Source organism: Mustela nigripes, chromosome 6, assembly GCF_022355385.1.
Source record: "Mustela nigripes isolate SB6536 chromosome 6, MUSNIG.SB6536, whole genome shotgun sequence".
Taxonomy (NCBI): domain Eukaryota; kingdom Metazoa; phylum Chordata; class Mammalia; order Carnivora; family Mustelidae; genus Mustela; species Mustela nigripes.
Genome location: NC_081562.1, coordinates 109,179,530 through 109,239,663, shown reverse-complemented (window position 1 = coordinate 109,239,663; position 60,134 = coordinate 109,179,530). Strand labels below are relative to the sequence as shown.

At 52.9% G+C, this 60,134-nt stretch overlaps 1 protein-coding gene and 1 pseudogene across 2 annotated transcripts; one reads left to right on the top strand and one right to left on the bottom strand.

The window, feature by feature from the left end:
* Positions 1–10,369: 10,369 nt before the first annotated feature.
* Positions 10,370–50,513, bottom strand: WDR37 (WD repeat domain 37). 2 transcript variants are annotated; one of them, XM_059403982.1, is made up of 13 exons: positions 50,317–50,513; positions 48,106–48,202; positions 45,013–45,108; positions 44,261–44,325; positions 40,295–40,430; positions 39,088–39,159; positions 35,602–35,646; positions 33,902–33,978; positions 29,357–29,597; positions 27,716–27,857; positions 16,575–16,709; positions 16,017–16,131; positions 10,370–13,200 (listed from the first exon to the last, which is right to left on the bottom strand). In XM_059403982.1, exons 1-13 carry the CDS (start codon positions 50,452–50,454, stop codon positions 13,069–13,071), a joined length of 1,491 nt encoding a protein of 496 aa, XP_059259965.1. In that variant the 5' UTR covers positions 50,455–50,513; the 3' UTR covers positions 10,370–13,068. The 2 variants fall into 2 exon arrangements, with proteins under 2 accessions (XP_059259965.1, XP_059259966.1); XM_059403983.1 differs by having other exon boundaries at positions 29,357–29,594.
* Positions 50,514–52,141: 1,628 nt separating this feature from the next.
* LOC132020966 (U5 spliceosomal RNA) lies at positions 52,142–52,246 on the top strand (annotated as a pseudogene).
* The last annotated feature ends 7,888 nt before the right edge of the window (positions 52,247–60,134 follow it).

Here is a 60,134-nt window from a genome sequence, read left to right as displayed (position 1 = left end):
TCACCGACCTGCCTCCCCTGCGTCTGGCTTGACCCCCGCAGACCCCCAACTCCTGGGTGGCATTAGGAGCCTCTGCCCAGGCTCTGGGCCACAAGACCTCCTGCCTTGTACCCCAATGAGTGATGTGAACCCCCCAGCCCCGCAGAGTCACCACACAGTGTCCTGCTTTCAAGAGCCTGGGGCATCCTAGAGCTGCACCTGGTTCTTACTCTCAGTTTTTGCTCAAGTTCCAATCCCCCGTTTCTCCCCTGCAGTCATCTGCACAAACTCTCAGCTGGGAAAACGCCGACCGTGCACCGACCAAATGCTAAACAAACAAAAATCCTCCAAAGCAGTGTGCCAGGAGCTGAGGCGATTAAGCAGAAGCCAACCACCGAGTGCCAAGTACATGTCCTCTCCTGGAGCGTCCCTTCCAGTCCTGTCCTGTGCCCGCAGCGGCAGGCCGCTCCCCCCGCCCCCCACGCCCCTCCCCCCGCGCCCGCTGCCCCAGCCCGCCAGGCTCAGATGCCCCCACCCCACGTGACTGTCTCTGTCCCTGTCTATCATCCTGTCTGTCTGTCTCACCTCTGACACACACATTTCCTTCAAACACACTCCTGGGCCTCAAACGCCAGGTGAGCGCAGCGCCCATCTCTTCCCGTGGAGACCACCATGGGGCGGGGATCGTGAAGACACAGCTGCCCTTCCCACCCTCCCTTCGGAACTCACCTCTGCTCCCATCTTTACGGGGAAAGTCAGAACAGGGGAAACCGGTCGACACCAGGACGGCGTCCCGGGGTCCCTGTTGTAGGCCCAGAGCTGCCTGCTCCGACACACACGCTGACAGACAGACAACAGAAGGGGCTGCTTCCCCGGAAGGCATTGCATATGGGTGGCCAGTCTGGAGGCAGACAGGGCGCTCTGCCCCTCGCAGGACGAGAAGGCACGGCCGCACTCAGAAATCGGCAAGGACACGGGTGCACCCGTGGAAGGTCGCCCCTTCCCCAGACCCTGCCTGGGGCAGCCACACGGCACACATCACATCATGAAGGTGCCATCAGGCCAACTGAGGAAAACCACAGCTGCTGCGAGGAGTCCGTTCTGGGCTCGTGCGTACAGGTGGCGAGGCTGGAGACCCGGGCCCAGGACAGCCTGGGGGCTCACTCCCGGCCGTCCTAAGGCTCGCGATGGGCGTCACTCAAAGCCAACAGCAGTCCGGCCCTGACAGGCCAGTCATGCCCCCGTCAGGCCTCCAGGCGCTAACATCGCACACGGGACCCCCTCTCGCAGCTCGGCGCTCCTCGGGGGCCCGGAGCTAAGGCGCAAGCAGCTGGGAACCTGCGGGGCGAAACGGGGAAGGGACGGAAGCAGTGTAGCTCAGTCGCTCGGACACAGGCGCCGCGGAACCAGGGCGTTTCCAAGGGATGCCTTCAACCTCAGACAGCAAAACAGAAAGAAACCAAAACCAGAGAACACTCATGGGGCCACAAACCCAGACGGGCGGGCTGCCGACACCCAGCAGCACTGTTGGTCTGCAGGATGTCCCGCTGCACGCGGGGCGCTGTTGGCCTCTCTCACCGGGCTCTCTCCCGCCGCCCGCAGGCTGCCTGCACCCAAACGGCCCCCAGGACCAGGGGAGACCGGGCACTGATACAAGGCCCCAGCAAGACTCAGAGAACCACGAAACTGTCAGTGACCCGCAGCCGCTCCGTCCCTCCCGCGGGGCTGAACGCACCACGGACGGCGCCTGCCACCGCCGCGCTCCACATGGCCTCCCAGGACCCCGCTGCGCCGGCCATGCCGAGGCACCTCCCACGAGGGCGCTCCTTCAATAGACGACGGTTTCAGGTAAATTCCTGATTACCACAGCCGCTGCACTCCCCTGAAACCCGGGATCTCGGGATTTCGACATCTGGAGCGACCTCTTACCTCCCCCTCCCCTTCCCCGTACTGCAAGTTCCCTTAGAACAAACAGCGTCGTATCTTGGGACCCTGACGGCCACAATGAACTGGCAGGAAATCCAAAAGCTCACTTTACAGATAAGGAAATGGAGGCTCACACAGTGACCGACTCACGTTTGACAAACAGCGTCTGTCTCATTTGTAGAGGAAGACAGAGCTGACACAGGCGGGTAAACACGTCTCCAGAGAATCGCGGACAACGAGAGCCTGTAAAGCAGAAACGTGAGGGCAGCCGGGCAGACAGCCAGAGGCTGTGCACCGGGGCAGCTCGGAACCACGCTGCTCCTTTAAAACGTGAGTTGATCCCGGCCCAGCTGTGGTCGTGGAGAGGAGACTCTTTAAGGACTGACCTGATATGGAGAGCCGCTCGCACAGGCAGAAACACGGCCCCAAAACATCCGCGTCTTCATCCACGGACTCTGGGACCACGCAGCAGCCCATCGAGGCCAAGGGTCTGCAACGGGCAGCGGCTAGGGCCTGCACAGGGCAGTGGCTGGGATCTGCACGGGGCAGCGGCTGGGGTCTGCACGGGGCAGCGGCTGGGGTCTGCACCGCGCAGCGGCTGGGGTCTGCACAGCGCAGCGGCTGGGGTCTGGACAAGGCAGCGGCTGGGGGAGCCGGCCTTTCTCCTTCTCCTTCACCTCCTCCTCCCGCGGGGGACGCCGTCAGAGCCGCTCCATCCAGCCGCAGACCGCTCACCTGCGGGAGGGGCCGCGGCTCAGACACGCCAACCCCACCGGTGACACCGCGAACACTGCACCGGGCCACGGTGACCCGCCGTGGCCAGGAACGGGGGACACTCGGTGGGAAGCCGGTGCTCCCACATTTCCAGTGGGGTCCACTTAAGAGATGCTGCTACAAAGGGCGCGGCCGTGTGGGGGCACAGGCGGGGCACGGAGGGTGCACAGCCCTGGGCATGCCGGCTGCACGGGCCCCGCTCCCCACCCGCCGACCTCCCAGCGTTTCCTGGCGGCCACCACGAGGCAGGCCTAACGCCGCTGTTCCTGGCGGATCTTAGAGTCCGTCACACCGAACGGTCACAGACACGTGACCAGCATCGCAGCAGAGGCTAGGAGGGAACGCCAACATGACTCTTACAGACCCCGGAGACACGGAAGGATGAGGGAGTAACAGGGACACCTTTGTGCGGATAAATCCCACAGTTCTGCCGGCATGCCCGCAGCCTGGCACGCAAACTATGGGACGCCTGGGGGGCTCCGTCAGTGAAGCGACTGCCTTCGGCTCAGGTCATGATCGCAGGGTCCTGGGATGGAGCCCCGCGTCGGGCTCCCTGCTCAGCGGGAAGCCTGCTTCTCCTCTGCCTGCTGCCCTTGCTTGTGCGCTCTCTCAAATACATAGACCAAGAAGGAAGGAAAGATAGGAAGGGAGGCAGGCAGGCAGGCTATGAAAGCTTTCTCGGGCAAAAACTGCTAGGAATGACCTCTTATCTGAATAACTTAATTCATAATGAAAAACCTTCACACACACACACACACACACACACACACACAACTCCAGGCTGTGACTTCAGCAGTAAGTTCGCGGAAGGGAGAAATAATAGCAACTCTACAGTCTTCCAGAAAACTGAAGAAGAAGCTTCCGAACTCATCCCGTGAGCCCGCATTACATTGCCAAAACCAGGCAACGGTCCAGGAACACAAGGTCCAGACTAAGCTCTCTCATAAGTACGGACCCCAAAATCCTCAGCAGTGCCAAATCAAGCCCAGCAACATAACAATTAGTGCACTGACAAAACAGGGTTTATCCCAAAACTGCACGGTTGGTTTAGCGTCCTATAAATCCATCGATAGAAAGCATCCTAAGAGCAAACTACGAAAGAAAGAGCATAGATTATCTCAATCAATACCCAAACAGCACTTAGAGGAAACCCCCACATCCGTTCCTGACGAAAACCCTTCAACAACCGATGCGGAATCCCGCCGACGGAGCGAGCGCACGTGTAGCCCTGCCGCCGCGGCAGCTCGTGGCACAGCCGAGTGTCTCCTCGTCTACACAACACGCGGTGGGGGGTCCACCAGCATCTCCGACCCCGCGCTGGGCTCCAGCCGGCGCAGCAAGACCAGACGAGGGAGCGACAGGGCCGCTCTGCAGACAATTCAACAGAATCTATTTAAAAATCTGTTATAAAGAAACAGGTGAATTCGGAAAACTTCAGGCCGCAGGACGCGTGGACAACCCCCGTCGCACACTTTGGGAGCAGAAAGGCTGTCTTTGTCCGTCGCTCGCACAGACACAGAATCCGAGCCGGGCTCCATCCCCTCGAGCCGTCCCCGCCCCTGCGCTGCCCGTGGCTCCGGCCGCGGCCCCTGTGGCCGAGCTGCGCCTGCTCCGGCTTGGCTTTTCTCTTTGTCCTCAGTATCCTCCAGACTCTGCCTTATTGTCACTTAAGTTCACGAAGCCGACGTGTGGTATGTCACTGGCCTCGGTGCCGCGGTCGGTGATCTGTCGTCACGTAGAGCACCCGGCACGTCTGCCTCCTCTCTCCGGACCCGTATTTAAGTCACCCATACAACCCGAGGGGGCTGGAACCCTCACCCGACACCCACCCCGGAGCCTGGAGCTGGGCGGGGGCCGCACCCTGCACTCCCACCGCACTTCTGAGCACTCGTTCACTTGATCTGTGGCGCGGTTTGTGTTCCTTTGGGGAGATTCTGCACTCCAACTGCACGCCTCTCCCCGCCCCCTTCCCTCCCCTGCCAGGGCCCCACCGCTGCCCCACGCTCTGCTCTGCTCCTTTCACTCTTACTTCCCCGCGCTCTTCTGCTTGGAACGTCTCTACGACGTGCCCGAGCGCTGTCCCAAGGGTCTCCCTCCCCGCCGGGTCAGGTCGGTTGAAGCCACTGACACTGAGCGTTTTCCTCCAGGACTGCTCGAGACGCTCCGCGCCCGTTTCGCACCAGTCCCTCCAGGGCACCGCCTTTCCCACAGTGCCTCTGGCGCGTCACCCACAGCCACCTCCTGCCACGTCCCGGGCTGCTGTGACTCACACAGGACTGTCCACGTCCAGGGAGCCGCGCCCTCCGAGGACTCCTCAGGCCCCTTCCCCTTGCTAGGGACAGGGCATGGCTCTGGAGAGGCCCTTCCCTTGGTGAGGAAGTGTCTGTGGTGTCACACCGCTGCTGGCCGCTATCCTCCCCGGCTCCCCGACCAGACAGGAGGGGATCTCGTCCATCTCCACCACAGGAACCCAGGAGGGCCCGCGGCCCGCGCTCCGGGGGCTTCAGCCTCCCGAGTGCCCCTCCTCAGGCCCCCGACCGGCTCCCGCGCCGCACACTTCTGCCTCACGCGCCAGAGTCTGTTCACCCGGAGTCTCTGGCCCTCCCCTCTCTCTAGTGCATCTAAGAAGAGTCGCTGACTTCAGCCTGTGCACCTTTGTTCTCGGTGTGAAGGAAGAAGACAGAACTTCCGAGCTCCTCCGAGTGTCAGAGCAGAAGCCAGGGGTCTCCAGCAGGACGCCCGTGGGAACGGCACGGCAGCGCCTTACAGAGAAAAACATGCCCTCCCCGCGGCCGAGTGAGCCCTCGCCTGGACGCCTGGCCGAGGCAGACGACGGAGTCTGAGAGAACAGGACTGGCACGCCGGTGTCCACGCCAGCCTCGTCCGCGATAGCCAGAAACTGAGAACACACACGTCTCCACCAGCAGGGACGCGGACGAATGTGACACGGCCACACGCTGAGACACTCGCCATAAAAAGGACTAAGCCACGAAAGAACACGACGCAACCTCAAACAGCTTTTGGGGAAGACCAAAACCAGCACCTACTACCGAAGTGAGTCTGTGTAAGATTGCAGGAAACGCACATTCAGCCTAGTGACAGAAAGCAGCCTGGCGGTCAGGGACGGTGGCGCTCACGGGGCGGGAGGGACGAGCCGCAGACAGTCCTGGGCCGACGGTGACCAGCGCGTTATCCTGACCGTGGTGATGACGGCCTGGACCAATGCGTCAAAACTTACCTCCCTTCTCACGGTACATGTTTGGGATAGATTGTGTCAGTGACACCACCAGAAAGCTGCCTCTACTTCCATGTGACATTGAGGGACTGATCACAGAATATACACAGTTACTTCTGTCACTGCAGGAAAAATGAAGTTTAAAGCAGGATATTTAATTGTTTTCTTAAATCATTTATTTATTTATGTAGGTGGTTGGGAGCCTGAGCTGAGTGGGGAGCCCGGGGCTCCGTCTCACAACCCCAAGACCACGACCTGAGCTGAAACCAAGAGCCGGTGCTCACTGGACGGAGCCACACAGCTGTCCCGATGCTATTATTTACTGAGAACTAATTCAGAGCTGGGAAACGTCTGTAATGCACATGCACTGTTAAAGATGACTGTATATTTAAACAAATACACCAAAACTGATCCACCAAATAAATGCTTTCTGCAAAACAGACAGCGGGAGCAAACGTTCTTACTCTGGTATGTGGCCGTTACACAGCACAATTTTTGGACCGTCTCCTGGATCTGAAATTATTCAGTCCCCGTTTCTGAGCAACACAAGAAAGCTCCTTTTATTGTTTTATGATCACACCTGGTAAATGAAACCCTTATTACATTTCCCACTTTAAAGCTAGGATTTCCAAGATGTATTTGAAAACAACACAATTTTGACACAGTGTAACACAGCCTTTTTACAATTTCCTTAGCGAGTTATTTTTTCAAGAACATTATCTTGGAACAAAATTGGCTTTGTCTTTCCCCCATGGCACATACCCACTGAAAACTCAGTCATCGTAGAGTAATAAAACTACATGCTTGCAAGTGGAAAGAGAGCTAATATCTGAAGTGAGTAAGAAGCCTGACCTTGACACGGGCAAGAACATTCACGTCCCCTCCGTCATCACCACGCTATCGTCCACCTCTGCAACGCGCGCCCCTTCTCCGCACTGTTCCTTTCTTATTACCTTAACCAGACAAGGCACATTAACGAAACTGCTGTAAAGCCACCGCAGTTCCAAAGTGCGGCTGCTCGAACGAACCGGCACCCACCGCGGCCCTCAGGAGCCGGCCAGCACTCAGTCTGCGCTCAACCCGGCCCTGCCCTCACCTCCAACCCTGCGCTCCACGCCTGGCCCAGAGAACACCACGCAGAGTTGGGAGCCTCACTCCCAAGGTCCAAAACACACGACCGAACCGTGTACAGGGCTGCTTGCTCGTGCTCTGTGCGCGTGGTGCTTCCCTCAACGCAGCGTGCCCAAGATCCACACTCGCACACAGTCCTGTCTGGTCCGCTCACTGGCTGTGTTTCATGGGACCGGTGTGCCACCATTTAGGCCGCAGCCTGTTGATGGTGCCCAGTGGTTTCCCGTGTGCCCCAGGACAGCTCCTGACACACTGCGCTCTCAAACTGGGCGGCAGAACCACACACGGGCCGGCTCCAGACGCAGACTCGTGTGTCCCACCTGACCCTCAGTCGGCGGCCCGAAGTCTTCATGGCAACAGACACGCGTGGCCTTCTCACATCGCACTTAGAAAACCATGTTCCAGGCAGACCCCTCATGATCGCGGGAACAAGGGGGCACGCGTGCATTCGATCACAAGGCCGCACTTTCCCATGTGCTGTGTTAGTGTAGATCCACAGCAACAGCACATATGAGCTCCAACAGGAAGCGCTTGACAGAGCTTCCCAAATCTAACAGTTGTGAAACAGTATTTCATTTTCGGGTTTTGTTGTGTGTGGTTTTTTTTTTTAATTTCTACTTTTACCTCTTTGTTGACTAGTCACGTTTTCCCTTATGTGACACACCTACCCATGTCTGCTGCCAGTTTCCGGCTCTGCTCTGGCAGCGTGGACTTCGCTTCTGCTAGCCTGGACATCAGTGCTCGGTGGGCTGTGCGGGCTGCAACGGTCACCTGCGCCCTGCCGCTTCGTCTCTTCGGAGCCGTCCCACATGGCCACAAAGCTTCATCTTTAACCTGGTTGAATGTATCAATCTTTTCTAGTACAGTTAATGCATTTTCAGAGAGTTGTTTAATAAATGGAAAATAATATAAATGTTTTCTTAATTTTTAAGTTACCGTTTGTCTTTCCACATATGAGGCTGAATTGTCTTTGGTGTGAGGCAGGGACCAGATTCGTAATCTTGTTCCATACGCGTAACCAGTAACACTGGAACCATGAATTACACAGGCCACTTTCTTCCCAGACTCATGATGGCTCTTGAGCTGAACTACTTCACGTTTCTACAGATGTTTGAATCAACCTGATCTCTAACTTCACGGGTCAATTCCTCCATCCTGGTGCCAATCCCACATTCTACCTGCTACAGCCCTGCCGGGCTTAAGGCAAACTCTGCTTTCTTCTCCCTTCCTTCCTCCTGTTTTCTCAGTATCTCCTCAACCCTGGGCTTTGCCACAAATAAATTTAAGAATCAGATGCCCAAGTCCACAAAAAACTCTGGGGTGATTTGCACTGGAATAGCATCAAATCTACTTCAATATGGGGAAAACTGATTCTCACAATACTGCCTCTTCCTATTAACGCATGGTGGTCTCTCATTTTGTCTTTTTTAATATCTTAATATCAAGTTTTAAGTACTTCCATAGATGATTTCAAGTTCCTTTATTTTCATCAGATTTTCCCCACAAGTGCCTTTTATGTTTCTGTTGTTTGCATAAAGTGGGAACCTTTCAAATAGTGGGTGATCTAATTGGATGATCTACAATTTTCAACCTACAGAACAAAACACTAAAAAATTACCTGCTCCAGTTACACTTCCCAACTCCCACAGTAACCACTCTTTCTATCTTTTCTAAGATTTTTTCCCCCTTTGTGGTCACCCTTGAAATTTTACTCTATTTAATAAAGACAAAAAGTTAAAATCGTAATTGCCTAGCCAGACGAAAATTAATTTTAAACCACTACTCTCCAGACGTTGCTATACTAGTATTTTGCTATATGCCGGTATTTTGCCCATTTTGAAAGCACTCCTCTGGCTGTTCCTTCCCACAGCATCTCAGGAAGGTAGGTTAGAGGAGTCCTGGTGAAAACTCTGCTCCTTTACCATCCTCACCAATATGAGCTCATCAATCTGGCGCCTTCCTCCTGGCACTCGAGCTCAGCAAAGCGACGAGAGATGCAAATTTTGCTCTGGTTCCAAAACTTTCAAGGGAGGGTTCGGTGGAGCACGGTAAGGCCGCTGGCCGTGCGGGGATGCAGTGCCCGGTGCTAGAGAGGAGCTCTCCTGGTTTCCGGACACCTCCGTCAACCTTCCGGCCCGGTTCAGCCTCCCCCTCACAGGGTGCCTCCCAGGCCCACAAAGCCCGCAGGCACCGCCTGGGCTTCACACGGGCTCTCAGAGCTTGAGAGGTGCCTCATCTTGGCTTCATTTAGACCAAAGGCTGCTTTAAAATGTTTTCCTAAAATTAGTTTCAAATACTCAACACTTCCATGGGATTTCATTCCCAGCTTCTTCCCGGCACCGCACGGACCACACGTTGCATGTACGGAGGGAGGTGTTCCCAATTACTGAAGTGATCTAACTACTGACTGACTAAAGGAAACCAGAAAATCTATGCCATAGTAAGCGAGACACATTTTGGCGGCGTTCTAATGAAATTATACCAAAATTTTGCCTTTGTGACTTTTTTTTTTTTTAAATATTTACTTAAGAAATCTCTACATCCAACATGGGCTGCAACTCATGATCCTGAGACCAAAAGCCGCACGCTCTTCCAACAGAGCCAGCCAGGAGCCCTGCCTTCATGATTCTTTACACTAACAGATGAACTTTTAAATGTAACTGAAAATGTCATTGTGAAATGTGGACAATAATCACGTTTCTAAAGACCAAGGTAAGAAAGGTAGTATCAGTGAATGTCTGCCTTCTGGAGACTGAATAAAGCCCTACCGGTCTGAAGCGGGCGCTCCGGCAAGCTGTGTACGAACACCTCCTGAGGTCTCCAGCGCCCGCCACGGCGCTCCGCTCACCCTTCCCGGGCGAGAATGAATGAGCCAGCAGCCACCGACAATCCAGATTCTCCCACAGGGGAGGAACGCGGCCTACTTCCTGCCACTGTAATTTTTTAATAAGTTCAAACAAGCTCAACTGAGGTAAGGACAAGACCCGCATCCTGGGAACCTCGGAGGAACTTGGACGAGCACTTGCTGTCTATCAAATTGCTAACTCCCTCCAGAAACCGTCGGGGCGGAGATGCTGCAACGGAGAAGCGTTATTACATGTCGCCTCACGTCAGCCTAAGAGACGGACAGGAAATAGAACACAACCGATGTGTCAAGTCCAAAGTTAAAAGTTTCTCAAGTGGGCAGTCCTATGGTACGATTTCTACATTCCTACGGTGTTCAACGGCCGCTAACGTTATTCCATCAAAGCAAAACATTTTAAAAAGTAAGTAAAATAATAAAGAAAAGAGAGTCCTCATAAAATAAAACTTTTACAACAGTGATTACAGAACGTGGACTTTTAATGAATTTCATACTGGCAATGAAGACAGTCAACACTTAAAAACAATTACATCAACACAATAAAAAAACACTTGCTTCTACACAACACTTATAAATGCATACTTTAAAGAAATTCGGTTTTCACAGATTTAAAAGCAACAAGTGATGTAAATAGGATTCTTCAAATTCCAAAATATGTACAGAATTTTTGTCTCTCCAGAAACCGATGCGCAGTGGTTGAGAAAGAGTGTTTTGTCCAACAATATAGATCTTATGAAATTCTCTATCAATACACATTTTCCAATAACCACACATTTCCTTCCTTTATTAAATGAAATCCTGGACATGTGAGCACACAGGACAAAACCACTCTCATTTCCAAACACACTGCAGATGAGATCACATGTGGCTGACCACATGACTTAGTTCAGCCACACAGGTGCATACATGCACACACTCACATTCACACCCACACACACACGCATTCATGCACACACGTGCACACCCTATCCCAAATCTCAGTGACTCGGAAAACACCACCACTGAGTCCCCAGCAGCAGCTGAAGGGAACTGCGTCCGAGGACGACACGGCAGTTGGCGGGAGGGCGTCCTACTCCTGAGAGCCCACGCCAACAGCAGGGGGCCCGTGCCCTCGTGGAGCCTGGTGAGGGGGAGGCGGCCGGCCCCTCCTGCCAGCGAGAAGGTGAGCAGCTGCCAGACGCGGAGGGCACTAGTCCGTGGAGAACTAAATAGCCACCAGATATGTTGAATTAAAAGCTCCAAATTTTTTAGTCTGGCAGAGATCTGGTTCTTAAGTTTGATTTCACTGTGTCTGTACACATTTTTCAATGTTCCTAACGATTCTAAAACACCCTGACATTCAAATTAAAACACACAGGAGCCCAAGAGTGTGGACGCACAGCTTAGCATCCCAAGGTCAATAGCGCTCTGCCGCCAGGGGCATGGCGTGCTCGGGTCGGCAGAGGCTGGACGCGGACGCTCCGGCCCAAGTTCTCCGGAGTGGGGCGGGGAGGTGCCAGGCTTTGGGAAGAAAGCCATTCTGAAGCACCGGTCGTCTGTCCTGTAGTCGGCAGCCTCAGCTCTAACTACGTCCTGACAGGTTTCCCCTGACCCTTCTTCCCTTTCAGACGTAAGTCATTTCAGAATCATTCCAGGTAATTCAGGGCTGAAGCGCCTAGGATGAGCCGCCGCACACGGGACCTGAGCCAAAGGAGCCTCGAGAGAGACGGGTTCACGCAGGACCGAGGGCGACCCGCACACTCTGCTGGCACCCCTCGCCAAACGGCACTCCACCGTGGTCACCACTAGGAGGCAGGGGACACCCGTGATCACGGTCATCGTCACCCTCTGAGCCTCTCCAAGTGGACACATTCGAAGTACTAAAAAGAGGAGGGCAGTACACGGAGATGGCTCTTGATCAAAACTGCAACTGAGCAGGAAACATGAACTCACAAACACCAAACCACAGTAACTCCAAAGAAGGCAAGAGTGACAGGCTCGCCCAGGCAGTGGGAGGACTGGCGCGGAGAGGGGCCCCAGCGGCCGAAACAGGAGCATCTTGTACCCTGTGCAACATGGTTTCCGCTACCACCTTGCCGGCTAATGGGAGAGCTTTCGTCCTCAGGATACGTTTGCTATGATGGTCTTTCTTGCCCTCTGGACTGAGTGCGGCATTCCAGCTATAAGTGAAAAGTGCTGTAGCTAGGCAACAGTGAGACCCCCACATCTTCCAAACACACGGATTTTGAGGTAGTACTCATTTATTTGCATTGTTGGCTCTCAAACACCACTGAGGAAGTGAACCCACTTAGAAATACGCAAACCGAAGTGTAGAAAATAAATAAGGTTTTGTTTTCAGGTAGCAGGCAGGGCCTTCTTTAAAAGCTCAAGTCACATTCACTGGATAAGTTATTTGAAACTTCTAAAAACTGTTTATAAGCATAGCCATAAACTAAAGTGCTTTAAATTTTGCTTAATATCTGAAATCAGTGATTAGAATCATCCTATTTTTGAATTTGCTAATATGAGACCTTAGGAGATTGAAATGATTTTCTATAAAAAGAGCAGAAACGTTCTGTTTTCAAAAAAACTTTCCAAATGTTACAAAATCGGCATTCTATTTTTGTGAACTTCTCAATTCCAGGTTGATTTTACACAACTATACCAGAATACAGAGTTGAACTGAGTTACAGCACAGCACATGCTAAACCCTCAGACAGAAGTAAACATGAAATCTCCCATCACGCCTGCCGATCGCCAGCCAACGCAGATGTCGCTCCATGACCTTCCCGGTACAAGGTAGATCTGTATGACGACTCCAGTAACGCCACAGACTGCTTACGCCTCACAGTAAGTCCTCGGGTTCACACTGAACTCACGCAAACGTAATGCCCTCGTGTCATCCGTCAGACGCCAGGAACTCACAACACACGACGTGCTACAGGGCAGGGGGCTTCATGTCCATGGACCAGAGGGTGCCAACACACACACAGGACGAAAATAAGACATGTGACCACACATTTTGCTGTACATTTCATGCAAGCTCGATACAATGGGAAAAGAACATACAAACCACCCTTTCCAGGGTGCAACTCTCACAGAAAGGGCTTGACGAGTATGAGAAAAGCGGCACCAGTCCACAGGTCCACGGTGAACAACGCAGCTAAGGATGCCGGCGACCTTATTTCTCTTGTAACAACGCAGGGATGTTGATGTTCCAGCCAATGGCTTGCCTGTCAAACCCGCAGGTGAACAGATTGCACATGGGGTGGTCCTCGCTCCACGCCGAGCAGCACACCATTCTTCTGTGGCCCTATTTCCAATCACACAAACCAGAATTAGTGTATTACTCCCGAGGCACACGTGCTATAAACCCTCAGCCAAATTCACCACCACACCACTCAACGTGACTGAACTGGAAGAAAAAACTCAACAGGCAGCATCCGACGGAATGAACCAATGTGCCGTCGCGGAACGGGGACAGGGAGTGACGTCAGAACACAACGGAGTCAGTGAGACTCAGACCTAAAGCGTGCTGGGACTCCTTAGAGGACAGAGACTCTGCTCAGGAGAACAAGGATAAACGATGCGTCTGAAGTTTCTCAACGGGGCCAGATGAAATCTGGGAGCACATTAAATGAAACTCATTTAAAGACTGCAAAGACCATTTTAACAAACAGCTGCCTCAGGTATGAGGGACCCAGGAAGATGTACTTGGTACCAATAAGACACACGACGACACAAAGTTCCCTCCGCGAAACCTTCAAGTGTGAACAGCGCTATCCACACGCGAGACACACGGCAGGCCCCAGAGTAAAGGCACCGCAGGCACAAGTGCACACGACAAAGGGCTCCGAGGCCACCTCCACCCCCCGTCTTCGTTAAAAGCCAAAGGAGAAGAGCGCGCTCGCACCCGTGAAGCGGCAGGAACCCCAGAGTCCGCGCAGGAACCGGCGGACGATGCCCCGTCAGCTCGAGGCATTAGTGCAGAAAGCCTGAGAGCAGGGGCTTAGTGAGGGGCGCGGGGACGAGACCCCCACGGCGCCCAGAACAACGGTGTGCACGAGCCGCTCGCCCATGACAGGGTCGGAAGCCAACTCGGGTTTCGAGCCCGGCCTCCCGTCCCCCGCAGGACGCCTGAGCGCACACGGACACGCGTGGGGCATGCGTTCCCAGAGGCTCTGTGGGCACGTGTGTTGTGGAAACGCCCCGCGCCCGCCCGGCATCACAGTTCAGTGCTGCACGCCCATCCCGGGACACCGTGTCCTCGCCGTGAGCCCCGCACGCCGCACGTGGAGCCCCTCCTCGGGCCGCCCAGCGCTCCCGCGCTCACCTCGCCAGAACCGCACTTGTGGGAAACGCCCCCCACGCTCTGCCCAAAGTAAGACAAGTCTACACCGCTGGCCACCTTCCCTCTCACTTCCCAGTAAGGGCTGCTGCTTTCTCTTCGTAAAATCCATCAGCTGAAGGAGGCCGGGAGAGCGAGGCCGGGAGAGCGAGCCCGCAGCTCTCCGCTGGGGAAGCACATTCGTGTATCCGAAGAGGCCTGTACAGCTCGGAGCGACCGGAAATGTCACTCGCTAATCTTAAAAAACAGCTCCGTTTAACACGCCGCCTTAAAAGGGAATAAATCCAAGCACAACCAATTCTACGGCTGCAACAAGGCTGAAACAACCTCCCCGGAATTAGTGCCCCAGCACCTCCGAGAACTCCTGCTTCCTTGCAGAGGACCTCGCCAGAGAGTGAAGTCACACGCTCACAGCACCGTGCTGTGTTTCAGGGACAGCCCTCACGGGCCGCACAGCAACATTGGGCACACACGGGCACAGCGGGAGGAAAAGCCACCATGCGAGCGACACTGCGTGGGCAGCACCAGGGACCCTGGGAAGGCACCGTGCGTGAAAAACGCCCTTTGTGAGCGCGTGTGAAGGTCTTATCAGGTCCTCTAAGTCCTGAGCACTTTTCGATCACATATACTCAGAAGTTCGATAACCCACTTCAACAATCCGCATCCTAGCCCTGAAAGGGGGGAGCAGACCAAACGGTCCTGTCTTCAGGGCACAGGCCTCCCAAGAAGCTGGCGCCACTCAGAAGGAAGGTGCTGCCCCGCTGACAGCAGAGCCCCCCACGGTCGTCCCGAGCGCACCGTCACGCAAGCGCTCCTGAAGCCTCAACCCGCGCACGGCCGGCCTGAGGGTCGCACACCATCCGTGAGGCCGTGCGCCGAAAGGAGACATGCATCCACTCCAAGGTGGGCAGAGCCGCGCTGTCGGGCACCAGGGGGGACAGACATGCCAACTGCAGGCTCAGGGGACGCACGAAGGTCCTGGCTCGCCCACACAGCGGTGTGTCACGATGACATACAGAAAACATGAGAGGAAGAAAGGAGAGGGGCCGGGGTGGGGTCACTTAAGCCCTGAGCCTGCAAAGACACTGCTCAGTTGGGGGAGGGGACCTCCATTCCCCACGGAAGGAGCCTGTCACGTCACACACTCTCAGCCTCTCCCCTGACTTCGAACTGCCCAGGAACTGTCCATGCGCAGAGGCCCAGGGGGCCCTCAGAGACCCCCAGCAGCAGGTGCATGCAAGCCGGGGCTACGGCGCCAGCCAGTGCTCAGCACAGGGCGACGCCACTCCATGCTCCTCATCTAATGCCTTCCTGGCCGCACACTTTCACCTGCTAAGATCCGTCTGCTTCCCAACGTGGAAACCACTACCACACGTGCCCACAGCTCCGCAAACCAGAGCGTGAGGTGCGGAGTGCACGACCTCATGGACGTTTGTAAAACACCGGACTCTCTCAGCTGAGGTCTTGGGAAACAGTTTCAACTTTAAATTTTATGAGCTCTAAACAAAGACCAAGTATTTCCAATGAAAACCTAGCACGCAACAACAACAGGAACACAAGAATGCAAAAACTCTAATACTGTTATACTGATTAGAATTAAAATCGTATGATCTCAATCATATGTGCATAAATTAAATGTACTATTAAAACGAGTTTCTCCTGTCTTAGACAACTGAACGATGTGGGGCTCACAGCCTACTCCTGTCAGTGGTGACCTGGGACGCAGACTCCAAGCTGACCCCACAGCTCTGTGTGTGCCCGCGGAGCAGGAGCGCAGTTACCTGCCGGCTGCTGCGGGGGAGCCGCGCCAGCCTCACCCCTGACAGGTCGAACAGTCTCACTTGCCGGTTGTCGTGCGGCAGGGCGATGATTTTTTGGCTGACACACACATTGATCCTGCGAGGAAGAGATAAAAGTGCGTTACGTGCGAAGTGGGGACAGCGCGCGAGTCTGAGTTCACAGGGCATGACGCAGTAGGAGCCTCCACACCATTCCCCTTTCCCAGCAAAACACGCGAGCGAACCGCAGATGTCAGCCGTCAGCGGCGTCAGGGCAGAGCCCGCATTCCTCATGCTCCCGGCGACTCAGACGCTGCCCTACGGGCGGGCCCACTCTTAGCCCACGAAGCTCACTGCACCAGCCTGATTTTATACGTAAGTTTCAGCAAAAAGGAGAAACTAAATGTGCAGCAGAGGATCAATAAAAAATCTTACCCCCCCAAACTCACTCCCCCAGAAGCCTCTGATGCTTCTCCAAGGGTCTACTAAAGGCTGACCTTACGTGAACAGGACACCGCATTATAATTCACCCTTTCAAGACACACAAACAGCTCTCTTCACCTGTTGATAGCAGAGTCTGTGCGAATCGTCGCAATGGGAGACCTCATATTCCTCAAATCCCAGACCTTCACGGTGCGGTCATCACTGCCCGAAACGACGTTATCTCCCACGGTGAACACGGCGGAGGTCACAGTGCTGCAAGTCAAGAGCACAGGTTCAGAAAGTCTCGGGAAGTTCAGAAGACAGACACAAGTCCTCTCCACCTGCGGAATGAGCACAGGTCCCGCTGCCAGAGACCCTGGCGAGGCAAGAGGGCGGCACCTGCACACGCGGAAGCGGACAGTTGTCTCTGCCAACTGCTCCTCCGGCCGAAAGCCCTCTGTAAGTATGCACGTGTGCACACCCAACTTCTCCGCAGACGAGGAAACTAGTCCGCTGTAATCTGTTCTGCCTTCTCAGGCAATGGAGCGAAGAGAAGCTACCGGAAGACACAGATTACACAGAACCTGCCAGACGTCTATACATGCTCATGCCGATGCCAGAAAATTCAGGAAAAAATTCATGCCAACTTTGTTTAACCAGAATACTGGAGAAAAACTTACTCCTTTAACTCAACCACCACCACCACCACCACTGGCTTAAAAGTGTGCCAAGAGGTCTCTTGGTGGCTCAGCTGGTTGAACGTCCAACTCTTGGTCTCAGTTCAGATCGTGATCTCGGGGTTGTGGGATCCAGCCCACATCATGCTCTGTGTGAGATTCTTTCTCTCCCTCTGCTCCTCCCCCACTTACACACGTGCCCTCTCTCCCAAAATAAATAAATCAATCCTAAAAAAAACAAAACAAAACAAAACAAAAAACCCAAAAAGTGTGAAGAACTTAAATAGACCTTTCTCCAAAGAGTATTTATGAATGCCCAAAAAGCCTATGAAAAGACACTCAACATTACTAATCAACAAGGAAATGCAAACCTAAAGCACTGGATCCCACCGCACACCCACAAAAAGGCCTGTCACCAAGGGAAAAACCAGAACCCGGGTGCCTGGGTGGCTCAGTCGTTGGGATCCTGCCTTCAGGTCAGGTCAGAATCCCCTCAATCCTGGATGGAGCCCTGCGCGGGGCTCCCCGCTGGCAGGGAATGTGCTCTCCATCTCCCATTCCCTCTGCCTGTGCTCCCTTTCTCACTGTCAAATAAATAAATAAAATCTTAAAAAAAAAAAAAAAAAAAAGAACACAAGCATTGGTGAGGACGTAAAGAAAGGGGAACCTCCTGCCCTGCTGCTGGGAATGCAAGCTGGGGCCGGCCCTCTGGAAACCAGTACGGAGCGTCCACAGAACGTTAAAACCAGAGCCGCCCTACGGCCCAGCAATCGCACGACGGGGCGCACATCCCGCAGAAGGGGCGTCAGCACCCGGAAGGCTCTGCGCGCCCGTGCTCCCGGCGGCTCTGCTCACGGGAGCCCAGACCGGGGAACACCCCCGCGGCTGTCCACGGACGCGCGGATGAAGACGTGACTTATACATAAACAAGGGGATTTTCTTCAGCCACAGAAAAGGAAGAAATCCTGACATTTGTCTCAACAGAGACAAATGTGAAGGACACAGAGACCCGAGGGGAACCCATGGGTGACGCACAGAGAACGAGGAGGGGAGGCAAAGCTGGGCAAACTTCGACGTGACGACCCCCACCGCCCCCCGCGAATCCCCGGCTCCAAAGGCCGAGAGCGGCGTCAGGGCCGGCCTGGAGACGGGCGCGCCGTGCCGGGCGCAGAGGCCAGCACAAGCCCGAGGACTTCAGCTACGGACAGGGCCGTGCAGACGCCCGGGCCTTCCCCGCGGACTCGCGTCCTCAGGGGGTTGTGAACGCTCTGCTGAACTCCGCAACAGACCGCCTCACCTTATGTTAATGAAAAGCTGAAAGACATTAGGTTTTTAATAAATCACGATCCTGACAGGTATTGTAGGGCATCAAAGGGAGAAGCTGGCGTGGGGCAATCGCTCCAAAGGCGCCCTCAGACTCGGGTCCCACGGGGAGGCGGCTGCGCCACGGCGGCTCACCGGAAAGCCTCAGACTCAGCCCGACCGCGGCCGCGTCATCCATCTTGTCGCCGAGCGCAGCCGAGCGTGTGCTTTCAGCTGACAGCGCGGCACCTTCTCGCCGCACACCACCGCCCGATCTGGAACATTCCGCTCCCTCCGTGGGCCTCCGCCAACGGAGAGACTGTAACGCTGGCCTCCTCATTAGGACGAACAGCTGTCTTCCCAGTCACGCAGAGACTCGAAACTGCTTTGCATAACAATCTGCCGGAATTTCACAGCTCAGAAGAAACCGGATGCGGGAGATGCCCAAGCAGGGCGCTTTCTGGGCCCCGCAGCAGAGACGGCCCGCAGAGCTCCCCGGTCCTCAGTTTCCAGATGTCGCTCCCCACGAACAAGCCCTGCGTTCGCACTCGAAGAACAGAGCGGCGAAGCAAGCCCTCCGGACAGAGTCGACCCGGCAGCACCCTCCCCCGCACCGCACACACACCCCAGCCCCTCGGAAAACCGCATCCAGGAGGTCAGTGCGGCCCGTCGATCCAGCAAGGACACGGCCACGTTCACAGAGAAGACCACGTTCAGCACGTCTGTGGCCCACCCCTGCCAGCGCGACCCACGGAGCAGGGTTCTCGGACCAGCAGGCCAGGCGCATCTGCGCGGAAGACACGGGTGGGGACCACATCAGGGTAGGACGTCGTCACAGGACCCACTCCTCTCCGGCCACCACTCCCCAGTGCACGTCATCAGCTACAGTAATAACTGCCGAGACATGTCTCCAGGCAGCAGCACACACACGGAGGGTCCCGGAGAGCGCACTCGCCCTGGCCCTGCCGCCCTGTGTGGCTCCCAGGGCGCAGACAGAGCACAGGCGCCTGCATCTTCAGATCCTGGCGCCTAGAGGAGAAAACGAAAACTTCCCCAAATGAAACACGTTTCTGAAATCTGCTCAACGGCTACTCTCACGAAAGCAGGGCGTAAGATAAAAACATTCAAACAAGTCACACAGGGTTCCCGTCCCCCACGACGGGCAGGACCTGCTCTGTGTGAGCACGCGCCACCCCGACGAAGGTCCAGGGCAGACATCCCGGTGGGGCGGCGACACTCGTCGCCCTCACGGCCCACGTGCAGTTCTCGGCAGCAGTGCGTGCGACAGGCTGCGGGGAAGACCTGTGCCGAGGCTTCAGAGAAGCTTCTGCCATTACCAAGGTCCCCACGCCCCAGAGACAGCTCCGGATGGCTTCAGGAACGTGTCGAACAACACGTAGTTAACCTGGCTCCATCCTTGGCATTTTATTAACTGAATTAAAAGGGTCATTCAAAAAGGATAGTTCCACACGACCTGACTTAAAAGGGAGACAGAAAAGTTAAACTTAGTAAGATTCACAGGGTAACTTCATACTCCTAGTCTCAAGGGTCAAGGCTCTGACTTCCCTTTTGTGAAGTCTGGTCGTGTTTCACTCTTCCTCCTTTTCTTCCCTTTCCCTCAAAGACTTCGTTCATCCGTCTGACTCAGAGAGAACAAGCAGGGCACGGCAGGCAGACGCAGACGGAGAGGCAGAAGCAGCAGGCTCCCCACTGCGCAGAGAGCCTGGCGCACAGCTCCACCCCAGGCTCCTGAGATCATGACCTGAGCCGAAGGCAGACACCCGATGGACTGAGCCTCTTTCACTCTCCTTAAACAGTGTTAACAGCCAAAAGTAAGTTTCAAATATTTGTAATTATATCAACAGCTGTGGCAAAATTTAAATTAGGTAAGGAGTAAGTTCCCCCAGGTTTTACTAGGCTAACTGTTCATTCCCTTGGTTTCCGGATATAACTTCGCTGGTCACATGCTAATCAATTCACAGCCAATGCCCCGATATCACTGTCACGCGACTCTGTGTATAAAAACTAGGAAATGAATAATTTAAAAGGATTCATTTATTTTAAATCTTCCAAAAGGAATAATTTGGCATTAGCTTTGAAAGTAACAGGATATACAGAAACCCTATTCACCAGAATAATCAGGAAAATTAAAGTCGGAAATGTATTATGAGCCATAAGATTTTTACTCTCAAACACATGACCTAAGCCAAAAACCACATCAAAGAAAGATCCCCGGTGCTTTCCTGAAGACACCCCAGACCACAGTAAGCCCAACCGTGGGTCTGCGGCGACCACACATATGGGAAGGCCCCTCTTCTTCACCAGTTACCAGAGAGGGTAGCCTGGATGTCCCTCACACCGCATGGGGGAAATGTCCCCTAAACACTGGACTGCCGGTGCCCAGGGGCCCTCGTGGCCCAAGGACTGCGCACAAGTATGCTTCCGATCTGGGAGTGTCAGCACGTCCGGGCGAAGTGGTGCGGGCCACGCGGAGGATGACGTGTGGGACATGCAGGTACGTGCACACGGATGTGCACACTCAGGGACGCCGGCTGCATGGGACATGTGTGCCCACGTGTGTGAAACAGCCAGAACCACACTCACGCCAACACAGAAGGGGCTGCTACCCCAGCCTCTCTAACAGGTGTCCTTTAACCAGACTTCTGACTTACGCACTGAAGGAGCCTGAAGGGGCAGGAAACGGCACCAGGGAGCACCCACAGCTCCGACACCCAGCACGGACAGCGAGGGGAAACCCCGGCCAGGCTGAAAGGCCAGAGTCAGCCACTGTCACAAGCTCCCAACTCCCTGCACCTCCTTAGTCACGTAGCGCGGAGTCCAGACTCTCCGGGTTAAGTACCCGCTCTCCGCGCCATGGGCTCTGCAGCGAGAACGGACGCGCAGCCCCGCAGTGCCGGGACCGAGCACCAACGTGCGGCTCGTGTGCGGCTCCAGAGCACGCAGGAGGCTGCAGAGAGCATCCAAAGTCCCTCTCTGTACACACATGACCTGAAAATAGTCTTTTTAAAAAGTTCTGGTCCTTGAGGGATCTTGGAGAACGCCCTCGGAGGAGCCTCTGAGGCCTGACGGCAAACGGAGCATCACTTGGCTCCGGCAGCAGCACCTGCCCCCGCGGCTCCCGCGGCACGGCCGGGCGCTGGCAGGCGCAGCTGCTGAGCGGCCGCTGTGAGGCCCACCCGGGCCAGGCATGTGCAGCCAGGGGGCTGCGCACAGGCCACGAGCACTGCCTCTTCTAGAAGCAAGCTCTGCCTCCCTCCCCACGCCGCTCGCTGCCCACCGCAGCTGGGCCTTCCGCCCACCCCGGCAGGCGGGTCCACACACGTGTCAGGTCCGTCTAGCGAGCAGGCACCAGCGCGGGGAAGAGGTGCTCACGCTGTGTGAACAGCTGGACGTTCTTCAGGCCCCCTCGGGGCGCTCATCTCCTGAAGCCCGTACTTTTATTAGTTCCCGTTAGCCCTTCTGAAATGGGAAAGTTTGGAAGAATAAATATTAAGTCCCTCTTACTTTTCAAAACTGTAGGCTGAATCGGAAGCAACTTTCAAATGTACCATGAGGGGCCTGTTAAGTGGGATCCTGAGTCCCCAGAACCCAGGCTAGAGGCTGGAGGAGCAGGTGCCGACCCAGGGCGGCCACGGGATCTCTGTGGGGACTCGGCGACGCTGGGAAACGGCCGCAGTTACAGGAAAACCACAGCCTGGGCTGCGAACGGGAGGTGCGGAGCCGCCCCCAGCAAGTCCAGCTGCCGGCCACGCTGCCGGCCACGCTCGGCACCCCCCCCACGGCGCCACGACGACGCAGGCGCTAAAACACAAAGGACACGTCCAAAAACACGACGGAACACGGCCACTGGGTCAGCGAGTACTGGGCAGCCTTAGTCTCTCCCGACCTCAGCTTCACGTAACCATCAACCAACCAGGACTTCCAGGACTCGCTCATCTTCTCGAAATCACTGTCAAACCGTCTAAGTAAAACGAAGGCGAGTCCAGACTCTCCAGCACCTGGCAGGGAGCGTAAACGTGCAAGGTGGTTGGGCTCCATCAGCGTCCAGCTGCTGTGGGCCGCGACAGGCCCTCCTTCCTCCACGGCCCCTCCTACCCCAGGGGCCCCTCTGGAGCTGTCCCGTCCCGGAAAGAAACCACAGTACAACCCGCCTCCTCCTCGTCCTCACAGACAAGGGCTCCCAGGCCATCGCCAAGAAGAACGGACTTATCAACCAAACGCAGTCCGCCGAAACCCAGCGCCCAGGGTGGGGGCCCCACCAGCAGACAGCCCCGGACACCCCCACCGAGGGCCTGCACACCACCGGAGTCGCTGGCCGAGCACAGAACTCGACACTTAGCAGCCAAGTGTGCAGTTAAACAGTTGTGCTGCCGAAATGCTTTCTCTTCTAAAGCATGAAGACAACTGCTCATGGCAGGACGAAAAATTCAAAGCTATTTTCACCTCATACAAAATGGCCTAGAATCTGGTATTCGGTACTAAAGATCTTCCCCAGTATTTGGAAACAAAAGCATACAAAAATGTTTTCGCTTTAAAGCAACCATTATCATTTTTCATGTGACTTTTTTTTAAATTTTGTTTGGTTAGATGTGGGATTTTATCTTCTTTAGGAGACAACGCTACATTTCACATCTGGGGGATAAAGTTATAATCACGTGGGAAGATGAAAGCAAAACAGGAAAAAACAACTTCGCGTTCTCAGATATTTCGCCCATGTTGAGCCAATTTCCTGGTTTCTTCACTGCCAGAGCTTATTTGCACTTATGGATCCTGTCAGCTGGGCACAGACTGAAGTCATTGGCCACCCACAGAGGAAGCTTAATGACCAGTGACTGCCTCGACTGTCAGTCCCTTTTTATAGCAACTGGAACAAAACAAAACGAGAACGAAGAAGGGAGCCTCCGCCAAGACGTGCAGAGACGCGGCGGGGCCGGGAGGGAGGCGGCCGGGGCCTGCGGTCAGAGGGCGCTCCCCACAGGCAGCGCTCACGCCCCTTCCAAGGACAGTCAGCGGCCGAACCTTCAGGGGAGCTCCAGAACCATCCACGCCGCCTGCAGAACGTCTGTGCGCGCACGGCCCACAGGCCAGAGTCCGGCCGGGGTCGGCGGGACGCCCCACCCCGCAGAGCACACACCCGCGGACGAGGAGGGAAGGGCCCACTGTCACTCACGGCACGAGACTGAACTGCATCGTTGGGGGACACACACGAACATGGAAGGGTTTAGCTGATTTCAGATGAAAAGCACTGGACTTCAGTTCAGCTCCTGAAGAAGACGGAAACACATAAAAACACACGGCCAGACGTTCCAAAACACTTCAGTTCACCATTTCTATTCTTTCCAAGGGCAGCACACACAACAATTTCTCGGTCCTGCTATTGGGAAGAGCACCTGTAGCACAAAAAGCATCTAAAATCCACCGTCACGGGACTCGGAGCACCCCTCCGGCAGCGAGGCCCCGAGTCCCAGCCACACAGCTGCCCCAAGCAGACCCCATCCTGGTAGCCTTCCCACTGTGGCGAAGAGCTTTCCCAACACAGAGCGAACCCTAACGGCACACATCAGGAAGGAAAACCATTATTTGTCCTCCTGAGTGGTTCCCATGAGAACTTTAAACAGAGCTTATGTCGAGCAGAAATCACAGCAGCTCAAACTTCAAGGGGCCCCACATGGCTACAGTTTCTACCCCACAGTGAGGCGCGACATCTCAAACTCTTCTTTTGCTAAAAAGCACAGAATCCACAGAGCAGCACAAGGGTAACAGACAACATGAACAGGAAAAAGTCTCTCTCCCAGATCCTGGAAAAATCAAATTATAAAACTAAGTCAATAATCTTGAAACCTATAACAGTTACCTTCTGCCTTAAGAAAACCCAACATACAGGGCATCCGGGTGGCTCAGCTGGTGAAGCATCTGCCCTCGGCTAGGTCAGGATCCCAGGGTCCCGGATGGAGCCTGCACCCGGCTCCCTGCTCAGCGGGGAGTCAGCTTCTCCCTCTGCCCCTCCCCTCTCCTGCACTCTCCTTTCAAATAAATCTTTAAAAAAAAGAAAAGAAAACCCAACATACAGAAATCCAAAACTGGACAAATAAGCGAATTACTCATATTACAAAACAACAGACTCTAACAGAACTTTACTTAAGAATATATGATTAGTTCCTATAGAACAAAATATGCCCTAAGATAGTAAGTTTTGCATAGTGTGTCCCACATCACATCAAAACCAAACAAATACGTGGTCACGTAGTTTTAAGAAACGCTGCCTCTGCTACAGCCATGATCCACGAAAGGACCACCGCGCCTACAACTCTTCAGGTGACACCAGGTAAGGACCAGAAACGCCCTCATCGGAGCTGTGCTTTTCATGTTCGGGAAAGAAATGGGCCAAAACAATTCAAGAAAAGCACCCTGGAAAACCAAGAGTTACCCCCCCCGACCAGGAGACCGCTCTGGAGAGAACCGCGTGACTTATTTCCTACGGTGGTGGGCACTGCCGGATATCGGGAAGGCGGCCTTGGGTCCGTGACGACAGCTGTGGCCAGTGGGAAGGAACGGGTGCAGCGGGGACATCCGTTCAGAGGGACCAGAGGTCTGAGGGGAGGCAGGAGACCCAGTGTGCTCGAGGAGCGGTACTCAGAACATCCCAGGTGAGCGGCTACACTGAACACAGTCAAACTCAGCCGCTCCCATGCGGGACTCGGGCTCCCGTGTTTGGGGGACAGCACGTCCCTGCGTGGGCACACGCTGGTATCCCTGCACCAGTACCGTATTCCATAGGATTTGTTTGTCCTATGGGCTCAAACCAAGAGAAGCCACACCAGAGACAAGGAAGCAACAGGTACGAAGAAGAGGCTCACCTAGAAGCCCCATCCGTGTCTCACCTCCTGCTTTTCCAAACTGCGACGTCTGCAGGCGCTGAGGACGTCGAACACAGGAAGGCGTCCAGCAGGGCTCACACGGGCTGCGGCCCCGCCTGCTGCCCCCGCAGTGTGGGGTCTCACCAGGCAGGGGCCTCTCCACACCGCAGGAGCAGAGGCTCCCACCTGCATGTGCCCACGACCGAGGGAACGGAGCAGAGGCTCGGGCCGCAGCACTGCCAACAAGCCCCCCAGGCCAGGCCAATTCCCAAGGGCTTAAGAGAAGGTAAAACTTCCCCGTCTCTGACCCTTACCAAAGGGAGAACGCTTTCTTATCTCTGTGACCCAGGTCAACCAATGTGCTCGCTGTGCGCACTCGGGCAGGAGAGCGAGAGCAGCGCTCGTATCCATCTCCTCTGTCTGCCCAACAGCCCACGTCCTCAGCTACGCGGAACGGAAGCACCGCCTATCTTGGGGGACGCGGGTGCGAGGCCCAGGGACAGACACAGGTCCACCCCGATCCCGTGAGAAGAACAAGCCTTCACAACCAACTACGTTCCTTGCAAGTACCCCTCTCCAACAACAGACCCACCAGCTGCAGAACCACACCCAAACCACACAGACACGCCAAGCCTGACGCCTGCTGCCCTCCGCCCTTCCACTGCACTTACGCTTGAAACTCTTCCAGACAAAGCCCCAGGGAGAAGCCAAGCCCAGGCTCAGCGCAGGGCCGTGCGTGCGGGGGGCCCGGCTCACCGTGCACACCAGTGCCGGCACAGGGCTCCTCCTGTCCTCCAGGCCCAGAGCAACCACATCCTACAGGCAGGTGAAGGGCAGCTGCTCCTGGCACCCCCGATCCCACTGCTGCCCACTCCGTGTCATCCTGGCGAGGCTGACTGGAAGCCGTCCCCTCCATGGTCCAGAGCACAGCCCACGGGACCAAGACCCGCAATAGCAGGGGCACGGCAAGAGCTGCCCTGAGGCCAGGCGGCAGCACCGCCCTAAACCAGGGAGAGCCAGCCACCTTCCGTCCTGGGGCTATGGTAACTCCAATTGGTGGCCACAACTCCCCGTCAGTTAACTGTGGCAGCTCTTAGAACACAGAGGTGTCACCCACCGACACCACCGCACACCTCAGGTGCAAGACACCACTTTTTCTCCAATCTCGAGCTTCTTAAAAATCTCTGTCCACGTTTCCTTGTGAACATTTCAGAAATTCTGAACATTAAACTGTAGTATTCTAATGTTAACACATAAAACAGACTTAATTACTGCATCATACGAAAAAATGAAGAAAATCCATATTCTCAAGCAGCCAAACAAGCAAGTGTTCATTAAGAAGTGTTTACTGAGCATGCGGGAGCTTTTCTGGACGTGCAGAAGCTCCAGCTGGACGTACACGGCCAGAGAGGAACAGGCACGGTCCAGTCCAGGGGACAGCGTGCAGGGGCTGCGGTGGCATGGGGCACAGGTGACAAGACACAGTCAGGAGTCCTGCTCGTGGAGTGGATGGGGCACAGCGGGGAACTGGGGACATCTGAGGGATGAGTAACTGGAAAGAGGTTCGCGTCATTTACCAGGAATGGTCAGACCAGGAGAAAAGTTTTTGGAAGGAAATAAGAATTCCGTTAAGACATGGTTATGGGGACGCCTGGGTGGCTCAGTTGGTTAAGCAACTGCCTTCGACTCAGGTCATGATCCCAGCGTCCTGGGATCGAGTCCCACATCGGGCTCCTTGCTCAGCAGGGAGCCTGCTTCTCCCTCTGCCTCTGCCTGCCTCTCTGTCTGCTTGCTCTCTCCCCCCCTCTCTCTGATAAATAAATAAAATCTTTTAAAAAAAAAAAAAAAAAGACATGGTTATGCCTGAGCTGCCCAACAGATGCCAAGCAGGGAGAGGCACTACAAGAGGAGGGCCGGCGCGTGGGCACGTGTGTGAGAATGTATGTGTGAGAGTGTGTGCACGTGAATGTGTGCGTGTGAGTTCAAGTATGTGAGAGCCATGCATGTGTGTCTGTGGGGGTGAGTTAGTGGGTGGTGTGTGTGCATGTGTTCCTGTAAGTGTGCGCGTGTGCATCTGTGTCTATGGCTGTGTGTGTGTATGTGTGTGTGTACGTGCACATGCGTGCATGTCTCCTCCCAGCTCTGCTCGGGCCCTCGCCGCAGAGGACGTGCATGCCGCCAGCCCTAGAGCATTTCCCCACCCCCCGCCCCCGTTCTACCCGCATCCAGTTCTTTGTGGGAATTTCAGTGACTCTGTCTTCTAAATTCTTACAAATATACAAACGGAGCTAAATGTTTAGGAAAAGAGCAGCCATTTTGGAAGACAGTGGAGCTGTAAATTAAGATAAGAATTAAGTTTTAACATCCACCCCCAAAACCTTTTTCACGAAAAAAGAAAGATCTCTAAATGACTGTGACTCACTCCGTATGGCCCTGGAAGACATTCACGGAGTGGATTGAAGGGTCCCTGAAATCCCAAAGACGGAAAGTCGTGTCCCGGGAGGAGGTCACCACAAGCCGCTGGGTGGGGTGTGTGCAACAGTGCGTTAGCTCCTGGTCATGCCCTACAACCAAAGACGACAAAAATGCAAGATCACCCACCTGCAGGCACAGTCAGAGTGATGCTTTCTTACCGACACAAGAATCAAACAAGTCTTTACGTCTCTACTGCTAATGCTCACTGTAAAAGTAGATATAGGAAGCAAAAGTAAGAAATCAATTAAAAATAGCACGAAAGCCCACGGTGGGACTGGCTTTCCCTCAGGCGCTGCACGTCCTCTCGTTCATGCATTTACAGGGATCAGGAAAAGGAGTGTGAGTGTGACCCACGTCCGGATCCTGACAGTTAGAAGGTCCGGCAAATCTCCGCAGCAGGCTGAGGACGTGAACACATTGTCTTAATTCTTCACTTCCAGAGTAACTTCTAATAATATGATATGGGGAGCCCTTAGTAAAATACAATCTTTAACACTCAATGAGGAAATTCACTTACTGACAAATTTGCAAAAACATCTGAGGTGGGCATAATTCTAAGATGTCCCGGTGACCCCCATCCCTGGTGTACACACCCTGGATACCTTCCCTTGAGTTTGGGCAGAACCTGCAAATGTGACGAGATATCACTCTGGTGAGCTCAGTACATCAAAAGGCAAAACAGATTTTGCAGATGTCACCTAGACCTCCAAACCAGGTGGCTTTAAGTTCATCAAAAGAAACTGTCCTGGTGGCCTGACATCATCAGGCAGGCCCTTTAGAAGAGATGCTCTCCAGTAAGCTGGAGAGAGAGCAAACAGCTATGTGGGGAAATACCTCTGGTGGGGATGTGAGGGCACCCCTTGGATGCTAAGAGCGGTCCCCAGCTGACAGGTAGCAAGAAAATAAGGAGCTCAGCCATATGGGGACCTCAGCCATGGGCCACACCAAAATGAATCCTTCCAACAACAGTGAGAGGACAGACCCTGACCCTCGGATGAGACCACAGCCCAGGCAATAAACACCACTTCACCACGAGGGCCAGAGAGCACATGCCCAGAACTCCTAGGTAGAAAAATCATGAAATTATGAGTTCCTGTTATTTCAAGACACGAATTTTCTGGAAATCTGCTACAAAGCAACAGTGAGCTAACTGACCAACTTTTTTTCAAATATCTGGATATACGTGCTACAATTAAATCCCCTACAGATAAGATGAGCTTAACAAACTGCTCTGTGATTCAGAAAGGATCCCTGAAAAATCATAACCTGAGCACCATGAGAACTACAAAGCATTCTGGACAAGGAATCATTCACAAGGTGACACACAAACGCAGGCACGTCACTCAAACACGCGTGGCTGCGGCACCTGGGGGGCTCAGCAGGTTGAGCCGCTGCCTTCGGCTCAGGTCATATCTCGGGGTCCTGGGATCGAGTCCCGCATCGGGCTCTCTGCTCGGCGGGGAACCTGCTTCCCTCTCTCTCTCTCTGCCTGCCTCTCTGCCTCCTTGTAACCTCTGCCTGTCAAATAAACAAATAAATAAAATCTTTAAAAAAAAAAAAAAAAAACCACACGCGTGGCTGGAAGTACCTGTCAGAGCGTGAACGAGCTCCGCCGTCTCCACGTCGAACAGGTTCGCCGTTCTGTCCCAGGAGGCCGTCACCACCTGCTTCCCCCCAACCAGCCAGTCAGCGGCTATGACCACTCCCTGATGGCTCTTAAGAGACGTCAGCGGCACTCGGATGGTAGGACAGTCACTGGACACGTCCGCGTCCACGTCCGGCTCGTCTTTATCAGAGCACTCCACTTCGTCTTCGCCACAGACCTGCTGCTGATGGTGAGAGCAGAGAACTCCCTGGGAATCTTGTCTTTTCCGACCCGGCTACATAATCACACTGCTGTCATCCATCTTTCTGGACTCGGCCCTCATCATGACCAGGACCAGCACACACCTGGTGTGTAACTGGAGCTCACTATTTACCAACTGTACGATTACCTCCCTGGCTAAAACCCTTGACCAAGTGTAAGAAGAAAAAACTAAGGCCATTATGACATCAAATGAGCTACAGTCCATTCCACTAACCAATAAAATGGCAAATAAAATGATTTTAAGTTTTCACTGGATATTAGTAGGAATGTGATAAAATGTAATTGAAAGTCAATAACCTATTGCAATCAGAAAAGAAACACTTGAATTCTTAGGGGCTACTAAAAATTCTGTTGCAATAGGAAGAGATACAAGAGTTCGCTTTATTTTCTTACGTCAATGAGTTCTTTTGTCAAAAGCTAAAAGGAAAGCATGAAAGGGCTGAGCTCTTTAAGAAAAGATTTACTCATTAAGTATTTATCCAGCGCTTCCACACTGCCAGGCCACACGCCGGGCTCCCAGCAGAGGACAGAGAGGACCACTGTCTGACACGGACATCCAGAACAGCGGACACGCCGGGTGAGGAGAGCACTGGAGCCACAGAGGCCGGCAATGTCCTCCTGTCACGGAGCTTACACACTAGCGAGGAAGACAGACCACACACACGGGGATGCATGCACGCACACACACTAGTATAGCAGTAGATAGCATGTAAGCACACACTCTAGTGTGCTCATGTACGTCACAGGAAAGACACAGCGTACAGGGAACTATGTTCCATGTACACACACACAGTGCAGAGATACACGTCACATGTACACATCATACAGGAACACAGGTCACGTGTATGTACACACAGTGTAAGGATATGTCACGCACACGTAATAGGGGACAGAGGTCACACAGGCACACAAGTTCGGGCAGGAATAAGCATTAACAAGGAAACCAAAGCAGAAGATGGGACAGACAGTCGTAAAGGCTGCTGCTTTATACAAAATCATCGGAGGACTGCTCCAGTGAGATCGGAGCTGGGACATGAGAAAAGCAAGGGAACCAGGCACACGAACATCGAGGGGAACAGCATTCCCAGGAGAGGGGACAGCAGGTGCACAAGCCATAACAAGGAGCACACAGGGGTCTCTACAAACAAGGTCATGGCGGCAGAGGTGCGAGAGGGCAGTTACAGACGTTCGCACGGGTCACGTGGGGTCGGAGGTGACCCAGCCAAGAAGACTCAAGAGAAAGCAAGTGGGAGAAACACAGAGGCTGACAGAGGGTCACACTACCAGACATGGGTAAGGAGTCCAAGGACCGCGCTGGGCAGTGTGGAGGGGATGCCGACGAGCAGCAGGACACCCCGCCTGAGCCCACAGGAATGTGCCGAGAGCAGGAAGGCTGCAAGGTGTGTGCAGGGAAACCAGGGCTAAGGGCGGACGCCCTGCGCCAGGTCTGAGTACTGCCCGGAAGGATCTAGATGAGAGGGAGGCGGAAATCCTGGAGGAGCGTGGCCACGGCCAACTCGGGCAGCGGGCGGGGGTGCCCTGCTCAAGGCACTCACAGGTCAGGAGCAGCGACCAAGGAAAAGCCTGGCGGAACCACGGCGGGGGGGATTTCTCCAGGGAGACAGGGACCCACAGTCTCGCAGGAAAGTCAGGCGTATGTGATCACGCAGAGTGACCGACTTCAAAGCGCACCACAGACTAGCAAGCAAAGGGGAGGGCGCCGAGGCCGGCAGGTGGGGAGCGGGGGGAGCACCCAGCAGGGCGGAGCGGACCTGCAGAGGCAGCCCAGCAAGAGCGTCCAGGCAGAGTCACAAACTAAGGCCAGGGACTGGCAAAGGACTCATCCAGGTGACAAGGGCCAGGCCCGAGAGACGGCTCCTGACGTCGCGCAGAGAGAAGACAATGGGAGCAGCCAGGCCTGAGACCGGGTGGGGACCCGAGAAGAAGACCGCTGGGGCTCGCAGCACGCGCACCTCAGCGTGCAGACGGGTCCCAGAGCGTGACCTGCTGAGGGTGAAACGACCCGGACCAGCGACCGCGCCCGGACAGGAGCAGCAACACGGTCACTGCAAACCCTGCACGGGGACGCCCCACTCGGGGCTTTCCACCAGGCAACACCAGCTCCTGGGCCACGAGGCTTCTGAGCTCCCACGGCCGCTCTGGAAGAGCTTCCCGATGCTCCCTGCCCCCTGCAGGCAGGCTGGTCTGGGCAGGGCCTCGCACAGGCCCTCCTGGGTAGGGCCACGGCTCCAGAGAGATCTCCGGGCGGGGTATCCTGCAGACAGAGGGAGTGCACCCAAGACCCGTGTGAGAAGCAGAAGCAGTAGGATGTCACAGGCTCAGGGAAACCATGGAAGAGGAAGACAGGCAGGGAAGAAGAGACGCGTCAAAGACAACCCCAAATGTCCTGACGGTTTGGTGCAGTTACCCAGCCCTGCAGCGGTGCACCCCTGGGCCATTCCCCGAGTATCTGGAAGGAAGAGAGACCAGTAAGCGTGAACACAGGGATGTCCTCAGCGCAAGTCCAGGGGAGAGACTGCGGATCTCAGAAGAGTGGCCTGGAGCTCCCGCTACAGAAAGCTCTAGCCAGCAGGATCCATGCTGGAAAGATCACGGTCAGTACCTTGACAGGTCGCAAGGAACTAAGAGATTTAAAAATGCAAATGCACTAAACCCTATTCATGAGTAACTGTAAGATCTTTAATACTCCCGCGGCCAGAGGCAGGGATGGAGGCGGAGAGCTATGTGATTTCTGCCCATGTCTTGGGGATGACGTAGAACTCACTGAGCCACTTTCACGGCCAGCAGCCTTGGGACGGGGTGTCCGGCACTGTCTGCAGCACACGAAGTCGTCTCCTGAGCACCAGCAGCTCCAGAACCAAGAGATCCCTGACTCACTCACTGAATCAGGGCTTCTGGGCAGGAACGGTTCCTGGAAGCCACTTAGGTACCGCGCCTCAATTTTCACTCCCGAAGAAGAAAATTAGGCCACTCACCAGGTTAAATCAGCATCACACAACCAGTGCCACACACTGATTAACAGGTCATCTAAACCGTTTCCACTACACCACCCCAATATCTACCAATGTGGTGGATGCCAAGTGAAACTCATTGCTCCAAATTAAAAAGAGAAAACATATGGGGCACCTGGCAGTGGGGGGGTTCAGTGGGTTAAGCACCTGCCGTTGGCTCAAGTCATGATCCCAGAGTCCTGGGACTGAGCCCCACATCAGGCTCCACACTCGGCAGGGTGTGCTTCTCCCTCTCCCTCAGCCCTTCCCCCGCTCACGTGCACATGTGTGCACGCTCTCTCAAATCAGTAAAGGAATCTTTAAAAAACAAAATAAGAGAAGAAAGGAAGGAGTGTTCAATGGTGGAAGCACCCCAAGCGCAGGGTGCCCGCCGTCCCCCCGACAGCTACGGCTCTGCTACGCTCGGCTGCCCGACGCGACTCCACCCGCGTGCGCGCCCCTGAGACAGGCTAATGACGCGTGAAGACCGCACGGCAGAGCCCTGCCCTGCAGAGGAAACTAGGGAGGTGGTCTCGGCGAGACGACAAACACGGGGTGCTGGGCTGAGGGGAACAGCTGCATCTGACAGGACAAAGGTCACCGAAGGCTCCGTGGTTTAAGCCCACTCGTCCTTCCTCTCCGTGCGACCTCTCCTTACCTACGTTACAACCCCACCCACGGGAGGATGCCACGCACTGTTCACCTTACTTCACGTAAGGACAAACGAGTTGTCCAAGATACATGAAATATTCAGAAACAGGACGTAATGCTACAATTCTTAAACATTAATGGGCAGTGAGAACAACACATGCACACAGGCAGGCACGTCATTTTTGACCCTGTTCGGTCTGTTCTGCCTGCAGAGCGAAACACCGAGACGGGGTGGCCATGCCCAAGGAGCGGCCAATCCGGTTTCGGGCCAGGCCTTCCCGGCTCGTCACGCTGCCCCCCACCGGCCTCTCCTGGGCACGTGCGGGGAGAGGAAACACACCCGAGCCGGGTGGCGTCTGCAAGGACACTAAGCCTCTGGGGTCAGGGCCCGGCCTCAGGACCTTAGTACTTCTGTAGAGGCCCGTCTCCAAGTACAGCCACGCTGGGGGAGGAGGGCTTCAGACTACGGGATGGGGGAAAGGGGAGGGATCACACACATCCCGTCTGTGAGACATTCTAAATTTATCCTAAACTTTGCACATGTCCAGAACCCTACTGACATACCCCATGTCGCGCTTTCAGGGTAAGTAAAGGTGCTGCTTACAGTAGTGTCGGCAACGGGCTGGGGTGTCGGCAGCTGAACAGCGTAACTCCAGATGTGGGCAGTCTGGTCTCCAGAGGCTGAGGACAGAAATTAGGGGACAATTACCCACAGTGCACAGCAGGCGTGAAACGTGCTTTCTGCTAGGCTCTGTCAATCAGCGATCCCAAAGCCACTTTGGAGACATGATACCACTGCCAAGACACTAAAGGTATCAAATTAAGACAGTGATTAAAATACCCCCTCTTTCATTTTAGGGTAAAAAGCTGTGAAGGTTCAGGCAAAATGTACAAACAGATTTTATTCTCCATTTATCCAACCTAAGTCAACTGGAACCCAACTACACTTCAACTCATGACCCTGGCAGTTCCAAGGCCCTTTAGCAAAGCGAGCCCCACGTGAAAGTGTGCTCCCCTCCACTCCGCGCTGACGGGCTCACAGCCTGCCGGGCCCCTGAGTGCTCAGCCCTCACTCTCACCAGCCAAGCGGTGAGAGCGGGGACTCGGACTGGGGACCAGAGAGAGAACGGTGAAGGGCACACACAGGCCCACAGACGTGCCAGATGGGCGCCTACACGCGCCCTCACAGAGCGCCTGCCTGAATCCCACTTCTCTCTGTGGCTGCAGAAGGTCCCCCAAGTGGCCACGTGTGGACGGTAGCACATCTCTCGCCGTATCAAATAAGCTCACGGCCAGAGCCTCGAGCCCTGCTAGCGTCGCCCCGCCCGCCCCCTCCAGCGCGCTGCGTGCTCTGCTTCGGCTTGCGTCAGCCCTTCTGAGAATGTCTCCGTCTCCTGCGCACCCCACCTCTGCTTCACTGGTCTCCCTCCACCCGCCCTCTTCACAGTCCCACACCAAGGCACTGCAGAAGGTGGCAAGTCCTCCCCGCTGTTTGCTCAGGCACCAGCGGGCTGCTGTGGTAGCCCGTCGGTTCACAGAGCGCGCGAACGGACTCTCCCACCCATCCTGCTCACTTTCGTCCTCTATCCCAGGGGCAGCGAAATCTGGCCCAGGGGCAGCAAAATCTGGCCCAGGGGCCAAAGCCAAGCAGCAACCCACTGTAAGAAAGAGGCTTACTGCCCATAGCCACAGACTGTGAGAGCATGGACGTCTGGTGCTTTACCAGAAAAAAAAAAGCTCACTGAGCTCCACCTGCTAAACATCTATCCTTCAAGATTACCGTCAGGGTCCCCCCAAATCACAGAAGTCTACAGGTGCTGGACAATTTCATAGGAAAACTCCTCAGTCCAATGTAAAAGTATGGCAAACCCAGGCCCCCAGGGCCAAGGAGCACTCCTCAGAAAGGCCTGAAAACACTGGCCGCACAGGAGCCATGCGCTGGGGCTACTACGTTCCCGCCTGTTGCAGGTGCGCACAGGATGAGGAGCTCGGCAGCGATGACAGGGCCGGAGAGAAGCGGGTCAGTCTGCTGAGAAACACCTGTGTGAGAGGGAAGGCTGGCGACCGCCACGTGCTCTGCACGGCGACCTCACGGTGGTCACCCGCAATCTCACAGGACAGTGCAGCTCATCTAACCGGCAGTCCGTTACGGGTGACAAAGGTTCTACTAGACGTGTTTCTCCTTCCCCATTCCTCAAGTATTACATAAAACGGCTACCAGTGAGCATCTGACTTTGGTGCAAGGCGTGGACATCTTTCAAGATGATCAGTAACTCTGCTCAACAAAGAAAAAAATCTACGTACCAGTAAGAGCCAACTGCTCTGATGGATGAAACTTTATAGAATTTACTGCAAAATAAAAATATTACAAAAGGTTTAAAATAAAAACATATCAATATTTATCACACCTAAATATTACAAAGTAACTTTAAAAATTAAAAGAACTTTAACAGTTCAATATTAGATCCTCCCATTTAATTAAGCTATGAATACATGCTAGGAGACTAGAGAAAAATGAAAACACTACTGCGTATCAACAATCACACTGCCAAAGTGTAATACACACAGAAGAAAATTACAAACAACCCACCACTTTTTATAGATAAGGAAGCCACCTAGAGTTGAAAATAAATCGGGACGCTAAGAAAAACACGACGACAGACAGAAACAAAACATAGCAGGCACATGACTGACAGCCCACCCACCTCATCAATCGGGCCCACCTCATCAGGCCCCTCCCTCCTGTCCCATTCCAGGAGGCCCCAGAAACAGAGAAGATACGGCCAGGCCAGCTCGGGGAGAGTCAGATCAACGTGGACAGTTTCCGTCTCCGGTTATGGGGATCCACCCAAGGTCTCCCCAGCTGGTGCTCCTTTATGGGACAGGACGCCAGAGTAGAGGGAAGGGCAGCCCTCCCTTGTCCCAAAAGCGTGGCCGCACGACAGCTGCTGGAGTGTGCAGAGGCCGCAGGTGGCTGCTGGGACCTCGCTGCTCGCCGCCGAGCTCTCGCGGGGAGCAGCAGGACATCAGCTCCCCGGCGACCCAACACAGAGCTGACCGGAGTCAGGGCACGCAGGGCAGCCGGCCCTCACACCCACACGTGGGAGACACACAGCACACACCGAACACACAGGAAGTTTCAGCCAACTTCGGCAAGTGCTTTCAGGATGATTCTGTCAGCAAAGCCCCGGGAATTCTACTTTTCTGAGGAACTGGAAAATGCTAAAAGATGCTTTCACTATGAACTCTAAACGACAGGTAAACATGGGAAGAGCTCATGGAAACGGACCTCCCTACAAACAGCAAAGCATAAACAATGCCTAAAATAACCCTAACACTCCCAGGAAGGAACACCGGGTAGGACCAGCCCTTGAGCACCTTCCCAGGGGCATAGGGCGCACAGACACCACCTCCCTCAAGGGCCCCGTGAGGTGTGTGCAGGAACGCGGACCAGCTGCTCAGCCGGACACTTGGCACACGGTGGGCGCTCGGTGACTCCTCACGGCCCCAGTGCCGGCCAGCCATCAGCAGGGTTCACGCAGGCCCAATGAAGTGACACCTGAGCACTGACCTTACCACGGGGACAGTGCCACTGAGTGGGGGCCGGACTGGAGGCGTGCCGGGGTGCCCCCGGCAGACGGCGGGCTGCAGCGACGTCGCCCCCTGCCAGCCAGCCAGCAGCCCACAGCTCGCGCGGAGACGGTGAGCTCTGCCAGCGGCCTGCAGACCCGCAGCCGACCCCACTCATGGCGGCCACAGCGGGAGCAGAGACAAGCTTTCTTCAAGACGAGCTTCAGACACCTGATCTGCCCGTCGTCTGTGCGCCTAACCGAGCTGTGAGAGAGACCGCCACGTGGGAGAAAGCACCGTCTCCAGCACGGGAGGTCTGACGGGGTGGGGGGGCCTGTAGCAGGGCAGCTGCGAAGCTCCACATGGGACCCTCGAGCCAGGAGGGCCGATGCACAGGAGGGTACCAGGTTCAGGTGATGCGAGAGGAAGGAGCCAGGGCAGACACATGTCAAACCACCTGCAGTGAGTCACTTGCATGAGAAACCCCGGGCAGCAGAACCCCACCCTTTAGGTTAAAGGGACCGTCCCCATGGGATCAGAGCACCGCCTAGTGGGAAAAGCCAAAGCCGGGACACAAGCGCTACACAGACGGCGTCCTGGAGGGCAGCACCCGCGGGAGAAGGGAAGGCCAGACACGCCAGCGCTCCACTCCCACTACCCGCCCGCACGGCACTCCACGTGCTCGCTGCAGGACGCGGCAGGAACACGCGCAGGGCAGTCCCCGACAAGCAGGGCATCACAGGCACCTGCCGGAGGGGACGCCCTGCGGAAGGAATGAGAGCGACAGCAAAGAACAGAGACCGCCGCGCCGCGTCCGGCCACGGGAGAGGACGGTCACGGGGCGGAGCATGGGGAGGGGTTTGGGAGAGACACAGAAACCAGGCCGGATGGAAGCAAGGCCACTGCACGGAGCGCACGTATGTGGGCGGCCGTGTCGCCACACTCAGATCTGAGGAAGAACCGCGCCGCAGCCGCGAGGTGAGGACAAGAGTGCACAGTCACGTCACGGGGCGAGGGAGTGGGTCCCACTGCCTCAGCAAGAGCCCCTTGTCTAAAACTCAACAACTCAAAGAACAGGACAGGCTATCGAGAAAAAAGGAAGAAAAAAGCAGAACACGTAAGGCTGTTGGAGAAGTGAAGAGTAAGAAGCGGTTCCTCTTTTACACAGGCTGCCCAGCAGCCGCTTCATTTCTAGGCGATGTGGAGGTGTCTGACCAAGGAACACAGGCTACAGCCACGCTCACTTGAGAACGTCTGCGCGGCCCGGGCACTGCCCTGTGGAGACAGAAGATGCACGCTGCGGGGAAGACACGCACGTGCGGAGAGGCAGGACGCGGCAGCGGGGACAGCGGAGGGAAGGAGACCCCGAGAGAGGTTAAGACTGTGGGTCACAGCCCAGACAGGACCACACAAAGGCCCCCACTGGGCAGCAGGGCTTGGGTCTGCAGCTGGGGCGCACCCGGCCACGGGCGTGGAAGGCAGGAACCGTCGGCACAGGTCCGTGAGGGGAGGGCTGGTGAGGGGACAGGGAGACGGGAGGCGGCCCGATGGGGGGGAGGGGCCAGGCCAGGAAGAAGGAACCCCGAAGGGCGCCCAGAGGGAAGTGGGCAAGATGCGGTCAGAACAGCAGGGGCGCCTGGGTGGCTCCGTGGGTTAAGCCTCTGCCTTCAGCTCAGGTCATGATCTCAGGGTCCTGGGATCGAGTCCCGCATCGGGCTCTCTGCTCAGCAGGGAGCCTGCTTCCCCCTGTCTCTCTGCCTGCCTCTCTGCCCACTTGTGATTTCTGTCTGTCAAATAAATACATAAAATCTTTAAAAAAAAAAAAAAAAAAAACAGCAGCCGGCAGCATGGGTGCAGCTCAGGGGGCAGGGCGGAGCTGCTGACGTCACAGGGCCATCACCCACAGGCAGAAGCCCAGGGTCAGACGGCAGCCCTCCCGGGCCCTACTGCACACAAAGCACAAGAAGCAGCTCCCTGAAAGGGAACCTCTGAAATGCACACACGGTCTCTGACCAAGGTGGCATCTCCGCTCCAAATCCGCTGACACACGGCTGTGTAGGCAACGGTAACAAAGACGCAGACAACTCCTACGCGCTCGCTGTCCCCCGATGAGGCCCTGCCGCACAGGCAGCATGGCCCCGACTGCCCATGAGCGTGCACAGCCCGCAGGCAGGTCAGCACAGCGCCCCTCAGGAGACACCGCCCCCCGGTGCTGCTTACCTGAGCCCACGTGGCCCGAGTACTTGACGAGGCACCTCCCTGTCTCTATGCTCCACAGCAGAGCCGTGTGATCTGCAAGATCCAAAAACACCAGAATAATCGACCCATCCCCACTTTTACGGTCTTTTCAATAAAAGTGAGAGATTACGCCATCACTAGTATCTCCTGCAACTCTGTCCTGGTCTGTAGTTCAACTGATGAAAGAAAACATTTCCAAGGAGACAGAAGCTGGTGACCTGTCCGAGGTCAGGTGGCAAACGGAAACCCAGGGACTTGGACCCCAGGGCGCTATCACATGGATGGCATCTCGCCTGAGTCCTCAGGTAAAAGGTCCACTGTTCTGTTGAATCGAAACTTTCCAGGGCATCACACGGCACTGAAATGCAAATCCAAATCCAGTTACAAGTATCTGAGATAAAAATATTCCTTTGGACCTTCCCTCTTACATAACAGGAAAATCTGGAAAATAAGTGCCGGTGATCCAAACAAGATTTTTGAGACCAGAAAAGGACCCTTTCTTTCTTTTTAATTGTAATTTCCAGAACATGCTGGGGTGCTCACGTGTGAACATAATTCTAAACGAGAAAGAGAACTTTCTTCATGGGTCTAACTGCTGCAACATCTTCTACTTTAAAAAGCAGAACCTAGTAAGTAACTTCTCACAAGCTGGTAGTCATTTTCAACAAGTGAGCACCATCTTTAACTTCAGCAGTTTTTATCTGAAAGGGTGTCAGGTTGTGCACCTTGGACAGCTTTCAAAAAACATTCCTCCTTTAATGAGATAAAAGGGCTCTCAGATGCCTGCCCCGACAGACACACTGGGCTGCCAGCGGCCCAGCTTCTGCCTGAATCCTAGAACGAGCCCCCTATACCTCACAGTTGAAGCAGATGTGCACTCGACTGTGAGTAACATAAAAGCCAATCAAAAAAATACCCAGTCTGTGTAAAAGACATGCTGCCTCGACTGCTGCGAACAGCGACTCCTGGCACGACGGCCAGTCCCAGAGCCAGCGTCCGCTCACCAGGCCCGCAGTCTCACATCACAGCAGCAAGGCCCAATGGGGCACGGAGGGGCCTAGCGCTTCCGTGTCAGTGACTGCTTGGCCTCCTGTCCGCTGCCAGGGCCAGCTCGGCTAGCAGCACTGGCGGGTCCCCGGCCCGCCCCGGCCGCCGCGCGCAGCAAGCAGAGGGACTCGCGCGGACTCACCGGCAGACGCGGTGCCCAGCACCACGGGCGGAGTCCTCGCCGCACTGACGTCCCAGATGCCGTCCCGGTGGCCGACGTACTCCTTCACCAGCTGGCACGCGGCCCTCGACGTGGTGGTCTTGAAGCTGGAGACGATCTACAACCATGACGGGAGGAAGTATTACAGACAACTTAGGGACTGAATGATTTTAAGTTTAAAAAAGGTACAACAGCAAAACAGGTCTTGAACGGCCTGAGTCCCGGAACAGGTACTGAAAGCACTAAGGGAACACGACGTAAGCACAAACGGCAGCATCCTTCCGGCGAGCGGAGGTCACACGGGAGAATGAAGGCCTCGGAAGGACCCCACACTCCCGCAAAGCAGGTTGTGTCCTCCCGCAGGAGAGAGAAGGGTCTGTTTATGCACCGCAAGTCTCTTCCACAAATCCAAACCATCAGTCGAATTTCCAAATTCTTTGAAAAACAAAAAACAAAAAAAGAACTACCAGGACACGAAAGTCAAGAGAGTATACCCACATCCTTAAAAGCACTTTTATTTTGGGGGAACCTTCATTTTTTCCCCATTTCTAGTAATTTACACCAACCATGTGTGATCAGGGACAAGAGCCCAGGTGGGGAGGAGTCCAAGGACGACACTGCCCCCAGACGCCGTCTGCCCAGCACTGCTGACCGAGCGCGTGCGCAGTGCCAGCGCCGCACAAGAGACGCACACAGCGCGCCAGCAGGCCCCGGGAGGGCGGCTCACGGTCCACGGGACAGACCGCGGAAGCACGGGGGTACCCACGAGGGCGAGGCCCCGGCCCGCATGACATGCACGGCCAACAGATGCCACCTCCTCGTACCACGGAAACACCAAGGGTGTGAGAAAGAAACGAACTAAACACAGCTCTTCAGAGTTTGTTTATAAACTATTCCTAGATAAAATGGCTTTTCAGCTTTTAAGCAAACCAGAATAATGAAGATTAATCAGAATAACGAAACCATAAAATCAAGTGAAAGAGAAAACGGGATTAAACAGCTTTTCTGAACCCTGATTTAGCGCAGCCCTGAAAATGAATCTCAGTTCATTCTTAGAACAAAGACCTACAACACAAGCCACTGGTCCATCGCTTTAGGGGCGAACCCTCAAACCGTCCTCAGACGCCAGGAACGACTGAAACAACGAGTTTAACAAACCCGGACTCTTCCGGCAGAAACACATCTAAGTGGGTTTGAATTTTACAAGAGGATTTGCTCAAATGCAAGCCCACCGTCTTCTTTCACCCTCCGGAAGCTGCTCTCCCACCCAAACCAGCAAGACTGTCCCTCCACGACAAGCAAAAGTGCTCTGGCTGGCGTGAGGTGCCAATCGGATGTCCAGCAACGGAACCCGCAGGAGGACTGCGTAGAACGCGCACAGCCTGGGTCACGGTACGTGGGGAGCCTCCTGCCACCTCCCCCAGACGCTGCTGTCCGGAGACGAGCGCTCCTAGAGGCCTGCTCCTCGCCAGACTCACGCATGGAAGAACCGAAGGTCCCTGCTCAAGACACACCGACCCCGACTCCTTCTGGTCGATTCCAGAAACGGACAAAGGCAGCCCAGGAACACTGTGACAAGTCACTCCCTGTGCGGCTTCCAAATGCCGACCGCACTTGAATACCTATCGGTTCTCTGTTCTGAAAACTCCTAGCCCTGTCACGACAGGAAGAGGCCCCACAAAAGACTAGGTCATGGGACGCCTGGGTGGCTCAGTGGGTTAAGCAGCTGCCTTCGGCTCAGGTCATGATCTCAGGGTCCTGGGATCGAGCCCCGTGTCGGGCTCCTTGCTCCACAGGGAGCCTGCTTCTCCCTCTGACTCTGCTGCCTCTCTGCCTGCCTGTGCTCGCTCTCGCTCTCTCTGACAAATAAATAAATAAAATCTTTAAAAAAAAAAAAAAAAAGACCAGGTCATGCAGTGAACATTCCCGACCAAAAAGCAGAATGAAGTGATGCTTACACCTGTCATCCTAATTACCGTTTTAATTTAAGATACAATCTAAAGTACTTCAACAAAACCGGAAAGGGGTTTTTCACAATGACAGAGTTACCTTTATAAAAACACAAGCTTCTCTACAGTGACTGCGTTGGACGGGCACCCCCCGCCCCGCCCCACGACAGACACGCGCCGTCCATCCTCAGGCACCCAGGAAGGGAAGCTCTCGTGTGTCTGCTGAGCGCACGAGGGGGCACCGAGCACACGGCCGGCCGGCAGGGCAGAGCGAGGAGGCGAGCAGCGCTGCTTCCAGCTCGCCACCTCCGCGCCGCGCACACACGCAGCGCTCCCACCGAGGACACACGCTGCGGCACGGACCACAACACACTCTGCTATCAGAGTCTTTCTTCAATTTTCAGATGACATCTTTCAACACTATTCTTTAATGCACGCAATAAAGATCATTAATTACACGTTTTTTAATAGCACACAGGTATGGATTTGTAGGATCTAAAATGATGGGGGCTTTAAATATGTTTAAATACATTTTTCTTTAAGCAGAATATTGTAATAATACATTTCCTTCCCCTGGCCCAAATCTCGTTTTTCACTCTTGCTAGCAAGGGCTAACTGTATACACGCCTTTCATCTTCTACTTCAGAAATGCTCTGAAGGTTTCCCAGTGCTAGGACAGTGTGTCGTGTACATACGCGGTCCCACTGGAATAAACAACGGAAGTCGAGATAATACAAGAAGTTAGGTGAGGAAGAACATAATTTTACAACACATTTTGAAAAATAGTTTAATGTTGATTTATTTAAAAACTTAAAAACTGGGGCGCCTGGGTGGCTCAGTGGGTTAAGCCTCTGCCTTCGGCTCAGGTCATGATCCCAGGGGCCTGGGATCGAGTCCCGCATCGGGCTCTCTGCTCAGCGGGGAGCCTGCTTCTCCTCATCTCTCTCTCTGTCTGTCTCTCTGCCTACTTGTGATCTCTCTCTGTCAAATAAATAAATAAAATCTTTAAAAAAAAAAAAAAACAAAACTTAAAAACTACTAAGTATAAGCTAAATAATACATAATAAAAATTTTTAATTCACCACTTAAACTCTAGAATTATCAAAGGAAACAAGAAAATAATCAATACTCCTATTTTTTATAACAAAGAAGTACTAAAAATTTTCAAATAAGCAGAAGTAGCCACAAGACTGCATCTGGTCCGTTAACTGCGGTTAGTCTCCTGTGGCGGGCTCGCTCAGTGACTTTAGGCTCAACGGAACAAACCGGAAACACAGGAAGTTAACAAGAACTCTTCATGCTTTCATGCTACCGTAGCACAGCACAAACTTCAGCTTTTCCCTCGGGTTTAGCAGAAAGAATGTCCATTTATTACGGTTAAATAATTAATTTATCTTTTGTATGTCCAGAAGACTCCCAAAATAGAGATGCACACAAAATTACTTCAGAATATTCCCTGACAGCAGTCCTCCCTCCCAGATAAACTGATTTCCAAATGATTCAATCTTTGCCACTTTAAGACGGTCAGAACAAGGTAACTTTTAAAAACGCAAACTACCCCAACTGTCCGAACGTGCCTTGCAGACAGACCTTCACTTCTGGATGATCCTTAGAAAATGAGAGAGAAGGCGAGGCTAACGGGGAAACGGGACTCATGAGAAGCTTCCCTGCTTCCCACCTGTCCCGTTCTCCAGATTCAGAGCCTCTGCATCAAGCCACAGAACACCACAACATGTCTCTTTCCTGAAAAAGACAATCTCTTTACTTACGCACAACATTTGACTCTCAGGAAGGACCTGGGCAGAGCAGAGTCCAGGTGTCCAGAGGCTGTGGCCACTTAACACACTTATGATACTCCCTGCAAAATCCAATTTCTCTAAACAGCAGAAGTTCCTCCTTGTCTGTTACTCGCTCCTGACTGGAAAATATGCAGCTTCGGGTACACGTCTGCACACCTCAAATACCACAGGAGCGGCCCGAGGGCCAGCGCCCAGCGTACCTTGCTGGTGGAGGCCTTGTACGTGGTCTTCAGCTTCTGCGACAGCTGGCTGGTGCTGTGGCTGGCTGCAGACGCAGAGAAGCGACAGTCAGGGACGTCGTACAAACACAGGGCCCCAGAGTGTCAGAGCAGGGACAGACTGGGGACAGCAAACACCATCTGTGGTTCCACACAGGAAAACAGTGACACTGCCCACCCCCCACCCCGCGCCGAGGGTTCATCCACGCTGGCGTCAGGGCCAGGCCACGGCCACAACAGGAAGCCCGGCCTCCCGGCGCCCCCTCCCCTCCTCCACACCGGTGCTGACCGCAGTGTGCCCACCCACTGCACACCGCCCATCAGTCCGGGTCCCTCGCTAAGGTCCATACTTCCCCTACACAGAACGTGCAGGACAATCCTTTTTTTTTTGAAGATCAGCTGAATAACTTATTTGTTTAATTTTGAAAATATCACTATCTTAAAATACCACTATCTTAAGACTCAGTTTGATCCACATTCTTTGAAATGCCCCCCCCCCCCAGAGTTTTACAGTTTCTTCTATTTTATTAGGTAGCACGTTGAGTATTGAAGAATTTGAAAAAAGAAAGCTAATGTGGTCCCTGGAGGTTACAGCACAGTATTTGTTGTGGCCGCGGAGGACTCACTACACAGGCACACTTGCGCACACAAACTCACTCAATGTCGTGAACCACACGGAAGTACCACTCGGATATATTCTGTGGGACAAGCCTTTCGTGAGCGCTCACCCTTACCTTTCGTCTTGAGCTGGCCCTTGCTCAGTTCCGCCCCATCGACCGCTTGTCCTTCAACGGCTAAACGTTCATTAAGAGTCTCGATTTCCCTACGCACTGGGAATAAAGAAGTGGTTTTCAAGAAGGTAAGACGTGCACTTCCAAACTTCAGTACCTAACAACATTAACACTGAAGTACTGTCTAAACGAGATCCCAGTTCCTACAGCTCTCACGACCTCACGACACCCTGCGAAGACGACAAACTCCAGCACCGGGAAGATGCTGCGCCGTCGGGGCTCACGGGCAGGACTCGGGGACCCGGGCCTCAGGTCGTCCCCTTTGTACTCTCTTCTGTATACTTAAAAACATTTTCCTGAGGGGCACCTGGGGGCTCAGTGGGTTAAGCCGCTGCCTTCAGCTCAGGTCATGATCTCAGGGTCCTGGGATCGAGCCCCGCATCGGGCTCTCTGCTCAGCGGAGAGCCTGCTTCCTCCTCTCTCTCTCTGCCTGCCTCTCTGCCGACTTGTGATCTCTTTCTGTCAAATAAATAAATAAAATCTTAAAAAAAAAATTTTTTTCTGATACTGTCCAAAATTCAGTGAGATGTTTAGTCTAGCTGAGAACACGGAAGCTGGGGGGAAGCACAGGCCATGACAACACGCAGCCTTCGCTGTGAGGCTCCAGACGCGGAGGACATGTAACCGAGATGAACGATTCGGGGGAGTTCGCGCCCACGACTGCGAGTGCAGAACCGCAGGGAAGGCAGGCAGAGGGAGGACATGAGTCTTCGAGGGACGATCAGGAGACACGCTCATGCGGGTGCCCTTCTCAGCACGGAGCCCTCGCGAACAGGACTGTGAGGCCGCGGGACGAGGAGTGACATCGGGGGAAGGGACTCGACCAAGGACACGAGCCGCGGCAGCAAGGGCGGCCGTGCCGAGACCTGGCCGCGCACCCGCCACCGTGTCAAGCCACCTCCCAGCATGCTCCTCTCTCTGCTCGGCCTCCAGTGAGACCGAGGGGCTGGGTCAGGCGACAGGGAGGCGGAGGGCAAAGGCTCAGAGCAAATCCACCGAACGCTGACCGTCCTCAGATCTCAGGAAGCCATCTGAACCAGTCAGCATGAGACCGTACACACTCCAAGTTCCTCCGGCATTAGTCATGGTAACCCTAGGGGTTTTGTTTGTTTGTTTGTTTTTTCAGTAGGCTCCACGGAGACCAACACAGGGCTTGGAATTTACGACCCTGAGCTGAGATCAAAAGTCAGACACTTAACTTACTGAGCCACCCAGGCACCCCAGTAATTCTATTCTTTTTCTTGAACAAACTGCATGAACTCATAAAACATAAGGCCTTAGATCACAAAAGAAATTCAATAGCACTTGGGGCATTACAACTGATACTTAAAAAAAAAGAAAAGCCCTAAGATCAGAAGGAGTACATAGTACCTAAGTTTTACTTTATAAAAACTTCAAATAATTTCTCCCTCTGTAAATTTCCAAGATGGACTTATAAGGAGAATCCAAAAATAGAACATCAAATGGTCCACTAGAAAAGTTTAAGTGACACAGGATTACATTCTTTTCATTATTTACTCAACACCACTTAGTTCTAGAGTAAAAGATATTTTAATAACAGATTATATATTAATAGAGAAAAGAATTGTAACAGAAATGTTGTTGGTCAAGTATGAAGACCAGATAATAGTTCCATGCGCATAACCCAGGTTTCATCAAAACAAACCCTATGGAAAGAACAGACACTGCAAAGTAATGGAGAGACCAGTGGGTAAGGGACAGGCTTATTTCCTGACGTTTCCCAGGAAAGCATGAGTGCACGTGGCCTAAAGCTGACTAGCCAAGAGTAAAAGTGGACTAAGTTTACAGAAATAATCACAAGAATTAAAAGCAAAAAATGCAGAAAATATTTTCCTTTGCAGAACAGAATAGGTCGACAGGCAAGGGTAATAGTAGTTATCTTTACATACTGGGGTTTTGTTTTGTTTTTTGTTTTAGCAATCTCCACCCAAGGTGGGGCTCAAACTCATGACCCCAGTATCAAGAGCCAGACACCCCATTAAACGAGCCAGCCAGGAGCCCCGATGCTGTCTGATTCTTTAAGCAATGGATGGCATTCCTTCTAAAATAAACTTAAAAGGAGAAACTAAAGCTAATTCTTTTTTGAAGATTTTACTTATTTAGTTGACAGGGAGAAACACGGCAAGAGAGGGAGCACAAGCAGGGGGAGTGGGAGGGAGAAGCAGGCTTCCCACCGGGCAGAAAGCCCGATGCAGGGCTCAATCTGGGGACCCCGGGATCATGACCTGAGCTAAAGGCAGATGCTGAACGACTGAGCCACACAGGTGCCCCTAAAGCTAAGCTAATTTAAAAATTCCTTTGATTTACCTTTAGTAAGTCAAACTCATAATACATTTTAGGAAGTTCTCAAAATACAGTCTATTTTAAAGAGAAACACAGATCAACATTTTCTCAATTTACAATAAACTCTCTGTAAGAGTGTTTATAAGATGCATGTATTTTTCATTAAATCAGTTTGAATGGGCAAGTCAGCAGAACTACCTATCCCAAAAGTAACCTGTGAGCATGTGGCCTCCATGGCAAAAGGGGCCTTGCAGGTGTGAGAGTAAGGGATCTCCGATGAGGATGTCACCCGGTATGACCCGATGACCCATCCTTCCCTCACGTCTTTAGAAATGGCTCAGGGATGCACTAGGAGGACTCTGCCCGCTGCTGATGGCTTTGGAGGCAGGAGTGGGAGGGCTTCAAGGTGAAAAGTGAGGCAGGCTCTGGACCCTGGGCACGCCAACAGGAAGATGGCGACCTCTGTCCTCACACTGTCGAGGACCGAAACCGGCCACCATGAAACAAGCAGAGGACAACTTCCCTCTCACACCTTCAGAGGGGCACAGTCCTTCCGACACCAGGATTTGAGCCTGGTGACACAGCCACAGACTTCTGACTAGGGAGGTATAATGTCATAAATTTGGGTCATCCTAAGGGACTGCAAGTGGCACAGAAGAGGAGGAAGCAGACAGAGTGGCGAATGTCTACCCAGACATCTTACAGAAGTTTACGAGGACAGCAGATACTCACGTTCTAAGTTCTCAATATAAAGGTTTTCAAACTCTCTCTCTATTTGACCAAATAGTTCCAGAAGTGTACTGCGAACCGAGGAAGGCAGCTTAGAATCCTGAAAAAAGGAAGATTCTGTTTAAAATGAGTAAGAAACTCTTTTTCAAAGTGAATGTCTTAAATTCCTATTTCTTACACAAAAAATGCTTAACAACTTAGTTTTACATCTACCCAGACTACAGACGAAAACTACAACCCATGGTAAAAATGGTCACGCAGCCCAATATGGGATTCAAAAACAAACATTTCTTCAAAACATTTTTCCTTTAACAAGGGAGGGAAGAAGCCTACCTTATTGGAAAACTTCCAGATCTGTACAGAAGGAAGACAGTCCCCATAAACGAAGTTTTATCACACACAGTCTCTTAAGTTCCACCATATGATACTCTAAGTTTATTTTAATAATCTATATTCTAGGGGCACCTGCGTGGCTCAGTGGGTTAAGCCACTGCCTTCCGCTCAGGTCATGGTCTCAGGGTCCTGGGATCCAGCCCCACATCGGGGTCTCTGCTCCGCAGGGAGCCTGCTTCCTCCTCTCTCTCTGCCTGCTTGTGATCTGTATCAAATAAATAAATAAGGGTGCCTGGCTGGCTCAGTGGGTTAAGCCGCTGCCTTCGGCTCAGGTCATGATCTCAGGATCCTGGGATCGAGTCCCACATCAGGCTTTCTGCTCAGCGGGGAGCCTGCTTCCTCCTCTCTCTCTCTCCTCCTGCCTCTCTGCCTACTTGTGATCTCTGTCTGTCAAATGAATAAATAAAATCTTTTAAAAATAAATAAATAAATAAATAAATAAAATCTTAGAAAAAAAAAGGGAAAGGAAAAGAACCATGACCATGACCATCTCCCACACTGCCCACCTCGCTTCGTGCCTCCGCATATTCTCTTCCCTCTCTGTGCCATGCTCCTCCTGCATCCTGGTCCAGCCAGTCCCCCTTGCCCGGGGCACTCGGGGAGAAGCCTTTGTGCGTCCCCAGGGAGGCCAAACCCCTCCTACTGCATCCATGCCTACTGACCTGCACCCACAGCGCTTCCAGACCCTGACTACTCGGTAACTGAAACAGCACATTTACTGAAGCCGCAAATGCAGGATGTCACAGGAACTGGAGACAAAACTGGGACGTCGGCAAGAGCCTCACTTGACAATCAGGGAAGCAAAATGTGCCGTGAAATGAGACCTTCTCCCCCAGGAAGGTGGAGGGAGCTTTCAGCAAAGCTTTAAAACCCACGTGCGCTCCACCCCATCCGCACGTCCCGGGCGCAGCAGGCCGGTCAGCGCCTGGTGCGCACACAGACGCGGCCGGCTCCGGCAGGCCTCGCGTCTCTGCGCCGAGCAGCCCCTTCCGCAAGGCCGCAGTCCCGAGTCTGAGCCGGGGGCAGTGACCACCCCACCCGTTCACACCACCTGCGCGTGGCAGGACACTGCTCCCCAGCCAATGACCGTCGACTTGTCTGGAAAGCGAGTCCACTGGGAGCCGGCCACGTGGACGCTCAGATCCCTCCACCCCCACCTACCATGCGAGTAGCTCGCACCGCACACCGCTGCTGCGGTCTTCCTGCGGCCGAACCAGCCAGAGCACCTCACGCCCGCCATCCAGGGACGCCTCTCGGCAAGAAGGCTAGAGAATGCTGAGCACAAAGACAAGGGCCCTCGGGGCAGCGTGGCGGCCAGGCCGTTCAGCCTGCAGGCCTCTGAGTGACCCTGAGGAAGGGTTACCCCGAGATGCGATCACCTACTTGTCCTACATCACAATGGAGGAGGGGCGTTCAGAAGGCCAAGCAAAGGACACGTTCACCTCAAATGGGAGTTAAGTCCAGAAGATGCTAGCAAAGGACAGTGTGGGACTTCCACTAGAAATGTAAATAAATCGAATAAAAAAACGTATCTTACACTGTCTACCTGCACTGTCCAATTCGGTAGCCAGTAGCCACAGGTAGCTATTTAAATTTAAATGTAAATTAATTAAAATTTTAAAAATTCCTTAGTCACACTAGCTAGTCACACGTCTCTGTGCAGGTATTATATGTGACAGTTGTTTTAATCGGTTATTAAGGGAAGAAGGGGCTGGTTTGGTTTTGTTTAGTCTCAGTAACCCACTCTTCTTCTCTACTTTGGAGACCCGCATGTATTCGGCTACTTCTGGAACATTACGAACACCGTGGACACGCGCTCACCTGTCCTTCGAGCATCTCTCTCGGCAGACCCGTCCTCTCCTGCTCCGAGCTGTTGGTCCTTCGTATGGAAAGGCTGTGAGATTTGCGTTTCTGTTTTGCTTGGCGAGCAGTGGAGCAACTCCCGCTTTCTGTGGGCATTACTTCTAGAAGGTGATTTCCCGGTCGCTCCTGTAGTAAGCTAAACAAAAGCAGGAGAAACTTAATTTCTGATCTGGCAAACTGAAATGAAGGAAAAGCAGACAACCATTTCTTTCAATTCCAAACTTCTTCACTAGGGCAGTATTTACTATTTAATTTAAGAAGTGACAAATTAACCTTTTTTAAGATAAACACCCCAGCCTTCAGCAAACAGGTAACTTTTTATCAAATCTGATTAACAAGTTTCAAAAAGTCAAATAGCAAAGACAGGCTTAAAGAACAAGTCTCCCTTGACCAACTTTCCCCAGCCCCAGTCTACACCCCCGAGAACCAATTCTAATCACACATTTTAGATCACAGATCCTAGAACAATGCTGTCCCAAGAGAAATATAATGCAAGACACACACAACACGGCAAATTTTCTAGCAGCCACGTTAAAAAAAAAAAAAAAGGTAAACAGGTAAAATCACTTTTAATGATTTATTTAGTTCACTGTGTCTAAAATACTGTAACTTTGGGCAAACAAAAAACACCAATCGCCAAACGCTTCTCCAAAACAGCTGTAACGTCTTCTGTTCCCATCAGCAACGGGATTCTGCTCTCCAGACTCATCTGGAGCGTTCCCGGTGTTCAGTTCCAGCGGCTCTGACCGACGTGCACGGTGTTTGCGCACACTTCTCTGGTGGCTGGTGACCCTGCACATCGTCCCGTGTACTGTCAGGAAAACGTCTCCCCGTGTCTTCTAACAGGACTCTGGGTTTTTACTGCGGAGACCTGAAAGTTCTCCATACAGCCTTCACGCGTTACATGTCAGCTGAGTGGGTTACCAAGTTTCCCCCAGTCTTTTTTTTTTTTTAATTTATTTTTTATTTATTTTCAGCATAACAGTATCATTATTTTTACACCACACACAGTGCTCCATGCAATCCCTGCCCTCCCTAATACCCACCACCTGGTTCCCCCGACCTCCCACCCCCCTCTCCCGCAGTCTTTTCTCCTAACAGGGTTTTTCACAAAGCAACACTTTTACAATTTTGATGAAATCCTACCGATCAATTATCTTTCTCCTACAGATCATACTTCCAGAGTCAGGTCTAAGAACTTTTTATCAATTCTAGGTCCTAAAAATTTTGTTTTCTTTTAAAATTGTACTTTTATACATTATATTTAAATTTATGAGCTCCTTTGGGTGTTTATATTAAGGTGTGTTTAGATCACAGGGTATTTTTGTTTGGGGTTTTCTTGTTTGTTTCATTCTTTGCTGAGGATATCCGATTATTCCAGCATCACATGTTGAAAGCTATCCATCCCACACTGAGTTAAGAAAGTTTGGCATCTTGGTCAAAAATCCGCTGGCTATATTTAGGTGAGGTTATTTTTGGTTCTCTCTTCTGTTCACCTGATCTATGTATCTCTCTCTCTCTCTCTCCAAACAACACAGTATTTTTCTTTTTCAGTTTTATTTAAGTACTCTCTATAATGAACGTGGGGCTTGAATTCATGCCCCCAAGATCAAAAGCAGGATGCTCTTCCAACTGAGCCGGCCAGGTGCCCCTGCCAACAGTCTGGACTACTGTGTGGTCTTGAAATCATGAGTGATTCCTATCACTGAAATCTTTTTCAGAATTGTCTTAACTCTTCTAGTTCCTTTGCCTGTCCACATAAACTTGGAATAATTGTTCCCATACTCTGGTTTCTCTTCAGATCGCATAAATCTTTCGCCTTTTACTAAAGATTTCCATGGAATAATTGTTCCCATACCTACAAAAATAAAAATCTTCATGGAAGTTTAAAGGAATTGTGTTTAATCTGTTCATCAATTTGGAGAGAAGTGGCACCCTTATCATGCTGAGCGTTCCAACCTATGAATACAGTGTATGTCTCAGTTTATTTAGATTGTTTCTTCTTTCCTCAGTTCTGTAAATTTCCACAAAGAAGTCCTACATGTGACTTTTCGAATTCACACCGAAATTTGTGCTGTTACTGTCTGAGTGATGTTAAACAACATTGTATTTTCATTTCCATTTTATGTTAATTGCTAGTACCCCACACTGTTGTCAAGTCATTTATAGTTCTAAATTTTTATTCATTCTTTGGCATTTTTTATGTAGACTATTAGGTCATAAAAAAAGTTTCATTTCTTCCTTTCTGATCTGTGCGCCTTTATTTCCTTTCCTTCTGGCTAGAAATTCTAGTATTGTGTTGTAAATAGTGACAATAAACATCCTTGTTTTGTTTTGATCTCAAGGTTAAAAAGACTGTTTCTGACCCTTAAGTAGGACGCTAGCTGTAGGTCAACTGCGCAATGAGGAGACTCCCCGCTCCTGAGAATCTCACTAATGTGCTGAATTTTGTCATGTTTTTTTTCTGCATCACTTAATGGTGCAGCTTTTCTTTACCCTGTTAACAGATCAATTACACAGATGATTTTCGAACGACATTCCAAATTTGTATGCACAAGTAAACCCCACTTGTTCCTAGTATACAAGTCAATCTCTGGTCCCTCATTGTGTTTTTTGTTTTGTTTCTGCTTTCCTGCGGGTTACTTCAACATGTCTCGGCATGCCATTCTGACGTACGGTGTCGTTTCTGAGGTCACCTCTCCTGTACGACTTTCAGGGACTGCTGCAGGCATTAGGTTTTCACAGTATCGGTCCGATGATCAACACTGCACGAGGTCACGGTAACGAACAGAAAGCTGCCCTCCCATCTAGGTACACCCGCACTGGTAACGGGTCACGTGAGACGCTTCCTCCACACACCCCGAGAGAACGTCCAGAGCTTCAAACTTCAGCCGCGAGGGGAACCTGCCGTGCGCACCAGCAGGCCGGCCCTCACCGCTGTCCGTGCTTCTTTCCCGCTGCGCCGCTCGGCTTCCCGCATTCCCGTGGTGTCGCGCGAACTTCCTCCAGCGGTTCTTTGGGCAGATGTGGGGCTGCCGACAGATCACGTGAAGGATGTTTTCACTTGATACAGAACCCTGGGCTGGCAGGTCTTTTCTTTCTGCACTTGAAAAACACGCCACATCCTCGTGGCCTCTATAGTCGCTGATGGCAAATCCACTGTCAACTCATCTGTCCGCTCCCGGGAAAGTGGCACTTCTCTCTCAGTGCTGCTTCTTTAGATCTCAGAAGTTTGACTGCAATGGGTCTTAGCATGGATTTCTTTGAGTTTCTCTCGTCGGAGTTTCATTAATCTGCTTGATTCTGTTAAGTTTATAGCTTCCCAAATTTAGGAAATATTCAGCCAGTGTTTATTCAAATATGTTTTCAGCGCCACTGTCTTTCCCCTCTTTCTGGGACTGTAACAAGAGCAACAGGTTTTTGTCCCAGTCCCACAGGCCCCCGATACTCCGTTCCCTTTCCTCCAGTCTATTTTCTCTCCGCTGTTCAGGTCCGGTGACCTCTGCTTCTTCCGTTTTTCCTCTGTCCTCTCCATTCTGCTGTCCCGCCATCCACCGGGTTTTTGTTTCAATTACACTCTTCAGCTCTAAATTTCCATGTGCTTCTTTATATCCTGTGTTTTTTTTTGACATTTTATTTTCTCATTTGTCTCAAACATTACTAACGGCTCAGGACCACATACTCTCATTCTGGCTGTCTGCAAATCCCTGCCGAGTCATACTAGCATCTGCGACATCTCTGTGCTGCTGTCCGTTGTCTTCTCTCATTCAAACGGAGATTTTCCCACTTCTTCATGACATATAATTTCCAACTGAAGCCTCAACATCATGGGTTTCATGTTATGAGACTCAGGATCTGATTTAAATCTTCTGTTACAGCAGGTCTCCAATGACCATGTCCCAGCAAATTCTTGTTTCTGCCAGGTAGACCGAAAAGAGGGAGATGGAAGTCAGGGTCTCGGCTCAGCCTCCACTGACCCTGGGTGGGGGACTCCTCACTGCTGCTGAGGGGAGCCCCGGCTTAAGCATTACCTCCTCTAAAGAGCTTCCTCTGACCACTGCGAGTCACGGCACTGCGTGGCCCTCAGCACCTGCACACCTAGATCTTATCTGTGGTTTACTCAGTGAATGAATGCTTCCCCCACACCACCACCCATGTCCCACCTGGGACACTATCTGAGCTCACTATTGTTCTCGTAGGGCCAACCAGGTGGCCTGACATAAATACATCCCAAAATACTTGATGGTGTAAGTGAATGAACAAACCCAGTTAGTGTTAACTAACAAGCTGTATAACCTCGATCAAGTCATTTAACCACCTTCCTAAAGCTTAATTTTGTCATCGTTAAAGCAGGAACAGCAACAGCATTCATTTCCTTCTTTAAGTCCCGCACCGGTACTCTTCAGTTCATAAACACGTGAGGTGCCAGGAATACTGCAGTGAACTAAACAGACTTGGTCCCTACTTTCAGGCTATTTAGAGTTGTGAGACAGACCTTGCATATAATCTCAGAATTTACTACAGAAATTACAAATTATGGTGACTACTCTTTTTTTTTTTTTAAGATTTTATTTATTTATCTGACAGACATGGATCACAAGTAGGCAGAGCAGCAGGCAGAGAGAGAGGGAGAGGGAAGCAGACTCCCCGCTGAGCAGAGAGCCTGATGTGGGGCTCGATCCCGGGACCCGGGGATCATGACCTGAGCCGAAGGCAGAGGCTTAACCCACTGAGCCACCCAGCGCCCCTATGGTGACTAGTCTTAAAGACAGAAATACCATGAGAAGGCAAGATACAAACTAAAGAATTAGCAAGGTTTTTCCAAGAAACTGACATTTAAACTGAGACTGAAGGACTAGTCAGAGTTAAGCATGCGGAAGAGAGAGAAGGAGGGGGTTCCAAGAGCAGGAATAGCTCGAGCAAATTCCCTAAGCTGGGAATGAGCTATTTTCTCAGAGGTACTAACAAAGAGATAATGTGGCTAAGGCCCAACAAACAATGGAGAGAACGGAACGGTACATGTGGGAGAGGTAGGCTTAGAGCCTGTCTTTTACGTTTAGACTGTACCCTAAAACAAAAAAGGAAGTTATTTCAAGGTGTTTACATGAATGACACTAGATTTACATGAAAACTCACTCTTGCTGCTGTGTAGAAAACACATGGAAAAATCAGATGACTACGAATGGGAAAGCCAGCTAGGAAGTTACTAGAGCAGTCTAGGCAATCAATGATGATCCTTAAGATCAGCGGGGTACATGGACGGACTTGGGGTGGGGAGGGCCGGTGGCGCAGAAGAGCGGGGTCAAGAACAGCCCTCACTTCTGGGATAAGAAATAGGTGAAAAAGAGATCAAATTACTGAGGTACTGAAATATTGAGGCAGCAGATTTGCAGAAGAAAGCAAGAACTAAATACTGAAGGTAATATGCTTGCAAGGCCTCTGCACATTTAAAATACAAAAGAGGGGGCGCCTGGGCGGCTCAGTGGGTTAAAGCCTCTGCCTTCAGCTCAGGTCATGATCTCAGGGTCCTGGGATAGAGCCCCGCATCGGGCTCTCTTCTCGGTAGGGAGCCTGCTTCCTCCTCTCTCTCTGCTCGGCAGGGAGCCTGCTTCTTCCCTCTCTCTCTCTCTCTCTCTGCCTGCCTCTCTGCCTACTTGTGATCTGTCTGTCAAATAAATAAATAAAATCTTAAAAAAAAAAAGATTTTGTTTCTTCATCTGACAGCGAGCTAGCGCGCACGCGCACAAGCAGGCAAAGATGCGGGGCTGGAGGCTCAATCCCCAGACTCTGGGATCATGAACCCTGCGGAAGGCAGATGCCTAACCAATGGAGCCTAACCACCCCGGCACCCCAGTGGAAAATTTATTTTTTTTTAAAGATTTTTTTTTTAATTTATTTGACAGAGAGAGACACAGCAAGAGAGGGAACACAAGCAGGGGCAGGGGAGAGGGAGAAGCAGCTCCGGGCTGAGCAGGGAGCCCGACATGGGGCCCAATCCCAGGACCCTGGAATCACAACCCGAGCTGGAGGCAGATGTCCAATGACTGAGCCACCCAGGCACCCCAAAAATTTATTTCTGACTGAAAAATTAAAGAACACATTTTTTAATGACATTTCGGTCTGAAAATTTAGAGCTACAGAAATTAGAAATGACTGAAATAAAGATATAAGCCAAACAATGGCAAAATCTATAATTGGCAGAATTTTATATACAATGTAACAAAAGTTACATTGATACTAACTTTGACAAATTGCATATAACAAAACTACCTTGGTTAAACAATTCAGTATGATCCCACTTAAAGAGTATTTCAGTAATTTTTTTTAATGGAAACATTTAGAACTATTTAATTGTGCCACATAAAAATTTGGCCAAGAAACCAAAATGACTTAATGGAACATTACCCAGAAATTATATTCCTCATAAAAAGAAGGTGGACATAGTAGCTCTTTTTCAGTGATTACAGAGATTAAATTAATAACCTCATAAAGCATCTCCATTGCCAAATCATCAACACAATCTACCACAGTTACCTTGCAGTTTGTAAGTCACATTTTATAAAAAAGGAAACTATCAAAAACCCTGTGAAACCGATCCTAATAGAGCCACAGACGTTTCAATCAAGTAAATAAATGAGTAAAGGTCTTTTCTGTCCTCTCTGAAGACTTATTCCAGTGGAAATATTCTGGTAAGAATAAACTGGAAAGTTAATGTATTTTGAAGTGCAAAAACTGCAACACCAACCTTCCTTTTACCTCAAAGTTGTAGGTTTTTCAGTGTTTCATGTTTTCATTTTTTCAGTAATCTCTGCACCCTGCACAGGCCTCAAACTCACAACCCCAAGATCAAGAGTCACACACTCCACCAACTGAGCCAGAAATTATAGGCACCCCTCAGAGTTGTAGGTTTTGAATCAATGATTTTCTGTCTTAAGTATCGTACCACTGGCTTTCCAGACACTATACCTTAAGAAACAAGCAGTCCTGGGGTGCCTGGGTGGCTCAGTCATTAAGCGTCTGCCTGCAGCTCAGGTCATGGTCCTAGCTAGGGTCCTGGGACAGAGCCTGCCTCAAGCCCCCTGCTCAACCAGAAGCCTGCTTCTCCCTCTCCCACGCTCCCCTGCTTCTGTTCCCTCTCTTACTGTGCCTCTCTGTCCAATAAATAAACAAAAAATCTTCCCAAAAAAGTAATAAGCAGTCTTCTGTACAACTAATTTCAAAAACTGCCACCCTCTGGTGGTGCCTGGCTGGCTCACGTTGGAAGAGTGTGTGACTCTTGATCTCAGGGTCACGAGTTCAAGCCCCACGTTGGCAAGTCAAGATTATTTAAATGAATAACACTTTTAACAAATCTTCACCCTCTGCCTTTCGTGGAGTCTTCAACCTCCCTCCTCCCCACAAACCCCATACACTGCTGTTCTGAGCTCTGCTTGTTTGTCATTTCAGCACACAGCACATGTACTCGTAATCTTTCCATGTGGACGGATTTCCAACCACATGTGTACACTTCACACCATCACAGTTTAGAAATCTGGAACAGGTTTTAGTTCTCCAAAACCTAGCATTAAACGGAGATTTTCATCCTTGCTAATTTCACCCCTAAGACCTAAGCTCCGTGATGTGCCATTTCAGTGATGGGCTCGTAATGCCTGTGCCATGCGCTGCGTTCTGAGCAGCTGACGACGACGCGGCTAATTCAAGCTCTGCCTCCCCCACTCAAGTCTTCGGTGATACTCAGTGTTCTTCCGAAACGAGAGTGGGGGCTCCTCTAGTTTGCCTAGCCTCTTTCCAATTTCTTCTTTTCATTCATTAATCTCTCCATCAGAATTTTCTTCCTGAACCTTCTTTAAAATCCCACTCTTGTCCTCGTCGTCCACATCCTCTCCCTCCTCCAGTCGTCCGCCCTCCTGCAAACACCACTTCCTCCCACACCCGTCAGCCCAGGGTGCACAAGGCCTTGGTTGGCTGGAGAACTGAAGCGTCTATGGTCTTCGCCGCTACAGGGATCGGTATTAGGATAAATCCTACATAAACGTTTGAAAAGTGTAGGGTGTTTTCAGGTTGAAATCCCAGAGAGGAGCAAGGAAATCGCAGGTGTCTGTAAAAGGAATACTGAACTGATACGCAGGGGCTCCAAGCAGACACTGGGGGAAGTGGTTAGACAGTGCTGCAGCGATAGACGACCAGAACTACTACAGAGGTGTGGTGTGAGGTTCAACGCATCAGTACCATCAGCACTATTGCTCCACCGTCCCCGCTGGAGCTCCAACAGGTCCCAAAATGTTCCACAGGCCAAACACATCAGTACACTGGCCACAGAACTGCAGAGGGGAGGGGTGCCTGGGTGGCTCAGTGGCTGAAGTGTCTGTCTTCAGCTCATGTCATCACCGGGTCCTGCATCGAGCCCACATCAGGCTCCCTGCTCAGCAAGGAGCCTTGTTCTCCCTCTCCCACTGCCACTGCTCCTCCTACTTGTGCGCGCTCTCTCTGTCAAATAAATAAATAAAATCTTAAAAAAAAAAAAGACTGTAAAGGGAAGACGAATAGGGGGACCCTGAAGGGGCAGGGAGAAGGAAAAAAACACAGAACTGTAAAGTGGAAAAAGTCTTTACTAATCTACTGTCATCAATGTTAAAAGCTGTGCCATTTTACCTAAATATAATCAAAATCAAATACCCGAAATTCCAAAAGATAATCACATTTCTTAAAACTGCGCATACTAACCCACTATTATAGGGCAGATCCCATTAAACAGGTTCATGAAAACAAAACAAAACAAAAACCACCTACTGCTTTTTAAAAACACTATTTTCATGGAATTATAAACGGTTCCCTCCAAACACCCAACCCCGCATCCCACACTCCCGGAAGGAGGTTTAATGCGAAGTACCCGCCCGCCCCCTGCGCCACGCGCGACCCCACACAGAAAACAGGGTCACCGTCTCACGCCCCGTGGGACCGCGCAACACTTTTTTAGCAAGAAAAGAGCACTTAAGCCCTTAGCGTCCCGAGCATTAATGACCGCGCGGTGCACTCCGTGCGCGCCCGCCACGGCGTCCAAGGGGACGACCCCCGCCGGCCGCACAGCCCCCGCCCGCGCTGTCCCCGCCCGCGCTGCGAACTGCCGGGCGCGGCGACAGCAGGGCCAGCGGCCCCGAGCCCCGGGGACAGCGCGCCGGCAGGCTCGCGCCGGGCTCCCCGGGTGCACGTGCGAGCGCAGCCGTCGGCGGCCGCGGGCTGGGACCGGCGAGGAAGGCGGCGCCCGCCCCCAGCTGTCCCGCGCCGAGGGCTTCGCGGCGACGCGGGGCGCCCCCGCCCAGCGCGACCTTCGCGGGGTCCGCAGGCGCTCGCAGAGGTCGCGCAGCCGCGGGGCGGGGCGGCCGGGGTCCGCGGGAGGAGAACACGGCGCCCGCACGACTGCCGCGGGCCCGGCCGCGCGAGCCACGCGGACCCCGGCCCGGGAGCGGCGGACCCCGGCCCGGGAACCGAGTGTGCGGGCAGGCACTGCGGAGGCACCGGCCGCCCCGGAGGCGACGGCTCCGGGGACCCGTGTAAGGTCACGCCGTGGAGGCCCCGACCTGCCCTGACGGGGCTGCCGCCCGCGCGGAGCCGGACACCCGCCGCCCCGGGGACGCGGCCCGGCACGCAGCCTGGGCTCCGCACGCGGCGCCGCCCCCGCCCGGCCGCCCGCCGCCCCGCGCCCGCCGCCAGGACCGCGGCACGCCCCCCGCCCCCCGCCCCGCCGCGGACGCAGACGACCGCCCGGCACTCGCCCG

Coding starts and splice junctions, on each gene's coding strand:
- WDR37 (XM_059403982.1), bottom strand. CDS start 50,454: ATGCCCACAGAAAGCGGGAGTTGCTCCACTGCTCGCCAAGCAAAACAG. Junction 29,598..33,901: donor AGCCCGTTGCCGACACTACT/GTAAGCAGCACC, acceptor TCTCACCATCAG/CAGCAGGTCTGTGGCGAAGA. Junction 27,858..29,356: donor GCTCGTTCACGCTCTGACAG/GTACTTCCAGCC, acceptor CTTTGGTTGTAG/GGCATGACCAGGAGCTAACG.